General features: G+C 53.9%; 2 protein-coding genes across 3 annotated transcripts; both read left to right on the top strand.

Moving 5' to 3' along the window:
- Window positions 1-5,594: 5,594 nt before the first annotated feature.
- Oas1 (2'-5'-oligoadenylate synthetase 1) lies at window positions 5,595-13,074 on the top strand. 2 transcript variants are annotated; one of them, XR_003580857.3, is made up of 7 exons: window positions 5,595-5,851; window positions 7,087-7,372; window positions 9,409-9,593; window positions 10,537-10,769; window positions 11,322-11,475; window positions 12,560-12,766; window positions 12,875-13,074. XR_003580857.3 is itself a non-coding variant. In XM_027923322.2 (6 exons), exons 1-6 carry the CDS (start codon window positions 5,675-5,677, stop codon window positions 12,704-12,706), a joined length of 1,182 nt encoding a protein of 393 aa, XP_027779123.2. In that variant the 5' UTR covers window positions 5,595-5,674; the 3' UTR covers window positions 12,707-13,074. The 2 variants fall into 2 exon arrangements, 1 of the variants encoding a protein (XP_027779123.2); XM_027923322.2 differs by having other exon boundaries at window positions 12,560-13,074.
- A 6,185-nt stretch (window positions 13,075-19,259) lies between these two features.
- Window positions 19,260-53,005, top strand: Oas3 (2'-5'-oligoadenylate synthetase 3). Its single transcript, XM_027923235.2, has 26 exons — window positions 19,260-19,528; window positions 21,336-21,618; window positions 21,963-22,138; window positions 23,596-23,834; window positions 24,753-24,906; window positions 25,291-25,644; window positions 26,787-27,069; window positions 29,560-29,735; window positions 30,143-30,387; window positions 30,755-30,899; window positions 31,573-31,746; window positions 32,997-33,282; window positions 33,904-34,088; window positions 34,362-34,600; window positions 35,249-35,396; window positions 37,885-38,220; window positions 38,790-39,060; window positions 41,817-41,995; window positions 43,048-43,283; window positions 43,665-43,809; window positions 46,184-46,357; window positions 47,515-47,797; window positions 48,341-48,528; window positions 49,453-49,691; window positions 50,566-50,719; window positions 51,769-53,005. The coding sequence occupies exons 1-26, from the start codon at window positions 19,346-19,348 to the stop codon at window positions 51,844-51,846; spliced, it is 5,553 nt and encodes a 1,850-aa protein (XP_027779036.2). The 5' UTR covers window positions 19,260-19,345; the 3' UTR covers window positions 51,847-53,005.
- Window positions 53,006-55,772: the final 2,767 nt, after the last annotated feature.

Raw genomic sequence — 55,772 nt, 5'->3', positions numbered from 1 at the left:
CTGTCTGTAGCCTTCTCCCTGCCTCAAGTCCCCCCGGCCTCCCCTGCCCTCCCCTTCTCCCTGCCCCCAAGGATAATATAGCAAAAAACTAAACCATGTATCTTAACCCAGCCTCGCGCCCTGGCCTCCCACCAGCCTGACCAGCCAGCTCTAGGAGCTGGGTGACCCCTCAAGGTCCCCAGGGGCCACTCCTGCTGGCTTGTCCAGATGTCCTCAGGCCTTGGGACTGCTGCTGGCACAGCCCAGGGGCAGGGCAACCTCCCTTGACTGTGCAGATGTCTGGCCTCCCCGACTGGGCACGGGAGACACTTGGAAGACCAGGGCTCTGGGTCCAAGGGGACCTCCCCCAGCCCCTCCTTCCTCCTTCCTCTGTGCTTTGTTGAATGAGCAAACAGCCCCCCCACACACACACACACAGACTGTTGCCTTGACTCTCACCCAGAGCCGCCTGGAGCCTTCCATCTCTCTTCCGTCTCTTGGACTCCTTTTTTCAAGTTTCCTGGGGAAATCAAACAGCACCATGGATAGAACACTTCAAAGAGGGTTGGCCAGGTGCAGTGGCACACGCCTGTTATCCCAGCAGCTCGGGAGGCCGAGGCAGGAGGATCCTGAGTTCAAGACCAGCCTCAGCAACTTAGTGAGGCCCTAAGCAACTTAGCAAGACCCTGTCTCAAAAATAGAAAGGGCTGGGGACGTGGCTCAGTGGTAAATGGCCCCTGGGCTCTATCCCTGGTACAAAAAGATCAAGCTGAAGAAGAAGGACAGGCCCCGAGGCCAAAGGCCTTTGTCTCCTCTGTGAATGGAGGCAAAGGTACTTTTCAGGTTGGGATCTGGCAGTCTTCAGCGCCCCATGGGGAAGGTCTGGTTTTTCCAATTTCAATTAAGTCTTTCTCCATAAAGATCATGCAATGCCCAGCACCCCACAGATGCCATCAGACCAACTCGTCCCAAATCCACACCTTTTAACCTTCCCCGTGGAGGCCTCCAGCCCCGGCTCCCTGACTGCTCGCTGGAGGACCCACTTCTTGCCTTTGAATAACCACTTTCTAAATACCAAGCTCTCCACCTTCCCCAGGTGGCCAACAGCTTCCGGGCAGCCTTTCCCTCCTGACCTTGACCTGCCCTGTGAGGCCCCGTGGCTCCCAGCCACCTCCCTTCCACGGTTGGCCCCAGGAGAAAGCATGCTGGCTGTCACCCAAGCCTGATGCTGGTGTTGGGGCTAGAATCAGCACGTGGCAAGCTCCCGGTGGCCCCTTCGGGCGCACCTGTCTCCGGACAGCTGTAACCACCTCCCGCCTCGATTCACACCCGTGTTCCGGTGCATGCTCGACCGCCCACGCCTTTCTTTGTGATGCTGTAGCCAAAAATAAAGTAGGAATGTCCAGGAAAACTGCTGTCCTCGATTGTCCTTTGTGGCATCTAGCAGTTCTGCCTTCCCATGGAGGCTGGGACTATGTGCACACACAGTGTGGAAGGCGGGGTGCCTGGGTACCGGGGTGCAGCAGGCAGATGTGGTCCTGCCCATGTGGGGTCATCCTGGGCACGAGCAGGTGGGCTCAAGGTATCCTGGCCGACCCCCACCTTTCTCAGGTGCCTGCCCAACAGCGAGGCATGTCCTCACCCCCTCCCTCCTGCCTCGACCCCAGGAAAGCCAGTCACTTCCCAGAAGGGGGTGCCCATTCCCCACCCCAGAAACATAGCTCCCAGGCCAAGTTCAAGATCATTTCCTTTTCTTATATCATGCTGGAGAGCACATTGGAATCACCTGGGGGATTTATTTTCAAAGCACCCTTGCCCTCCCTGTACCCAGATCCCACTAAACCCCAAAGCCGGGGTATAGGATTGTATTTTCAGGCTCATGTTTGTGACTCCCACCTCCCTGATGATTCTGAAAATGGCTGCCTTCAAATTTCTCCTGCAGTTCAGCTAGCTGCCACCAGAGGGACAAAGGTGCCCGCAGGTGGGGCCCCCAGGGACCCTTCCCTTGCTGGTGGCAGCAGAAGTCAATAATCAATAGGGCTGCTTTCCTGACTCCTTCCCAACACGGCCTCCCAGGCAGCCACCGCCAGTCAGTCACAGGGGTAGTTGTAAAAAAAATAATTCCCATCCCGAAAACGGCTTCTCTCCTTTCCCAACAGGCCAAGGAGAATACGCATGGGGAGAGTTTGCCTGGTAGACAGAAAGCACCCAGGACACACCCGCCTTTTAATTCATCCAGGCCAGCATTCAAATCCCGCTGGTCACAGTCTAGCTGTGCACTTGTGGCCCGGTCACTTTACCTCTCTGAGTCTCAGTTTTCTCATCTGGAATATGGGCTCATGAGTAGAACCTTCAGAGAGTTACTAAGGGACATCCATGGAGTCGTCTGTGAAGAGTCCCTGCCACAAGTGGGGGCTTGACAAAGCCATTCAGTCAGCCAGTTCTGAGCGCCGGGGCTGGCTTTGGTGGTGCACTGACATGGGGGAGGAGCGAGGCGGAGAGCAGATCCCAAGGTCTCTGCACAGATGGGAGCAGAAGCTGCAGAGACGGTGTCTGTTCTGGGCAGGAGCCAGAGGCCAGGACAAGCTGCTGAGATCTGGAGGTCCAGGTCTCCCATGGGGGTTCAAAGGTCAAGCCGAGGAAAGGGGCCCCGGGGCTTGTGGATCTTGTTGAAAGCAGCGCAGCCCCTGCCCTGGCTGGGCGATGGCCACGTAGATTGAACACTCCCCTCCTGCAACCCTCCAAGGTGGCCCCCTCAGCCCAACCCGATGTGCACTGGGTGAGACGATCCTAGGAGGGCCATGGAAACAGGAAGTCACCTAAGAGGTGCAATTTGCTTGGGTTGGGTCCACATTTGCTGCATGACCTCCAGCACATCACTCACCTCTTGTCCTTCTCTTACGTGGGTGGGACCTCAGAGGGTCAGGATTCCCTAGCATGATGGGCCTCAGTCATGCAACCAAAACCAAGACTGTCCCGCCCAGAGGACAGGCCTCTGGCCACAGCTATTGCCAAAGCTTTCTCAAGTGACACAAGAAACAATCATCAGGGTTTCCTGTTTCTGTTTCTTTAAAGGAAGTGATCACAGGGCCACCAGCAAAGGACAACAAGGGCACCCCTGGGCATCCTTGAATTTCTCTAGTTATTTCCTCAATAGTTCACCACTTTCCCATCTGGCTGGCAGCCTGCTCTATGCGGTGGCGGTGGGGGGGGCACTCTTCTGACATCTTCCAAAGAATTGGGAGTTGGTCTTCTAAGGACAGTTTCCTTGGACGCTCAAGTTGGATCTGCTTCTAGATAATTGGCGAAAGTCTGCATTTTATTAGAAGCTACAGTTGCCATGATCAACGCACCCCGAAACCGGCAAGCAAGGCAAGCTTCGCACACAGGACCGACCCCTCCGTGGGTCCAGGTAACTGTCTAGCTGGTTAAGAAGGGTGGCTGAGAACATGGCCACTTGGCATCTATAGAACACTCCAGCCAAAAACCGAAACATACATTCTTGGGCCGGGGCTGGGGCTCAGTGGCAGAGCACTCGCCTAGGACGTGGGAGGCCCTGGGTTCGATCCTCAGCACCGCATAAAATTAAATAAATAAAATAAACGTATTATGTCCGACTACAACTAAAAAAAAAAAAAAAAAAAAAAACCCGACCACATCCTTCTTAAGCCCGTAGAACATTGACCAAGGTAGACCACAAAGACTGCATTCTGGGCCAGAAACAAACCTTAACGAAGTTGAAAGAAAATTTCTTTTTACTGCAATGAAATGGAAGGAGAACTGAATAAAAGAAAGAGAGCCAGAAAACTCCAAAATTCAATAGCACATTTCTAAATGATGCATGCGGCCAAGAAGTCTCAAGAGAGGTTTAAGAATATTTTGAAGAAAACGAAAATGGCGAAAAAAAAAAAAAAACAACTACCAAAATACATGAAAGTACAACTTAGAGGGAAATTTCAACCTAGCATTGAATGCATGGATTGGAAAAAAGAAAAAAATAAATAAATGGAGCAGGGCGGAGTGCTAGGGCAGTAGAACTGTCCTGTACAGTTCCATAACAGAGGACCTTGACCTTGTCCGTTTGCAAATTGCCTTCCACCAGCAGGTAGCCTTATCCCGAGGAATGAAATAGACCAATTTTTATCATACGCACATACAAATAAACACCTATGAAACCTACTGTTATGTACAATTATAATATGCCAATAAAACAGTGTCTGATTTTATTTCTTAATCGGGTGATGAAAATGCAGAGGAATATTTAAAAAAACAAACAAACAGAAAAGAGTGTGAGAAACCGATGTGACTCCATTTTTAAAAATAAATACGTAACAGCAGCTTCTACCTCAAGGCCTGTCCTAAGGAAGGGGGCGTGACCCTTGTCCTTGGGAAAACCCACAGAGCACTCCTAAGCACATCCCCACCCTGCTGAGTTGTTTGTCTGTAAATAACAGGAGAGATCTGCTGCGCCAAGTGTCCCTGACTCAGTTAGGCTAGGTGGGGACCCATAGCAACCCCCTAGCAACCTCCAATCAGCATGAGACAGGGAAAATACCTGGGATGCCAGATGACCCCCCAGTAGTTTATGGTGGTTGATAACATGTTGGGAAACCATGTAGTTTAGCACCTACACCCCTCATGGCCTAAACCAATCAGTTCAAAAGAATCCCCCTCTTGTACTAACCAATCACCCCTACCCAATTTGTTCCCGCCAGTGAATGTGCTAATCAATGTTAAGAGTTGTTGTTTGATTTTCCCGCGGTGTGGAACAATTTGCTGTGTGATGTTGTGATGCATAGAGTATCCCCAAAAACTTATAAAATCTCACTGCACAAAGGACTGGGGCTCACTCCCTGGGACTCCTGCAACGGAGCAGTTGTGAGTCCAGGCTCGAGCTTGCAATAAAGACTCTTGTGTGATTGCATCGGATTCGGCTCCTGGAGGTCTATTGGGGTCCCAGGAATCTGGCATAACAAGTGAAGCTTTTGACTCTCTTTTGAGGCACTCAGGACAGGAGGACCACAAGTTCAAAGGTAACCGGGCAACTTAGCAAAACCCTGTCTCCAAATAAAATAAAAAGGGCTGGGGAATGTGGTTCAAGGATAGAGCACCCCTGGGTTCAATCCCTAGTACAGAGAGAGAAAGAGAGAGAGAGAGAGAGAGAAGAGTATAATACCATTTAAAAAATGGATGAATGAATGAACTACATGTGTGTTTGTGTGACACAGAAAAACATCTGAAAACCTCTCCACTGGACACTTGGGGGCTTGGGGTCCTGAGCCATCTTCTCTCTGCCTGGTTTTCGTCTTCTTGCCTTCTTGCCTATGTACACATGGCTATAAGAAAAAAAAAATCGTGAGAGGCTGCTAAATAATTTTTTAACAACAACAAAAGACCAGGAAGGAAGCCCTAAATTGGTTTGTGGACGGGATTTCTCTTGCCTGGGATCTTCAAAACAACATTTCAGAGTCTCAAGAAACACCAGCTGCTGGTCCAGGGACACAGGGAAATTGCAGAAGTGGGGGAGGGGCGGGTGCACTTGGGGCTGGAATCCTCCGGGCGGGGCATGTATTTGCTAAGCAGAAATGCAAAGTTTCCTGCTAAGGAAACGAAACCAACAGCTCAGGCTCCTCGGCAGAAAGGATAAAGGCTGAGCCAGCAGGTCTCTGAGGCTGTTTCCCCTCCACCGGGCACCATGGCGCTCAGAAGCGTCTCTGCCTCAGACCTAGATAAGTACATAGAAGACCATCTCCTGCCAGACACACGATTCCGCAAGGAAGTCAAAAAGGCCATCCACATCATCTGCAGTTTCTTAAAGGAAAGGTGTTTCCAAGGTGCTTCTCACCACGTGCGGGTGTCTAAGGTGGTCAAGGTGAGCCCCGTGCTGCTGTCCAGGGCAGGGGTGGCTGCGTGGGTAAGCAGTCCCACAGAGAGGGAGAGAGTCAGACCACAGAGCAGGCATGCACAGTGAGCCGGGGCACAGAGGTCTCTGAGGCTCCTTTCTGGTTTTTCCCATATCACAGATACAACCACAGCCTGTTAAAATCAATTCTGATGTGAGGTCCTGCATCCGCATTGTTAAGACGCATCCTGGGTGAAGTTCATGATCCTCTGTCCCAGGCTATGTCCATATCAGAGATGGGGAAACAGGGGCCCAGCTCTGATAAACAATTTGCTGATAGGTGGCAAGGCTGGAGATTCACCATTTCTACAGTCTCATGAGCTGTTCAGAGCATGTTTGAAAAGCAAATAGCACCTATTGGCTGTGAGATCTTGAGCAAGTTACTTAACTTCTCTGTGCCCCAATTTTCTCATCTCACAGGTCCATGCAGGTTAAGGAAAATAACTGTGCAAATCAGCATGATCTAGTCTGGGGCGTTGCTATGGTGTGGATATGAGGTGTCCCTCAAAAGCTCCTAGGTTAATTAATGCAGGAATGTTCGGAGGTGAAGTGATTGGATGGTGAGAGCTGTGACCTAATCTGTCCATCCTGGTTGAATTGACTCACTGGATGGTGACTATAGTCAGCTGGGGCATGACAGGAGGAGGTGGGTCACTGGGGACATGCCTGGAAGGGTTCACCTTCCCCCTGTAGTCCCTTCCTCCCCCTGCCTCACCTTGAGCCCAGAGCAATGGAGTCAGGCAACCACCATGAACTAAACCTCTCAAACCATGAGCCAAAATATACTTCCCTCCTCTAATTTGTTTCTGATAGGTATTTTGGTCACAGGGATGCAGAGCTGACTGTTACAGGTGTGTAACAAGAGAAGATAACAGAGTACAAGGGAGTAAAGAACAGACACTTCAATAAGACACCCAGGGCTTGGCTGGCATCTTTGCTGCCTACCGGCTGGGTGATTAAGCTGCTATATAATCTCACTGTGCAGATTTCCCCATTTGTAAAATGGAAACAAACAATAACAGTATCAAATGCATAGAGTCCTTGTGAGCATTGTAGAAGTGAAGATTTGAAACGCCCTCTGAACCGTGGCTAGTGCTTGATTGTTAGTGATTGTGCTTAGCTCTTTATATGGCGAGGCTCTTCTCACTAAGTGTCAATTATCACTCTTGTTGTGTTTTTGTTGTTGATGTTGTTTTTTTTTTTAGGGTGGCTCCTCGGGCAAAGGCACTACCCTCAGAGGCCGGTCTGATGCGGACCTGGTTGTCTTCCTTGAAAATCTCACCAGTTTTGAGGATCAGTTACGACGCCGGGGAGAGTTCATCACAGAAATTAAGAAACAACTGGAAGCATGTCCGAAAGAGAAGTTTGATGTGAAGTTTCGGATTCAGAGTTCACGATGGTCCAATCCCCGTGTGCTCAGCTTCGTGCTGAGTTCCTCTGACCTCAGTGAAGAGGTGGAGTTTGATGTGCTGCCCGCTTTTGATGCCCTGGGTGAGCACTCCTGGCCCCGGGGATCAGCCTTCCTCCTCCATGGTCCTCTTTCCTATTTCTGAGCTGCAATCTCGCATGGTTTGAGGGTTTTACCCAAACAGCGTGACCATTTAAAGCTACAGGCTGTGGGGAGGTTTTAGAGTTTCCCCTGGGGCAGGTGAACCCATAAGATCACAGAAGGGGTGCTTAATAGCAAACTGGCACAACTAGGGGACGGGGGCATCTCTTAAAAAATATCTGCAAAGTATACAGCCTCTGTTAGTGGCAAAGTGTGTGGGCTGCATCTTTGAAAGATGGAGCAACCTAGATCTAGCTCAAAGCTAATGTTCCTCTTATCCTCTCCCAGTGCTGAGGGAACCTTACACTCATACTGAGGGTTGGGTATCTGCGGGGTCAAGGGGACAAGACCCAGAACCTCTCAGAGGTGCAATTTTTACATCAAGAAAACTGACTTAATCGCACCTCCTCTGTCTGTCTGTCATTATTTAAAGATTTTTTAAAATTATTATTTTTGGTATCAGGGATTGAACCTAGGGGTGCTTAACCACTGAGCCACATCCCCAGCCCTTTTTATTTTTTATTTTGAGACAGGGTCTTGCTGAGTTGCTTAGAGTCTCACTAGGTTGCTGAGGCTGGCCTCAAATTTGCAATTCTCCTGCCTCAGCCTCCTGAGGAGGGGATTACAGGCATGCACCACCCAGCCTGGCTAAGAATTAAATGATAATCTACATTAAGCTCTTACATCTAGCCGGTCACTGTAGGTCTTCAAAACCACCCGTTCCCAACTCTACACGAACATCACCCTGGACCATCACAGTGAACTCACAGCGGGGACTTCACGGAACATTTATTTTAAATGTTGGAGGGCGACACAGCAACTACACCCTGCTACTATGGTCCTATGGGGGGTTCTTGTTGGCCTAGAGAAGCTATGACAATATATATATTCTAAATGTGCCAGGAAAATGAGAATGACTGGGATTCTGCATTGGGCACTTGGGTACAATGGTTAGAAAAAAATAAGAGGGAGAGAGAAGAGATTAGAAGAGAAGCAAGCTGCAGGCAGAGGGCAGCACCAGAGGCCAAGGGGTGGAGGTGGGACGAGGGCAGAACAGGCGGAGAAACCATAGGAGGCCGCAGTCGGAATGGAGTGAGGAGGACAGGGAGGAGCCACTCAGAAATGAGCCCAGAGAGCCGTCCCACAGAAGCCCCCGAGCTCAGTAATGGCCTTCTCCTGAGCACCATGGGCAGAAGTTTCCATCAAGTGGGGACATGACATGACCAGGTCTGTATTTGGGGGACGGCAGTGGGCTGGAGGAGGGGGCCATCCAGCCAACCCCCGCAAGCACAGATTATCCGTGAATGCCTACTGTGCGCCATGACCAGGAAGAGGCTGTCTGGGTTGCATGTGTGTCTAGACCTCTTTATCTAGATAAACTGGACAGCCTGTTGCTTCTAGAACCCTGCTCAACCAAGCCACGTTAGATCACATGAAGCAGGAGGGAAAGTACGCAGTCCGTCAAGAGATGTGGTCCACACAGCAACCACGAGGCTGTGGCCACTGTATCCCTGTAAACTGAGTTGTTAAAGCAGGAGTGCACACTCAAATAAAGGCAAGGACATCAGCCAGTGACATCAGCATTTATTTCTGTCAAGTATTGTGACTGGCAGCACAATAGGTTCACCACCAACAGCACCATCACAGGTGGGCTGCAGGAGGAGGGAGAAAGAAAGGGAGGGAAGGGGACATGGAGGGAAGAAGGTCTTTCTAGGCTTAATTCTGGATGGTTTCTCCTAATCTACCTTCCAATTAACTGAGCTTCTCTCTAGCTGTGTCTATATGACCTCACTAAGTGACAGGAATTTTTCAGCTGCATTGTACTCTTACGGGGCCACCGTCATTATATGCAAGCTACTGCTACCCAAAATGTGGGACTATATAAGGAATGATGCTTTCTGTCCTTTCCACTGAACCCCACAGAGTGACCCCAAGAACCTCAGAGGAGGACTGACATCTCAAACTTCCACTCTAACAGGTCAGTTAACCAAAGGCTACAGACCCAGCCCCCAGATCTATGTCAAGCTCATCGAGGAGTGCACCTCCCGGCAGCTAGAGGGCGAGTTCTCCACCTGCTTCACAGAGCTACAGCGAGCCTTCCTGAAGCAGCGTCCCACCAAGCTCAAGAGCCTCATCCGTCTGGTCAAGCACTGGTTCCAACTGGTATGGCCATCTTGCCAGGCCATTTGTGGTCTGGATAGGGAGGAGAAAGGGGAGGCAGAGAAAGAAGGGAGGAGGAGGGAGAGGGGCAGGTGAAGGGAAATAAAGGGAAGGGAAGAGGGGAGAGAGAAGAAAGAGAGGTGGAGGGGGTAATGGAGAGATGGAGAAAGGAGAGCTGCAGGAGGAGGGAGAAAGAAAGGGAGAGGAGGGGACATGGAGGGAAGAAGGTCTTTCTAGGCTTAATTCTGGATGGTTTCTCCTAATCTACCTTCCAGTTAATGGAGCTTCTCTCTAGCTGTGTCTAATTTATAGTTGTTAGCTGTCATTTTTGTCCTAAATTTCTGTTTCATTCTTTTTCCAATCTGCCGTGATACTTTCTATAGCTTCTAATTCCCTCATATTTCAAGCTTTTATTTCTTTGGATATGATATCCCTAGTTATTTTAAAGTCTGTGTGCTTAATCCTTCAATATTGAAGGTTTTGTGTGTTGATTATTGTGTCTCTTTTTTTCTTCTGGTCTTCACTTTTGGTGTCTTATTTTCTTGGGTGCCTGGTTATCTATGTGCTGGTCATTGTACTTGTGAAATGCAGAATGAGGCTCCAAGAGTCTAAACCATCTGCTAGAGTCAGACAATGGATTCAAATCCAGAGCAGTAAGAATTCAGAGCTCAGACTCTCATCAGGGCTCAGTTCCCTTTTCCTATAAAGAGTCAGATAGAAAAAAAAAAGAGTCAGATAGTTCATCTTTTAGACTTTGTAGGAGATGTGGTGTCTGTCCAAACACAACTCTGTCATTGCAACAGAATTGGCTATATATAAATGAATGGGCATGACTGTGTGCCAATAAAACTTATTCACAAAAACATGGCAGGCTGGATTTAGCCTGTGAGAATGGACTTTACACAGAAGCTGGACCTGCCATTTCTGATTGTTCTCTTCTTCTCAGTGTAAGGAGAAGCTTGGAAAGCCGCTGCCACCCCAGTATGCCCTGGAGTTGCTCACAGTCTACGCATGGGAGCGTGGGAGTGGAGAATCTGAGTTCAAAATGGCTCAGGGATTTCAGACTGTCTTGGGATTAGTCATAGACTACCAGCAGCTTTGCATCTACTGGACGAAATATTACGACTTTGAAGACCCCATTATCAGAACCTACTTAACCCAGCAGCTCAAGAAACCTAGGTACCTACCCCGTCCCCACATGGCTTAGCTCCCCACAGGAAGGAATGCCCAGGCACAGCTGCAATCAGAACTGAAATAAAAATGGCAGCAGCAATAATAATAACTACTGCCAGGAGGGGAAAGCTTGCGTGGACTCACCTGTCCTAACACGACAGCCAAACTCCTCCCTGTGCTGCGGACTAGGATGGACACTTTGTCAGGTTCCAGTCACTACTGAGCGCTCACTGTGTATGAGATCATCTCCACCCTGCGCCCTTTGAGCCAGGCACGTTCAGATCTCCCCCAGTCACAGATGAGGAAACTGAGGCAGGAGAGGTCAAGTGACCTGCCCCAGGGCACAGCACGCTCAAGGGCAGAGGTGGGATTGGAACCTGGGCCTGTGTGTAAAGGTCCCTTCCTCATGGGTCTGCCCACTGAGGGGTAGTGCCTTGCTGGGTCCCTCCTGCCCGAGTTCCAGCTTGTCCCAGGTTCCTGTCAGCTCTGGCAGAAGCACTGGGCTCCCTGGACACGGCCCTGGCTCCTCCCCATCCATTTCCAAATGTTTCTTTTCAGGCCTGTGATTCTGGACCCCGCAGACCCTACAGGAAATGTGGGAGGTGGAAATCCAGAGGGCTGGTATCGGCTGGCGCAGGAGGCCAAAGCCTGGCTGAAGTCACGGTGCTTTCAGAAACGGGATGGGTCCCCAGTGGGCATCTGGGACGTGCCGGTGAGACCTTCTGCTTCCTTCCCATGGTCCATCCCACCCGCTCCATACAGCTTCAACATTCTCCATGTGACTGGGTGACCTGGATGGCTCTATGAATATAGGTGACCTTGAGCAAAAGGTCAAGACCAGTCTCAAAGAAATGACTTCTTGCTAGAGGTCACCCATGCTCAAGGAGTTGCGGGCTGTGCTCCCCCTTTGAGTCATTTTGGCCCCAGTCACAGAAGTCATGGAATTTCCACAACCCGTGTCCAGAGTTCATTCCACTAAGAGTAGCAATAAATAATACAATCCCCACTTACTGAGTGTCTGCTTCGGGCTCAGGTTTCGTCCCAAGCCCTTTAACACAGGTGACCTCATTAAATCTTCCCAATGATTCTGAGCTACACTTACTATCACCCCATCTTAGGAATGAGAAAAAGAGGCTCCAGAGGTGATATCACTTGCTCAAGGACACTCAGCTAAGGAGAGGTGGGGCTGAGATTAAAAGTCTGTGGATGCCGGGCACAGAGGTGCACGCCTGTAATCCCAGGGGCTCAGGAGGCTGAGGCAGGAGGATTGCAAGTTCAAAGCCAGCCTCAGCATCTGAGTGATGCCCTAAGCAACTTGGCAAGACCCTGACTCTAAATAAAATATTTAAAAAGGGCTGGGGATGTGGCTCAGTTGTTAAGTACCCCGGGTTCCATCCCTGGTACCAAAAATAAAACCTCTGAGTTCTCCAGAGCCTGTGCTCAGGTCACTGTGCTAACCAGCCTCCTGGCAAATGGGAGGCTCAGCCTCAGGTGACTTGACTGTGTCACATGACTAAGTAGGGGCAGAGGGACCTGAACTTGAAGTTTTTCACTCCGGGGTTGGGGTCCTTCGGATACTAGGGGACTGGTGATGTCGCAGGCAGGTTCCCAGGGAGCAGATTCAGGGATGTTCTGGGTGAGCACCTCCCGGACCAACACCTTCCCAGCAGCTGGGACTTGCTAGTCCTTCCTTGAGAGGGGTCCAACTGGACAGTCACAATGTCCACTGTCACTGACATCCAGTTCCAAGGTGGGAAGAAGGCACCCTGATATGACCACGTGTTTCCCCTTTGCAGCACACGAGGGACCTTGGGACTACGTGGCCATTTCAGCAGAGGGGCTACATCAGGACAGCCGAAGACACTGACCTCCGGTGCCAGAGCACATACCAGGCAGACCTCCTTCCCCAGGAGGACGGGAACTGGACATGCACCATCCTGTGACCCCCTGTGTGTCTGAGGGGAGGCGGCTCTAGAGTCCCCCGAAGAGCCGCCCCATACCAGGTGCAGCTCTGGACCCAGAGAAATCGAGGCACTGCCTGTGTCCTAAGCAAGAGGCGCCCTTGGGGTGAGAGTCCAGCCCCTGACCACTCCCCTTCCTGCTTCTTCCAGGTGCATTTCCCACAGCCCAGCCCCCTCTGCCCGCCCCAGTCTCTGAAAACTTTCTGGCGAGAGAGATTTAGACAGAGCAGAATTCAGCCTCGACTTTCATCTGTTCAATTATCAATGAAAATAACAGCAAAGGTCTTTCTTGGGTGTTTATTAACTTCAAGGCAAAGAGCCAAGAAGTACAGAAGAAGTACAGATGCCAATGCGTGTGTGTGCCATCAATTCAACTAGAAAAATTTTACTTTATTTTATTTTGGGGGGGAGGGGGTACCGGGGATTGAAGTCAGAGGTCCGTGCCCTGAGCCCCATCCCCAGCCCTATTTTGTATTTTATTTAGAGACAGGGTCTCACTGAGTTGCTTAGCACCTCACCATTGCTGAGGCTGGCTTTGAACTCGAGATCCTCCTGCCTCAGCCTCCTGCGCCGCTGGGATCACAGGCCTATGTCGCTGCTCCAGACATAGAAATATTTTATTTTTGCACTCTTACTGTGCCAAACACAGGTCTGACCCTGGGAACACAGCCACAAAGCAGACAAAAATCCCTATTCTTATGGAGTTGACACCTTGATGCTGGATGGTTTGAGATCCTTCCCGTTTTCTTTTTATAAGTAATTCCAAGACAAGCAAGCATCCTCCGTTAATCCTTATGCACAGCTCTAGGAAAATTTCTAGAACAAGAGCGACTAGCCACTTAAAATGCAGCCAGTTCAAATCCAGATGTGCTGCGAGTACAGCACTTATACAGGCTTTTAAGACTTTGCACAAAGAAAAAGTCAAATTCTTGACAACTGATAATTGAAAAACTCGGTTGCGTATTGAAGTGACCATATTTTGATATTTTGAGTTAAATCAAAAGGAACTTCATCTTTTTCCTTTTTCAATGCAGCTATCGGAAAACGTGACAAACGCGGCTTGCGTTGCAGTCTAGAGGACAGCCCTGCCCTCGGGGTGAGGCTCTGGGCTGAATAATAGGCTCCGCCCACTCACGTTTCTATGTCATTGCGCTGTCCTGGGTACCAAGAAGCTGCATTTCATTTCTAAGACTCCAAAATGTGAAGCTCCTCTAAATGCAGACGGTCCCAGCTCATGAATAAACACGGAAGAACCAACGCTCTTATCGCCTGGGTCCCTGGCCACTAGAGTGGCCGGCCAGCAGTCTTCCTTCTGTCCTTACGTCCCTCCTTTCAATCCCCAGCAGCGCTGATGGATGGATTTCGCTCTAATAAATGCAGGACCCTGAGGACCTGAGGACCAGCAGCCCGCTCCCTCCATCCTTGAACTTGACTCTCTTAACACTGCCCTGTGGCCCGGGCACCTCACACACTGAAGTCCCACGTCTTCCTACCCTGGTGACCACAGGAACCAGAAGCACGGATGTCTGAGGACAGCAGAATATGGAAGTCCCGGCCCAACCAGAGAGCAGAGCACCCTTCTCTGCCTCCGGGATCTATGTGGGTGCCCCGCAGACAGGATGGCGCCCACCTCCCGATTTCCGTGCCAAGCTCCCCTGCAAACACCCTCACAGATGCACCCAGAAAGAACGTGCCCATAAATAACGGCCCATGCTCCCTGGGTACCTCAGCCCAGTCGAGGCGACACATGGACTTAACCACGGAGTCCTCCTCCTCGTGGAGAGGGGAATGGGCTACGGTGGCTGTCCTTTATCACAGGATGAGCCACACGGCTTTAAAGTGGCCGGTACAATAGGCTGAATAAGGGGCTCTGGTCCATTAGCACAGAGTGCTCCTGTGTGTGCTGGGGCGTCACAGGGTCCTGAACCCCAGGGCGCCCTGCATCCTTTTTAGTCAACCGGGTTCCAGCATGAAAACTGGCTCAGGTCCAAAAACCAGGTCAGGGCCCGTCACCTTGGCTTCTTCTAATGACCCACAGTGGGTGGTCTCCCTCTGGGCTGAGGATCAGCTGAGCCCCGAGGATGCCACGTTGTATTAACCACATCCACAACTCTCTGTGGCCTGGACCTCCCCCCCCACCCCCTGCTTCATCCCCCCATGGTAACCACGGCATCCACTGCCCCCCATCGTGCCAAGGTCCTATCATCCCCTCCACCACCACCAATGAAAGTCCTTCCCAAAAGGACAACATGGAAACCCTTGAAGATGCCAGCTCCCTCTCTCCAGCACACTCCTTTGGCTCCTCTGGGCCCTCCCCAGGGTCCTTCTGGACTTACACAGCACGTGCAATGTTTAAACATCTCCGTCCACTGAAGGTTCCTTTGTTGTGCAAAAGGCTTTTAGGACGACACAGTCCCCCTTGTCTATTTGTGCATTTAGTGTGGGTGTGGGTGTGAGATTCGCCTGTGTCAGCTGATTTTTGACAAGTTTGCCAGGACTACAGAACGGGGGAAAGACAGGCTCTTCAACACACACTGTTGGGAAAACTCGATATCCACGTGCAAAGAATAACGCTGAACCCTTACCTCACACCATAGGCCAAAATCGACTCAGAATGGAATGAAGGCTGAAACACAATGTCCTGAAAATAAAACTCCTAGAAGTCTTGGCGATGACTTCATAGATATGTCACCAAAGGCCCAGACACCTAAAACATGTCTTATTAGATGGCGTTGAGGTCAGGGGCTGCTTATCCCCAGCAGTGTTTGTTGGAGAGAACCCCCCTCTCCTGGCTGCTCTGCCAGGCCACTCTGACGTGCACCCAGAGCCCATCCATGGGCCAGTCTGTCTGGGGACTCTGGTTCTTCCCATTGGTGTATTTTTGTCTCCCTGAGTTAATCTGGCCTTGTCTTCAGTACTGGGGCTGGTGAGTCCTGACATCTTCAGGAAACCCCTTTCTCTGTTTCTCAAAACTCTGGCTCCTCTTGGCAATTCTATTTTGATGTGAATAGTAGAGTCAACTTGTGATGTTCTGCCCCGAATGTGAGAAATCGCACACGTTAGTTTAGGAATGGTCCGTGAACTTGGAATGTCTTTCGACCCATTTCTATACATCCTAACAACTGGGACGCGGATTTATTTTTTTGCCTACAAATCACCTTTCATGTCATTTGTGACAGGTATCCCTAGGGGTTTGTTTCACTGAGACTGTGCTTACTATATTTTCTTTAACTTTATTTGGTAATAGTTGGGAGACTTAAATGCTTTTAATGGTTATAAATACTTGGTTATAGCATCATATGTGATCTCTATGCTTTTCTGAATATTCTGAGTTTAGTATCTTTTTTTTGCAGTAAACTTGTATTATTTGTATAGTCATAAGAAATAACACAACAGTTTTTCTTTCAAAAATGTGTTTTTGAGAAGCCTTTGTCTCAGCTAAGCTCTGATAATTTGTGCAAATGCAGTCATCCCCGAGTCAGCTCCCAGGACTACAACAAAATACCTGAGATAATCAGAAAGAGGAAATGTACAATTTAAGCTCACAGTTGTGAGGGTTCCAGTTCATTGTTGATTGGCTCTGTTGCTTTGGGCCCGTGTGGAGAGAGCACATCATAGCTGAAGCCTATGGAGAAATAAAATGCCTGGCCTCATGGTCAGGGGGCAGAAGAGAAGGAAGAAGAGACCGGGGGTCCCAGTGTTGCCTTGGAGGCTGTTCAAGAACCTCCCATCAGGCCCCACTTCTGAACGATCCCACTACCTCCCACAGCACCACCCTGGGAACCAAGCCTCTAACCCACAGGTCTCTGAGGGATCCAGATTTTAGGACCAAGTATACAGAAAGCTCTGAGGCACTATTGTTTGGTGCTGCTAATTCAAGGACAAAATCAAGAGAAATCACACACGTTAGTTTAGGAATGGTCCGTGAACTTGGAGTGTCTTTCGACCCAGGAGCACGGGTGTGTGAGGAGGATCAACTTTGGATGCAAATCAAGGTGCCTGAGTGGAAACGGGTCGTGCATCTCCAGGGGAAGGGCCCTCCCCGCATTCTGGGCTCCACAAAACCAACAGAGGAGAGTTAATGTTTAGCCCAAAGAGAGGAGGGCAGAGTTCACGCTGGCAATAAGGACGCAGCTGAGATCTGGCAGGTGGTGGAACCTGGGACACACCATTGACAGGCCCACCCGGCCCCCTAGGCTGCCTGTCGAGGTTCCCCAGCTCAAAAGAGGGAGATTTTGCTGCTGCCTTTGGTCCCCTGGCTCCCTTCTCCTCCCACAATTCCTTTCTCCAGGCAACAGCTGGGGCCCCAGGGTCCCCCAGGGTCCCCCCAGTGCCTGATTCTTCCTTAGGCCACCACCCTGCACTGGTCCCTTGAACCCTCGGGGAAACTGGCTCTCCTCTGTCACATGGGGAACAATCACAGCTCTAAAAGTGTCTGCAGAGGATTTAGGGAGCAACTGGGTGATGGCACCTGATATATGGTTTATCCTAAAGGACGGAGCTTATAATTAAGATGATTCAAAAACATTGCCAAGGCCCTGCTCTGGGCCAGGTCCCAGGGGCCGTGCTGGGGAGGCAAAGGTGGATGAGGGAGTTGTCAGGGTTCATGTCACAGGAGACAGGCACTGTCTGTGAAAATCCTAATAAACAGAGCTATTTCACTTCTAATTATCTAATTAAAGTCTAATAAATATGATTATCTAGTAAATCACCTTATCATTTGTTAGAGGTGTGGGCAGGGGTGGCTGGAAGAGTCTCTTCCATGCCTCTGGCTTCTGGTGTCCTTGGGTTGTGGCTGAATTCCCCGCATCTCTGCCTCCAACGTCACATGATTTTTTCCCTTGGTGGTGCGCGCGTCTCTGTCTAGGTTTCTCTTTCTTATAAGGAGACCAGTTGCATTGGATTAGGACTCACCCTTATGACCTTATTTTAACGTGGTTACTTCTGTAAAGACCCTATTTCCAAATAAAGTCATATTCTGAGGTCCTCGGGGAAGAACTGCAAAGTATGCTTTTAGAAAAAGACCACCCAGGAAGCACGTCCCAGCGGAGCGCCCTCTGTCGGCAATCACAGGCCCCTACAGCTCCCTGAAGCGCGGGCCGGTCCCCAGAACCCTCACACGCCCCTCCAGCTAGAAGGACCTCAGTACCCCAGCTTCACCGAAGGACCAAGGTCCCCTTTGGCTCCTGACAATCTGCACGGCCACATCAGCTTGACTTGGGAGCCTACTCTGGCTTCTTAAGAGTAAATCTGAAAAAATAAATAACAGGGCCCATTATAACTGAGACATTCCAGCCTCAAGCTGAGCTGCTGGGGCCCTTAGTCTGCAGTCTTGACTCAGGTCTCTGGATTGCCATTACTTACCTAGTTTCTTTCTTTTTTTGTTTCATTTCTTCCTTCCTTCTTTCCAGTGTGGGGGATTGAACCCAGGACATTGCTCTTGCTAGGCAAGCAGCTCTACCACTGAGCAACATCCCCATCCCCACTGAGGATGGACCCAAGGGCACTTAACCACCGAGTCACACCCCCTTCTTTAGTGTTATTTTAATTTTGAGACAGGGGCCTAGCTAAGTTGTTTGAAGGCCTTATTTAATTGCTGAGGCTGGCTTGCAACTCATTCTCCTGCCTCAGTCTCCCAAGCCCCTGGGATCGGGTGTGCGCCACCACCCCCAGCCCACATAGGGTTTTTATGAGGATTAAATATAAAGTATTTGGAACAATGCCTGCTGTCTAGTAATGGCTCATAAATATAATCCCTTTTTAAATATTTATTTTTTAGTTGTAGTTGGACCCAATACCTTTATCTATTTATTTCTATGTGGTGCTGAGGATCAAACCCAGAACTTCGCACGTGGTAGGCGAACACTCTACCACTGAGCCACAACCCCAGCCCCTATAATCCCATTTTTATGGACGAGGAAATAGAGACTCAGGAGAGGCCAGTAATTTGCACAAGGTTGTACAGATAGGCACCAGCTCCAACCCAAGTCCATCTGACTCCACAACCCTTCCTTTTCAAAATCTGAAACTCTTGCCTTAAATTATCTTTTTAATTTTTATTATTTAATTTGTATTCATTTATTTTATTGTTTTTTATTTACTTACTTATTTATTTTTTTTGGGGGGGGGGTGGTACTGGGGATTGAGCCCAGGTGCGCTTAACCCCGGAGCTATATCCCCACCCTTCTTATTTTGAGACAAGTTCTCTCTAAGCTTGTGGGGCACATTTCCTCCATTTGACAGATAACAAAATCCAGGCCCAGAGAAGCTAAGCGTCTCACATGGGCTGCACCGCAAAACAGGCTAGCCAGAACTGGGGTCTCCTGGCTGCCAGGGTAGGGTTGCTTCCTCCGGACTTTGTCACCGATTTCCCGTGGGCAGCCGGGGAGCCCCGCGGGAGGGCCGGCACACCTTCCTCGGTCCAGCTGCAGGTGCGCTGACCCGGGCTGGGCAGCGGGCGCGGCCGTCACAGGGGACGGAGGGGAGGAGGAAAACGGGAAACGAAACCGAAACTCGCGGCGCTGGGCGGGAACCAGACAGGGACCGGGACGGCAGCGCCGGTGCCTTGGCTCATCCTCAGGACCCGGCGATCGGTCCAGGCGGGGAGGCGCGGCCAGCGACATGGACGTGTACGGCACCGCGGCCGCCGCGCTCGACAGGCTGGTGACCCGCCGCCTGCAGCCGCCGCCCGAGTTCGCGGGAGCTGCGCGGCGCGCGCTGGGCGCCCTGGACGCCGCCCTCAGGGAGCGCGGGGGCCGCCGAGGGGGCGCCGGGCCGGGGCTGCGGGTGCTGAAGACCGTCAAGGTGAGCGGCCTGGGGACACTGCGGGACCCGTCGGGGACTTGGCCTATGGATGGGGCGACTCCTGGTCCAGCCTCAGGGTGCTGCTAACACACGAGCCAGGTCGAGCCCCGAGGGCACGGGCTCCTCCCCGGCTGCTCTATTGTATTTTATTTTTAATTCCACCAGGGATGGAACCCAGGGGCCGCGACCCCTAAGCCAGGTCCCCAGCCCTATTTGGTATTTTATTTAGCGACAGGCTCTCACTGAGTGGCTTAGGGTCTCCCTTGTGCTGAGGCTGGCTTTGAACGCCCCATCCTCCTGCCTCAGCCTCCCCAGCTGCTGGGATGACAGGCGTCCATAGGTTTAATCTCAGCCCCACCTCTCCTGAGCTGAGTGTCCTTAGCAAGTGACTGCACCTCTCTGAGCCGCTTTTTCCAGTCTGTGAGCTGGGGTGGTAGGAGATAGCTCATAGAGTCATTATGAGGATTTTCGTAGGGGGGCATCTGTAAACTTCAATTCCAGAGCCCAGCCCCCCAGGAAGGGCCTTGGAGAGTGGCCCTTTCCAGGGCTGGACAGAGCGGTAGGAGATGAGCCCGGGGCTTCTGGCTGGACCAGAAAGCAAAGAGAAGGGTCCCCAGCCTCCGGAGCCACGTCAGAATGACCCCTGAGGGGCTCCCCTGCTGGGTCACCCCCACCATCCAGACATTGCCAAAGTCCCGCTAGGGACACCACTGCCTGCTCCCGGGAATCGCCATCGGCATGCGCGAGAAGGAGTGTGGGTGAAATCACACCAAGAGGAAAGGGGGGGTGCCAGAAATGGGGTGCAAGGCAAATTCAGGCTCCCCCTTGCTTTTGCCGAGGTTAGAGAATCTTCACAACAAAACTATGGTAAGTCAGTTGATGTATAAGGACAAAGCCGTGGGACCCCGATTCCTTGGATGGAAGTCACAGCCCGGCCACCTCGGCTGGCTTGGGAGGGGGAGGTGGGAGCAGGAAGCTCCAGGGCTTTCATCCCCCACCCCTGTAAGTCCTCCCGCGTAGGCGCTGGCCATAGGGGCCTGGCATCGAGGTTGGGATAAGTACGGGTCCCAGCTGGGGTGACAGTTGGCTCTAGCTGGCTCTTGCCACTTACTGGCTGGCAACTCTGTGCCCCCTCCCGGCCTCACCCTTCATCATCTGCTACCGATTGTCACCACATCCAGTTCCCTGCAAGACATCAGGGGTCAGATGCCAGGACAGAGCAGAGCAGAGGCTTGGGAGGTCGCGTCCCTCATCCTCGTCCTCATCTTCGGGCGGGAAGCTTTGCAGAAACGCTGATCAGAAAGGGCTCAGACATTCCATGAGCCACACCACAGTTTTGCACCCATCCGGAGCAAAGAGCTCATCTCTTGCCCGCTAGTTACTGGGTGTTTAGTAGTTGTTGCTTTGAGTACCAGGGACTGAACCCCGAGGTGCTTAACCACAGAGCCACACCCCCAGCCCATCATATTTTTCATTTTGAGACAGGGCCTCCCTAAATTGCGGAGGCTGGCCTCCAACTTGTCATCCTCCCACCTCAGCCTCTAGAGTCTCTGGGGTTACAGGCATGCGCTCTCACGCCTGACTCTTCTCGTTGTTTTTAAAGTGAGTTGCCAACATTTGAAAATCGTGAACTGATGTGTTAAAATTGCTTCTTTTGGAAACTCAGAGCTGGCTGCCTTGTCCACATTCCCTCACGGCACCAAATGCCTGGAACTGATGGCCCCAGTCTCCAGCCCGGTTGGCCTGAGAGCTGGTGGACGTGAGTGGTGGAGAGAGCCGGATTCTCCCGTTGCCGTTCCCTTCACAGGAAGGCTCCTTTGGCCGGGGCACAGCTCTCAGGGGTGGCTGCGACTCTGAACTTGTCATCTTCTTTGGCTGCTTCGAAAGCTATGAGGACCAGAGGGGCCGGCGTGCGGAGATCCTCAAGGAGATGCAGGGGCTGCTGGACACCTGGTGTCGAGACCGCATCCCGGGCCTGCGCCTCCAGTTTCCTGAGCAGAACACGCCCGGGGTCCTGTGGTTCCAGCTGGTATCGGAAGACCTTGAAAACTGGATGGATGTCAAACTGGTGCCTGCCTTTGACGCCTTGGGTGAGGGGTCCCCGGCTCACTCCAGCGTTGGGGGAGGATTCCTGGGGGCGAGACAGGTCATCCAGTTCTGGCCCTGACACTAACTTGCTGGGCCACCTGAGCAAAGCAATACCTGTCTCTGAGCCTTGGCTCCTTGAATAAGCACAGCGGGTTCGGACCAGAGGGGGCCGAGAAGGGTCTGTGGTCCTGGGTGGAGAGGCTGGTCCCCCACCCAGGCACCTCAGGTTCCTTCAGCTGCTCCCCCAGCACCTCCCACCCGAATTCTCCCTACTCCCTCCCAGTGCCCAGCAGAGCTGGGCCTGCGTCCTTAGTGCCCATCCTAACTCAGTGCTTTATGTCCCCAGGGACGCTGAGTCCTGGAATCAAACCCAAACCTGAGGTCTACGCAACCCTCCTCAACAGCGGCTGCCAGGGGGGTGAGCACGCGGCCTGCTTTGCTGAGCTGCGGAGGAACTTTGTGAACACTCGCCCAGTCAAACTCAAGAACCTGATCCTGCTTGTGAAGCACTGGTTCCGCCAGGTGAAGCTCTGCCAAGGTTCTGGCTCCAGACATTTGACTTCTCTGTGCTTTCATAACACTGGAAATATTTTCTTATTTTTAGTGACCTTTTATGGCCTCTTTCTGGAAAATGCCTGCTCATGTCCTTTGTCCGTTATCTTCTTTCGTAACTGTCTTCTTCTTGTTGAGTTGTTGAAGCTCTTTATATATTATGGATGCTAATTCTTATTTACTTGATATAGTGCAAATGTATTCTCCTCGTCTGTGGATTGTATTTTGCTTTGCTTAAAGGTCATTTGTCAGCAAAAGTATTCAAATTTTAATGTAATCAGGTGTAGTCATCTTTTCTTAAGTTATTTGTTCTTTTCCCATGTCTGAAGTCTTTCCTTATCCTGACTTCCCGACATGACTCTCCCTCGTTGCCTTCCAAAAGGCTTGTTTTCCACATTCAGGGCTTTGTCTAGTCTGGAATATTCTATATACGGCATGAGGTAATATGGAGTTCGTAAGCTTCCTAGCCCAGCCTCAGGAATACCCATCTGCCCTATTCATGCTTTATTGACAAACTCTGGTGCATTGTAGATGAGGGACAAGTTTCCCCAAAATCTTGAGCCACATAGCTTGGTCCCCACACTGGACCACCCGTCATAGGGAGGTCTGGGGAGTTCTGGGTGGGAGGAGGTCCTGATTCCGGTTCTGGCTCTCATACTGATGTGCTATGTGACCCTGGGCAAGTTCCTAACCTCCTCTGGACTTCTTCCTCTGCTTGTATATAAAAGGTGCATTGGTCTTTCTCAGGTTCTTCCCACATAGATAGGATTCTTTGGGGACAGGAAATGCTCGCAGCCTGGAGTTTGTTAAAAGGGCAGACCAGCCAGGCCACCCGGGTGCTAGGAGAATGCCAGCAGGATCTGGTTCTGGGCACACGTGTGTTCGCACCCCAGAGACAGGGTGGGCAGAGAGAGCAGGACTGCTGGGGCCACCAGCCAGGCAGGTCACCAAGGAAGTCAGAGCACCCCCTCTCGAGTGGCCCTGCCAGTCCAGAAGCTTCGACTCTGACCACGGCATAGAGCTGGTCACTCCTGGAAACGTGAACCCCCAGATACGTGGCCCAGAAACAGGAGTCATGTGTCTGCACCGGGGACGAGGGCTGGGTGGACAGCTGCCCGGCCCCACTTGGGCCTGGTGCCCTGCTCCGTGGGTGCCAACGGCCTCCTCCTCTCCAGTCGGCCATCTGGCCAGCACCCCGGATCTGTGGGGGGGTAGACAGTCCCAGGTCCTGCTGGCTCCGCCCTGGTGACCCCTTGCCCCCAGGGAGACAGGCCAGCTGCTGTGGGAGCTGGGGTGGGACTTGGCCCAGCTCCCACCCCAGGCTCAGCCTGCGGGGACCCCAGCCCCGAGGCACAGCCACCAGGGGCCTACGGATGGGCCCTCCCTCCCTTCCTCCTGCCGAGCCCCTCCCTCCACCCTGCTCACAGGCGTTCCAGGAGGAGGCGCAGAGCAGGCCGCTGCCCCCGGTCTACGCCCTGGAGCTGCTGACCATCTTCGCCTGGGAGCGGGGCTGTGGGAAGGACGCCTTCAGCCTGGCCCAAGGGTTCCGGTCTGTCCTGGGCCTGATCCAACAGTACCAGGGCCTGCGTGTTTTCTGGACCATCAACTACAGCCTCGAGGACCCTACAGTCGGGGATTTCTTGCGGAGGCAGCTGGAGAGACCCAGGTACATCCTAACACCCGCCACGTGCTCTCCTGTCCCTGGGCCTCGCAGAGCTGACGGACAGTGCTGGAGCAGGGGTGCTGCCCAGCTGCACCTTAGGATCCCCAGGTGATCCTTTTTCACTTGTAAAAAAATCTCACAATGCCTGGGCCACATACTGTGTGTGTGAAGGTTTCGCTGACAGATAACATGCCCATTTAGAGGACCGACTATAAAGGGCTATGAAACCACCACCCAGAGTCACAGAATACTCCCAGCACCCCAGTGAGTCCTTCCTGGTCAGCGACACACAAGATAAACCCCATTCTGATTTTCATCAGTCCAGTTTTGCCTGGTTTAAAATCTGATTTGAATAGAGTCGTGCACTTTGTCCATTTGTGCCTGGTTTCTATTTTCTCAACATTAAGTCATTGAGTTCCATTCATTTAATTGAGTTCATTCTTTCTCATTGCTGCTTAGTATTCCATAGTAGGGACTTAGGACAATATGATTTCCAGTCTACTGAAGATAGCTAATTGGATTGCTCCCAGTTGGCAGCTATCACAAATATGGCTGTTATACACATGTGTCTTGCATGTATTTTGATGCGTATGCATCAAATGGATGTAGACCTAGGAATGGAATTGCTAAAGCACAGGGTGTAATTCAGAGTTCCCAGCAATGGTCCTTGTATCTTGGAATCCTAATATGCAGCCAGGGTTCAGAACCCTGGCTCCAAATTCATCTCTACAACAGTTCCACCAAAGTGAGCCTTGTTATCTTCATTTTCAAATGAGAAGACTGAGGCTCAGAGAAGGAAAGTCATCTGCCCCAGGTCACACAGCTGGAAAATAACTAACCTGGGATTGTAACCAGCTCTGCCTGACTCCAGAGCCCTGGTGACCTTCTTGCTAACTGAACCTTGTCTCTCTGGAACTGCAGGCCTGTGATACTGGACCCTGCTGACCCCACATGGGACGTGGGCAGTGGCACAGCCTGGCACTGGGATGTGCTGGCCCAGGAGGCCCGGACGTGCTGTCACCACCCGTGCTTTCTGGAGGCAGCTGGGAGCCCAGTGCAGCCCTGGGAGGGGCTGGTGAGTTTCCCGGGGCCCTTGGGTCTTGCACCCATTTTATGCGTTCTGGTATATTTCTGAGCATCCGCGAAGCGCCAGGGCCACATGTCACAGTTGAGTTGGAAGATGGGAGCAGCAGGCATGGTGGCCTCTAGTCACCGGCTGAGGCCGCAGAGGAAGGAGGCCCTAGCACAGGGCCTCTCCCAGCCTTTCCACCCACCATGGGGGAGCCTTCTGCAGTGCCCCCCCGAGAGGGCGCCTTTTTCTAGTCTGTCCACAGGCACCGAGTCCCTCACTTCCCCTCGCGGAGCCTCAGTCACTCAGCTGAGCAAAGGGGCCACCGATGGCGGCAGGGGGTGGCATGGAGACCCTGTGCGGTGACGCGCTCCTCCAACCACCTTCCAGGGCCTCCCACGTGCTGAGTGCTCTGATTTGGGCCACTGTGTCCTGCGAGACTCTGACCAGGAGACCCCTGAGGACAGCAGGAGCCTGGACGACACTGAGTGTCACTGGGCAGGGGACAGTCGGACTGTGAGTCCAGCCCCGGAGCCCGCCCCAGCCGCCAGCACCGCCCCGTCAGCCCTGGGCGCAGCCTCGGCCTCCGCCCTGGCCCAGGTCCCTGCCAGGGAGCTGGACCGCTTCATCCAGGACCATCTGCAGCCCAACCCACGGCTCCAGGAGCAGGCGAAGAGGGCCATCGAGGTCCTCCAGCGCTGCCTCCACAAGAACTGCACCTACAGGCCCTCGAGGGTCATCAAGGTGAGCGGGGCAGGTGGGGACCCCATGGGGCCCTCCAGGGACGCGGGAGAGGGGAGAGGTCGCGCAGGGGATCGATGCCCTGGAGCGTGGCCGGAGGTCGACCAGAAGGCCCAGGGAGACCTTCACCCAGCCCAGCCCCAGCCTTGCCTGCTGTGCCCAGGACCCCACCAACCCCATCGGGCAACATCCGTTAACCCAAAGCCACTTTATGATAATGCACCCATATTCCTGAGGTTGAACACGGAACTCAAAGTGACAAACAGAAAGTGTGTGGGGTGCACTCTCGGCCACCCCAATCCAGCCATCTCAAGCCGGGGTCTCGCTGTACAGTCCAGTGCCAGGATTTGTTTTGAATATTAAAAAAATAATAATAAAAATAAAACCACTCACACAACAGTCATCACCTTCCTCCTGAGCTCGGGGCCCCTGACTTCTGAGGCTGTGTGGCCTCCAGGGCTGTAGGATGTGGCCCTGGGCTGCCCCCCCCTCTGGTTGCTACCTGCCCCGGCGCTCTGTGGGGGGGCCTCTCTCCCTCCTTGAAGCCCTGGGTGGAGCAGGCTACCTCCCAGGGCCATCTTGGCTGGACGCCCAGCCCCACCCGCCTATTGGCCTCCAGGAACACTTAGCATTTTCTCAGGAACCACTGTGTCCCCGTCCCCCTCCCCAAGCTAGAAGGCAAGTTCCTGAGTGGAAATCTTTCACTTACGCGCTCCCACCTGCTCTGGTTCGTGGAAGTGGGTAAATGCTGTTGCATGATGGACCGACGGATGGACGGAAGGGCTGATGTTGACTGATGGAAACAGACCACAGAGCACATTTGAGGCCCATCTGGTCTGGAGCCTACCCTTGTACCTGCTGCTCCAGATGTGTGGTGGGCCCTGCTGCTGCTGGCCTTGAAGTTCTGGTCACTGCGGCTCGGCCCGGCCCCGCCTCACATGGCCATGAACTCTGCCTCAGCTCTAGATAAAGAGGCAGGCGCAAGCCCACACAGCTTGGCTCTCTGCTGGGCCCCCAAGAGTCAAAAGTCAAGGGCTCGTGGGGTCTGGCCCTGTTGAGGTGCCCCAAGACCCACCATCAGCGAGAGAGCCATTTCTGGGCTGCGGTTGGTAGGCTCCTGGTCCCAGCTGTTCCTCCCTCCGCAGGGTGGCTCCTTTGGCAGGGGCACAAACCTCCGGGGTGGCTGCGATGCTGAGCTCATCCTCTTCCTCAACTGCTTCACGAACTTCGAGGACCAGGAGCGCCACCGAGGGGAGATCATCAAGGAGATTCGGACACAGCTGGCATCAGGGTGGCAGGACCCAGTCCCTGGGCTGCGCCTTACGTTTCCTAAGCAGAACACACCTGGCGCTCTGCAGGTCCAGCTGGTGTCTGCCGCCCCAGAGACTTGGGTGAATGTCAGCCTGCTGCCTGCCTTTGATGCCGTGGGTGAGGACACCTGAGCCTGGGGAAGTGACAGAGAAACCCTGGGGACCAGGGAGCACATATAGGCGCCACCTGCCATCCTCCTCGTTCTTCTAAGTCTCCCACTGAATCAGGCACTGAAAACTACTTTGAGGTACTTTTGAAATCTGAGGCAGATCTCAGCCGATGTAGAGCTTTACCCAGATCTTAGTGAGGAAAGGTTTCAGGCTAAAGGAAACTAGAGATACCACCCACCCACAGTTACCAACGGTAACAGTTCCCCAGATCGCTGGGGATTGTAAAGGAAATTTCATGGTATCATTTCCTCCTTCGCTTTAGAGAATTTACTTTAGGATTCGTTTTCTGACTTTTGGAAGTGAATCTTAGTCATTGTCAGTCCTAAAGAAATGCAGTTATGGAGGCTGAGGAGGCTGAGGCAGGAGGCTCTGGACACAGGCACCACTGATTCCGGGCAGAATGTGGAGCAGTCCATTCAGGCCTGTATATTTTGTACTCTGCATCCTGACATTATCTTTTGCTCTTTGATCTATGACTATTTGGATGTGGGTTTCCAAATGAAGGTCTGGAGTTTGGTTCCTTTGTTTCTTTAAACACTTACTATTTTTTTTTTAACTTTACTCCAACAGTATACTTCACATGATAACACTTCTTGGTAATTTGCTGGAACTTTCCAGGTTTAGACTTGAGTTAAAAAACCTTTCTGTTTCCGCTTCCTGCTTGAAGGGTCTGATGGGTGTTTTCCCTCAGGGTCTACTGTCCTATAACATCTCTCCTTTCTGAAGAGAAGTCTGTTGTCCCTTTAATGGTCATTTCTTTGTATGTAATCTATTTTTATTTATATGTGTGGCTTTTTGCTTGGTCTCTCCCTCCGCTTTTGGGAGACTTTGAGACTTTCTTGGTCCACAGTGTTCTTCAGTGTCTCCGTGATCCGTCTGTGCACGGACTGCTCCATATTCTGTCTGGAATCAGTGGTGCCTCCTGTGTCCAGGAATTTAACCCTTCCTTTAGTTTTGGGGAAATGTCTCCCAGGGTCCTTTGCAATATTGCCTCTGCCGGTGTTCCCTGTTATCTGCTTTCTCTTGATGACGTCCCCGACTCTTTATCTCTAACGCCCCCCTCACGCTGCCTGCTTCTCATTGCTCAGATCTGTTTTCCGTTTTACTCTTTTCAAATGCATCTAATCATCTACCTATTCTTGATTTTTTTTTTTAAATAAGAACTTTTTCATTTCTAGAAGTTTCTATTTGGCTCTTTCTCAAATCAACCTGCTGCCTGCCCTTGGACTTCATTTCTTCCATTGGGGTCTCAGTGACTCTTATCTTTTTGGATCACCTTAAACATGCTCCGTCTCTTGGATTGTCCTGTGATCACAAATTCTCCCATCAGTTGTGTCTCCATACTCTCCCTCTTCCCCACCCCACCCCTGGCTGGATCATTTCCTTGTGTGGTTTGTAATTTTTTATTGTGAGTAACTTTATTATATGGAACTTTTACTTTCTTTCCTTTTCCTCTGGAAGTTCCTTCTGCTGTGGGCTGAAGAACTATCCCTCAAGGGACTGAGTTCTCATTTTGTCTCCAGCTGGGCTCCAAGGGCCTCACTCATTCCCAGGCCAGCTTAGGTGATGACTCCACAGCCTGGGACTTCCCCACCAGGCCATAAATTTGGATTTCACAACTGCATCCAGCATTGGATTGGGATCTCAGTTTCTCTTAGGGGACTTTCTTCCCCTGTCCCCAGGGGCCTCTCTCTATTGGTGGGTGATTCTTCTGAGACACCTTTCAGGGAGAAAGGTCAGGCTTTCTTTCATTCCAGAATAAAGGAGAGCCTGGGCCTCAATTCCAGTTTCCTCTCCCTTCCTTGATTTTTTTTCCCCTCTCCTGGGAGATGACAACATGAATAATAGCAGTAATTAATGCTTATTGAACACACGGTGTTTTTAAAGCAGTTTGGAGCAATTTACATGTGGATTTCACTTGCTTCTTATAATAGCCTTATAAGGTGGATGCTGCTTATGATCCCCCTCTTACAGATGAGCCCCAAAGACACAAATCACACAGCTTGGATTTGAACCCAGGCCTATTGATCTTGGAAGCTCATTACCTTAACTTCTATGTGCCACTTCCACAGTATGAGTAAAAATTATTGGACTACCCAGTTCAGGGTTGATACTAAAAAAGGGGGGTGTGTGTGGGGGGGGGGGGGGGCGGGTGGCTCAGTGGTAGAGCGCTTGCCTAGCCTGTGTGAGCCACTGGGTGCTCCTTAGCACCACATAAAAATAAAATAAAGGTTTTGTCCACCTACAACTAAAAAAAAAATTTAATGATAGTTCTGTTATCCAATGTTGCAATATATTATGATTGATCGCAATGTCACATAATTAATGTTGAAATTAATTGCATTAATGAGCGTCATCCATTGCACTAATGGTGAATGCATGGTGCGCGCTGCTAGCTTCATTCCCAGCTGCGCAATGAGCGGTCCCACTTCCACAGGGCAGCTCGGAGCGGACACCAAACCTCAGCCCCAGGTGTACACGGCCCTGTTCAACAGCGGCGGCCACGACGGCAAGCATGCGGCCTGCTTCGCAGAGCTGCGCAGGAACTTCGTGAACACTCGACCCGCCAAGCTCAAGAACCTCATCCTACTGGTGAAACACTGGTACCATCACGTGAGTGCCCCTCGGCCCTCCCCCGGAAGCGGTGCTGTCATGACAACTGCCTAGGCCAATCAGCTCCTTCCCTGCACAGACATTTCCTCTCCTTTGCATTCCATTGGCCATCCCAAGCGGAAGAACCGCCTCCAGCTCCTCCCTTTCCTGCCCAGATCCGGAAGTCACTGTGTCTTTCCTCCATGAAGGCGTCCGTTTACGTAGCTGGGGTTCCCCGTCCCTGTGTGGCCCCTGGGTTTCTCCCCACTTCTCGCACTCCTGATGTTTTTCCACCCCAAGGCCTCTGCCCGCGCCCTTCTGCCCGTCAGTCATCTTCTGCACGCTGCCCCAACTCTTGAGCATCCTCTGGAGGCCCGTGCCCATTCCCACCTCACAGGCACTGATCTTGGGTTGACCTTCCATGACAGGTGGCAGCTCAAAATCAAGAGCAGCCAGGCCCCTCTCTGCCCCCAGCCTATGCCCTGGAGCTCCTGACCATCTTTGCCTGGGAGCAGGGCTGTAAGAACCACAGTTTCAACATGGCCCAAGGCCTGCGGACTGTTCTGGGGCTGGTCCAGCAGTACCAGGACCTTTGTGTCTACTGGACGGACAACTATGGCACTGAGGACCCAGCCCTGAGAACACACCTTCTTGGCCAGCTTCGGAAACCCAGGTGCACACCAGCTCCCCAGTGCCCGCCTCCACCCTGTGCTCTATGCCCACTGTCACCTGGCATCTGTGTCCAGGAAGGCTCCAGGGCAGGCTTGGGGTCACCAGTCATTTTGCTTATCTCTGGACTTTGATGTTTAGCTGCCATTTTTAGGAAATTCAAGGAGAAAACCAGAGCCAGTTTTATACCACAGTAGGTGGCCATATCTCAAAGTGAGGGGCCACCGAGTAGCCAGCAGCCAGCTGGGGCTCCTTCTGAATGTGGGCAATACTGGGCCAACCCTGGGGTCCTGACACTGTCCCCAACCCTCATGCCTCTTCCCTGACCCTCCACATTCCCAACCACCTGCCCCCCCCCACTCTGTCCCCAGGCCTCTAATCCTGGATCCTGCTGACCCCACCTGGAACGTGGGCCAAGGCAGCTGGGAGCTGTTGGCCCAGAATGCAGTGGCCCTCGAGACCCAGGCCTGCTGTATGAGTGGGGACAGAACCCCTGTGTCACCCTGGGATGTGCTGGTAAGAGGCAGGCCCTGGGGAGGGGACATCGTTGGCTCCCCTGCCTGGTGCCCTTTACCTGCCAGTGTGGCATCCCCAGCTCTGGAGTGTTGGCTGAGGTGGTTACCACTGTCTCCTGTTCTGGAGAATGGACCTCCAAGAGCAGCACAGGTTGTCCCATCTCATCCAGTGCCTGAGAGACACAACGTACAAAGACCCCACCTTTGTCTCAAGGTGGGACCAACTCTTGTGATGTGGGTCACGCTCCCAAGCTCCCTGTGGGATCAGGCACGAGCTCATCTCCTTCCCACCCCCTTATTGTGCTACCCTTGTTCTCTGTGAGCATGGCCCCAATTAATCATGTGCCCAAGAATCCCCTGATCAGGAGGTTTCTAGGGAAACCAACCTAAGAGGTAAGCCATCTGCACCTCATGAAAGGATATTGTTAATCTAGTTTTTATTACTGTAACAAAATACCTGCAGCCAGAAAACTTTATAAAGAAAAGAGGTGTGTTCAGCTGCCATTTTTAGGAAATTCAAGGTCATGGTGCCAGCATCAGCTGGGCTCTGCCGGAGACCCATGGGATGGCATCACAGCCGCAGGAGACCCTGTGGGAAGAGGAGATGGCATCCTGAGACAGGAAGCCCTAGAGCTGCCAGCCTGGCTCACCCACCCCACCCGTTCTCTCCGCAGCCAGCTCTCCTCCACCAAACCCCAGCCAGGGACCTGGACAAGTTCATCAGCCGGTTTCTCCAGCCCAACCGCCACTTCCTGGCTCAGGTGAACAAGGCTGTCAACACCATCTGCTCCTTCCTGAGGGAAAACTGCTTCCGGAATTCTCCCATCAAAGTGCTCAAGGTGGTCAAGGTGAGTCCCCGGAGAGCAGCAGGCAAGATGGGTCCTGCCGGTGGCTGATCTCTCCCAGGCCAGTATTGGGTCTGACCCCTCTCTGTGCCTGCTGCACAAGGTCAGGCATATAGAAGGAGCCAGAAAGTGGTATGGGTGGATGGTGGAGGCAGAGTCCAGATAAGCCTACGTCTCTTGCAGTTGCTAGTGACACTCAGCTCAACAAAGGACACAAAGGAAAGCACCGACTGATGTAACTGGAAAGCCCTGGATTAGGCAGCTTCAGGCATAGCTAGATCCAGGAGCCTACATAGCATTATCAGGACTCAGCTTTTCTCTGCAGCTCTTGGATCTGCTTTGTTTTTGTTTCACTGTTTTAAAGCAGAAGCACAAATTTATTGACAACAGAGTGACAATCATAGTCCAATTTCCATTCAATTCTACAAAAATGGCTCTACTTTTCGGAAGGGGAATTTTTTTTTCTCAAAATTCAAGTTAAGACTTGGAATGGAGTCTCCTAGGCCTGGCTTGGGGAGACAGAATGGAACTGGGTTACACGGCAGGTGGCCCCACCTGGATTTCGGGAGCTGTATGTGGGCAGTTCCCGCAGACATAACCAGGATGCTGGCCCCACTTGGGAAGGACGTGGGTGTGCATGAAAGATCACCTCGTCCTCTGTACTTCACACAGCCTCAGTTTACAATTGGACAGGCCCAGTGGAGACCCGGTCATCTCAATACAGTGTCAAAACGGAGGGTCCAGGCCTGCTGGTGTGCTGTGTGACCCCAGGCAAATACTGTGGTCTCTCTGATTCTCCCTTCCTTGTTCATAAGAGTCGAGGAGGATGGATTTGCTGCCTGGTTTCAACCCTGGCTTCACCCTAGAATCACATGATGTCCAAGTGCCATCCCAGCTCAAATTAGGACGGGACTCAGCTGTTGGCTGTTTTTAAAAGCTTCTCAGAAACAGTCAAGTTTGAGAGCCACAGGCCTGAGCAAAAACAGAGAAAAACTTTCAAATCCACCCCAGCCCCAAACCATGATGGAAGGAGAAGTTTTGCATTTGTTGAGGGGATTAACTCACTTCTAGCACACTGTGTTTTCTTCTGATCCTGCTCTATTGAAAGATGTGAGACACTTACGGGGCTCCTAACTAAGGTTAGGACACTTGCCCAAGGTCACACAGCAGGTTCCTAACTCAGAATCCAGAGCCCTTAAGTGCTGGGCCTCAAGCCGTGCTTGTGGGGTTGACCTCTCCCCTGTCCTCCCCAGGGTGGCTCTTCAGCCAAAGGCACGGCTCTGCGAGGCCGCTCGGACGCCGACATCGTGGTGTTCCTCAGCTGCTTCACCCAATTCACTGAGCAGGGGAATAAGCGGGCGGAGATCATCTCCGAGATCCGGGCCCAGCTGGAGGCCTGTCAGCAGGAGCAGCAGTTTGAAGTCAAGTTTGAAATTTCCAAGTGGGAGAACCCCCGGGTGCTGAGCTTCTCCTTGACATCCCAGACGATGCTGGACCACAGTGTGGACTTTGACGTGCTGCCAGCCTTTGATGCGCTAGGTGAGGCTCCCGGGTGTAGGCCTGAGAAGGGGAAGGACAGGAGCAGACAGGCACAGTTGTAGAGGTTGTGTACTGCACATCTGGGCTACATGGGTTCACATCACACACATTGTCCGTGTGAAGGTCTATCACACCTTTCCTGAAGAGTGCAGAGAAAAGGGCACCTTTTTCTAATTCCCTCAAAAATGCTCTGTGTGATAAAAGTGGCCTCAAGCCACTGGATCCTGGCCCCAGAAATGCCACCAACATGCACTGTGCAGAGTGAGAAAACCCCCGAAATCTAAGTTCACTTGGTGCCTGAGTTTGGAAGAAGAAGGGGGAAGGTTCCTGTGGAAATGTCTCCGCGCTGTCCTGTTCCAAAGGGCAAGCTTGGTGCTCAGCAGTGCCCCTGAGTGCCACAGACCACAGGGGGACCTCCGCCCCTGCCCCTGCAGTGCTGCTGTCCCCAGAGGCTTCAGGTCCAGGACCTGCCACCAATCTCTGCCCCCACGGAGCCCCCGGTGCCTCCAGGGCATCCCAGGCCACCCCAGGGACAGCCACTCTGGGGGGTCGCGGACATCCTCCTGGGTCGTGGCTGGGAGACTCTGGGCAGTGGCACCACATGGCCTCCCCGTTGTCCAGGCCAGCTGGGTGCGGGCTCCAGGCCCCCCCACGCGCAGGTCTACAGGGACCTCATCCGAAGCTACCACTGCGCCGGCGAGTTCTCCACCTGCTTCACGGAGCTGCAGCGCGACTTCATCGTCTCCCGCCCCACCAAGCTCAAAAGCCTGATCCGGCTGGTGAAGTACTGGTACCAGCAGGTCCAGGTGCGGCCCAGGGACTGGCCCCCCACCACAGCCCCTAGCACAGTCCCAGGCCCCTGGGTTGGAGGAACAGGGTGCCGCTGGAGGGCCTCGGTTTTCCCCTCTGACTGATGTAATTAGAAAGTCCTGGATTAGGCAGCTTCAGGCATAGCTGGATCCAGGAGCCTACACAGCATTATCAGGGCTGACAGCTGCATCCCGGGATCTGATGGGCGCATAGGTGCTGGGGGGCGGGGGCCCTCCGACCCCACCATCGCCACTCTCCTCGCTCCCCAGGGCCACAAGATGCCCAAGGGGAAGGGCTCCCTGCCCCCCCAGCACGGGCTGGAGCTCCTGACCGTGTACGCCTGGGAGCAGGGCGGCCAGGACCCCCAATTCGGGATGGCTGAGGGCTTCCGCACAGTCCTGGAGCTCATCACGCAGTACCGCCAGCTCCGCGTCTACTGGACTGTCAACTACAGCGCCGAGGACGAAACCATCAGGGACTTCCTGAGACAGCAGCTTCAGAAGCCCAGGTCCAGGCCAGCCCGGTCCCCAGACTCTGGCTGGGGCTCCCCCCACCCCCAGGGCACAGAGCAGAGAGAGCAGGACCCCAAGTTCAATCTCAGCTACGCAGCGAGTGCCCTTTAGCATCAGCGCACTCCGGGCGAGCGGGAGAGACCTAGGCCAGGGATACTGTGTCCCTTGTTTGTCTGAAGCGCGTTGAGGGCAGCGCTCGCTGCAGAGCCACCAGGGAGCATGAGGCATCTCATTCTCTGAAATGGGCACAGAGATAGAAGAGATGTCCCCAAGCTCGTGACACATGTCTAGTCGTTGGGCAGTGGCCATACAGGGGGACATTTTGAAGACACTCATGATGTCATCTGCCTTAGTAGAGAGAGGAGCCTGATCCGCTAGTGACGTCGGCCCAGGATGCGGGAGGGAGAGAGGCGGCCAGGCTGGAGTAGGCATCAAGGCCCACGTGCCCTGGGGGAGCACGGAGCCGAGGGGGATCAGTACGTCTGCCTGGATGCAGCATGGTCAAGGGGCCACCAGGCAGAGGAGCCCCTGAGCCCTGTCCAGCCCCTGCAGTGTCAGATACGGGGAGAGGACAGTCCAGCCGAAGCCACAGGGGCAGCCCTAGATGTCGCTAGGAGTCACACTGACCCTGGATGGAATTGCAGACCCATCATCCTGGACCCGGCTGACCCGACGGGCAACCTGGGCCACAGCGCCCGCTGGGACCTGCTGGCCAAGGAAGCTGAGGACTCCATGTCTGCACTGTGCTGCACGGACAGGGACGGCACTGCCATCCGGCCGTGGCCAGTGAGGGTGAGAGCCTGGGGGGACCAGGGGGGATGCTCCTGCCCCAGCCGGGCACCAGGGCTCTGTCCTGCAGTCCCCGGGGACCAGCGTCTCCTGCCACGCTCTCCCCCAGGCTGCTGTGTGAAGTCCAGGAGGTCAGTGGCTGCGCTGGACAGCAGGAGTGGACCCCAGCCCCAGTGGCTCTTCAGACCATCTCCCCCTCGCCTGCCCCCGGCCCTCCTGCTCCTTCCCGGGCAGCCCCCTGCCTCGGAACCTGTGCACAGGGAAAGAGGCAGCGCTGGGGTTGATTGTGTCGCGGTGTGAACTGATCGATAGGATCAGTAAGAGTGCGAGGCATAGGTTATAGACTAGTACAAATACAGATTGTAGATATGAGATTTTGATAAGTGAGATGAGACCATTATAAGGACTGTCACGGGCGGGCCTCGGACTCCATTTATGCCTCCTATAAAACACTGTTCCAAGAGCCGTTTCTGAGAAACTGAAATAAAAGCTATTTTCTTATTTAAAAAATTGTCTTTCTGGACTTTGTACCCCACAAATTGTCCCCTAATCAGGGTGCAGCGGTGGTCTGGGGAGCTGTGTCCTGGGTGTGAGTGCCCCCGTGGGTCTACACAACTTTGAAGTAGGCTCTGGCCTGCCGACCCCCGCCCAATTCAGGGTGGGACTGTCCAGCACCTGCTGAACCCGGGACTGCGGCCCCGGAGCGGCAGAGCTAATGCATGTTAGCTTCCGTTTGTCACTTGGAGCCCACAGGTCCTCCTGATCAATGTTTTATGATTGGCTGGCTCACACGACGACCAGCAAGTCACTGAGTTGTGGCTTTTGTCCTCATATCCTCCTTGGAGGGACCAGGAAGCGGCTGTCCTCCCACAGAGCTTGATCTCTGCGGTGGGTGACAGTCCCTGGCCAGGTAACTAAAGCTCTCTTTTGATTTGAATTGACTTGGGGAGTCTTCTGAAGCAGGTCCCCTAACCGCTGGTCACATCTGCCTGGATGCAGAGGACAGAGGGCACCAGAGTGCACACCTGGGGCACGGAGGCGTCCCCGGGCCCTGCCCCGGCCTCTGCCTTCTGAGCATCTCTGCCTGTGACAGCCAGGCTGCACAGCAATGACCACTCAGACTCCATCTCACCCTGAGGCTCCATGTCGCCTACGAAGTGCTTCTCCGGTGGGAAGGCCCCGCCCCTGTGCCTAGTAACAGGTGCCTGGCACAGCGTCCTTGGCCCCGCAGAAGGGCAGCTCGTATGCAGTGTGAGTGGTTCTCTTGCTCTCCGTTTTTCTTGGGCCACGAACCTCTTTAGAGATTGATCGTCCAGACGTCAGTGGCCATTCTCTACTCGTGCTGAACTAGGGTCCTCTTGACCCACTTCCCTCCTGCTGGCTTGCTGCTGGGCCAACCCGGAAAGTCCCGTGGGAGACACTGACATCCCCACTGCACAGTCTCTCTGACTGCCCGGGTCAGCTCCTGTCACTCACAGCTACGGCAATCCAGATGTGGTTTTTGCCTTTAAATAATGTAAAATGTCCAGCCCAGCGTCCCCCACAGTCACCACCTGTGAATCGGATGGAGGAGGGGCCCACCCCAGGGGACAGAGGAAGGAGGCCCCTGCGCCCTCTCTGCCCGGGATGTTAGGCACCCGGCTGTCCAGGGCCTCTGCTTAAGATGCCCGCCAAGGACACAGGACCAGGGGCCGTCCACTCAGCCCTGGGACCCTCACAGCTGAGGGCTGGGGACAGCCCCACCGTCTGGGCCACCTGCACAGCCCCTCCCCACCCCAGGTGCTGAGCTCCGTGGGTGTCGGTCAGTCGTCTGGGTCTGGCTTCCGTGGGTGGGTGGCTGGCTGGGAATCCAAGCCTGGAACTCAGGACCCCAGGTTCCACCTCTTGGGTTGGCCCTGGATGCTGGCCAGGCACATCTTCCAGAGCTGGGGGCAGAACCCCCTCTTCCCTAGGGAAGCTTCGACTTTCCTTCTATTAAGGCCTTCGACTGATTGAGTGAGGCCCGCCCCATTGGGTGGGTGGTCTCCTAACTCAAAGTCCACTGGTTTAATGTTAGCCTCATCTTTAAAATACATTCACAAAAAGATCTGGAGTAAGTTTGACCAAATATCTGGTCAACTGTGCTTGGCCAAGTTGGTGCATAAGATCAACCATCCCAGCAGGGAGGGTCCTGATCCCCTTGAGCCTTGGGGACTTTTGCCTCCTGGGTGAATCACTGCTGGGCAGAGGCAGCGGGGCAAACCCTCTGAGTTTCGATTTCCCAGTTCTGTGCGCAGAAGTTGCGTTTCTCGGTCTCCCTCCGTCCCACCCACCGCCCGGTCCCTCCTGCTCTGAGCACGTGACGGGGATCATTTAACGCTCCCCTCGACCCCGTGACAAAAGTGCCACTTTCTGCAGGTGGGGACCCTGAGGACCAGGGAGGGCGGGTCGTGAGCCCCAGGACACACCTGGCGCCCGGGAGCCCCCGCGTGGCCCCGGGGGCTGCGCTTAGCTGGCGGCTGGTTCCGGCGCAGAGGCGGCCGGACAGGCTCGGCTGAGTTTCGGTCCTCGGGCGGCCGCGGGGGCGGAGCTGCGCGGGCTTCGCTTTCCTTTTCCCCCGGCGCAAAGCGGTGCGGTGCGCGGGGCGCAGGGCCGCGGTCAGCAGGGCGCCATGGGCAACTGGGAGTCGCAGGTGTCCTCGGTGCCCGCCCCGCAGCTGGGCGAGTTCGTCCAGAGCCACCTGAAGCCCTCCGAACCCTGTCGGAAGCAGATCGAGCTGACGGTGGAGACCATCTGCGCCGCCCTGAAGGAAATCCAGCCCTTCCCCGTGGTGCAGAGCGTGGCCATGGTGAGCATGGCCCCGGCCGGGGTGGCTGGAGGTGGAGAGGGGCGCGGGCCTCGCGGCTGCCTCTGTCTCTACCCCGCTATGGCATTGGGCAAGCTGCTCACCCTCTCTGGGCCGGTCGGGGGGCGGGGGAGATGGTACCCACTTTAGGGTGTCTTCAGGCTTGAACGTCCGATGTCCTCCGCAGAGGGCTGCCCCGCCACCGGTTCATAAATCAATGAACAACTGATTTGTCGCTGGTTCCGTGGGCCCATTGTACAGAGGAAGCTACTGAGGCTGGAGGGTCTTAATGAATCTGCGCGGGGCTGTTCTGAGGTTCTCATCAGCAAGGGGCAGGAAGGGTGTTTCTCATCCTTTAGGAATGTTTGGAACCGTGGGCACCAGGACTGGGGCCGAGGGTCCTGGGCCTGTGGGGAGGAGGGAGCACTAGGAAAGTTCAGGACCCGTGGGGAAGGGATGCCTGCCACTCAATTCTAAGGCTATGGTAACATTTTTGGTTTTCAGTCAAATTGGAGTCCCCGGTGAACCTCCAAGAGTCCAGGGTCTCACGTCTGCTACTTTGTCACCCGCAGGGTGGCTCCTATAGCCGGGAAACGATCTTGAGAAACCATTCAGATGGTACCTTCGTCCTCTTCCTCGACCACTTGGCAAAATTCCAGGACCAGAAGAAAATCCAACAGGAAATCCTCGACATCATCGGGCAACAGCTCAAGACCCGTCTGCTTGCCCTCGGGCTGACAGATGGGTATCAGATCCTGAGACTCGGAGGGGAGCTTAACATCGAGGTGTCCACCAGGTGGCAGACGGTCTCCTTTAAGGTGCTGCCTGCCTTCAATGCTCTGGGTGAGTGCTCCCGGGCAGAAGCCTCCGGGGTCCTGTAGCCTTGGGCAGGGGAAGCAGCAGCGCTTCCCAAAACGGGACCCTCGGGAGGGAAGGGCCCCCTGCCTGGCTGACGCTCCTCTCTGGAACTCCTCCCACCTCCCCACTGACGGTGGCAGGAATGTTCTAGACTCTCGAATCGGAAGCTGGGTTTTCCAAGCTACGTGTGCCTGTGAGTCCCCTGGGTTCTTCTGGAAGCGCAGGTTCCTCAGGGTCTGAGGAAGGGCCCGGGCTTCCCCAGCTCCCACCGGTCCACAGCCACCAGGCTGGCTCCCCAGGGACAGGAGGGGCAGGACAGGCTGCAGCCTGCGTCCTCCCAGGTCAAGAGCAAGACAACCACCTTCCTTGGGAGCCTGTCTACCAGAGTCTGGGGGTGCTCCTCCCGCCCCCCAAGACCTGCCTGCCTCCTGTGTCCCCTGCTTGCCAATGCCCCCACGGTCCTGCCTGTCTCCAATCCGGGCTGCACCTCTGATCAGTGTGTCTCTCCCGCTCCCCCACAGCCCTGGCTACCCCCAGTCCTGACCCTCTTGCCTTCAATCTGCCTCCCCCCCCCCCGCCCGCCCACCCCTACTCCAGGCCACTGAGATGTGGCCATAGCGCCCTGAGGGTCTCCCTACTCCTCTCCCTCTGCACCCTGCAGATGGGTTCTATCTGTTCCAGCACAAGCATGGTTCTGTCCCTCTCCATTGCACCCTTGACCAGATCCCCACAGGGCAGGACGCTGATGGCCTAGTGGCCCTGCGGGCTCACCCCACCCCAGTCTGCTGCCCGACCTACCACGTGCGCTCAGCCCAGACTGTGGCCCAGGCTCTGGGGCCTCATCTGGAACGTTCTTCTGCCCGCCTTTTATTTTTTGGTAACTCCAACTCACTGTTGGTTCCTGCGCCTGATTTAGACCCGCTTCCTGTAGGCTCCGATAGTGACCTGTGTGTCCCCAATCATGAGCTATGTCACTGACATCCAGATAACTTGTTCTGCCTCTCCTAGATGGTACCATCATGAGGACAGGTACATGACCGTCCTGTGCTTCTCTGGATGCCAGTACAACGTTCATTATCAATAATCATTGCGATCTTCTGACTGATGGAGGGATGATGGATGGAAAATAGATGGATGGAGGGATGTGGGTGGATGATGATGGAGAGGTGATGAAGGGAGGGATGATGGGTGGAAGGATGATGGAAGGATGATGGACGGAGGGAAGGTGGATGGAGGGATGGTGGATGGTGGAGGGACTTAAGAATACTAGAACAGAGATCCAGCCTCTCCTTGCACATGTGGGGAAATGGAAGGAAAAGATGTCCCCAGGGCCACATGGCCAGGCACAGACAGTACTAGAATCAAAACCCAGGGCGTCCAAGCCCCTGGCCAGGGTGCCTTTCATCATTAAGGAATTTCTGGATTGCACGGGACTTTGAAGAACAATAGTTCCCCCATCTTCTGATAAGGTGAGGACATACACCCATCCCGAGGACTCCCTGTCACAGAAAGGTGACCTGGCCAGAGAGAAGGGCATCAGGGCAGCCCTGAGTCTGGTCCCACCAGGTCCCGTGTCCACCGACTGTAAGATCGGACTAGAGACAGCAGCTTGCAGGGCCATTAGGATGTTAAGGGCGTGAGCCTGCGCCTGCCTGAACCGCGGGCTGGAGTCGGGGCTCAGAGACCCGCGACTCCAGCTTACAGTGGATCCTGCGCGCTCTGCGCTCATTCCCGGCATCGTGGCTGGCGGCAGCGGCGCGCCCTCTGCTGGGTGCACCCTGTCATGCCAGGACAGTGCGAGAAAGAAACGCACGTCTCCCCACCTGTGGTACCCAGAAGCCACCGCCAGATGGCGGTAGAGCTGCACGTTCCAAATAGAGATCCCTCTCTAGGCGAAGAGAGAGGTTTTTGCTTTTGTTTTCCCTTGTAGGCAGAGGGTTGAACTCAAGGCCTTGTGCATGCAAAGCAAATGCTCTTTCCTCCTAGTCACACCCCCAGCCCAGATCTCTTCTAGAAGGAAGCAATAAAGGTTGTCTTCGGAATTCACTGACAGCTCTCTTTACTAGATAGCAGACTAACCAACCTGGCCGCCCTTTACTACCAGGTTCTGCAGTCTTCCTGCAACTCACCTCTCCCCAGGGCCTTCCACCCAAGCCACAACTATGCCGGCTCTTTGACCCATCCATCATCCATCCACCCTCATCCATCCATCATCCATCCATCCATCATCCCTCCCTCCATCCATCCATCATCCCTCCCTCCGTCCATCCACCATCCCTCTCTCCGTCCATTCACTGGACATGTCTGTATTCCCGTTTACTCCTCTGTAACTTAGCTGTGGCAATTGCACTTAATCAAGAATAGTTTGGTGATGTTGCATTAAGGGCATGGACCGTGCCTAGCAGAGAGTCAGCACTCAATGATTACCACTGTGGGGAGGGGAGAATGCTCTTTGTTCAACCTCCTTGCTTGCCAATGACCCTGGACCCTGCCTGGGAGTCAGCAAATACCTGTGGGGATGCAGAAGAGCAAAAAGCCTCCTGCCTCCTCCTGGTTGTTGATCCAGATGTGTTTATATGTCACCTATCATTGCTCCCTTACCTCTCTAGTCATTTCTGCTGATGATTTTCATCAGCAAACTACCTGTCGCAGTCACCTGTTATGGAAGCGCACCAGCCTTCCTAGAGATTGTCCCCCATCATTGTCCCTGCCTCTCTGAGCCCGGGTTTCCCTCTCCATAGGCTTCAGTGAGAATCCCAGCCCCTGGATCTACAGAGATCTCAAAAGAGCCATGGATGAGACCTCTGCCTACCCTGGAGAATTCTCGGTCTGCTTCGAAGAGCTCCGGAAGAAGTTTTTCAGCAAGTATCCCAGAAAACTGAAGGACTTGATTCTCCTGATAAAGTACTGGTACCAACAGGTAATTTCAAATTGAACATGTCATTACGATGTGCTTCCTTGTGATTGAGATGATGCACATCCAGCCAGGTTCCAAAGCTTGCTGTTATTGTTCATCCTCATCGGCAATTCCCAATCAAAATGGAGAACACTTTCTGCCTCCCAGATGCCATCTTGAGACCACCTTGGTCCATTATGCCCCAAACACCCCTATTCCAACATCTGTCACCACCAACCAGTACCGGGGATTGAACTCAGGGGTACTCGACCACTGAACCACATCCCCAGCCCTATTTTGGATTTTATTTAGAGACAGGGTCTCACTGAGTTGCTTAGTGCCTCACCACTGCTGAGGCTGCTTTGAACTCACGATCCTCCTGCCTCAGCCTCCTGAGCTGCTGGGATTACAGGCGAGGGCCACCGCACTCAGCCTGTTTCCGGAGGGTTTGCATCGCCTTTCTTTTGTCAACACGATATTTGGGAGATTCAGCCACATTGTTGCAAGTAGCGGAAACGTTTTCTTGTTTCCAATGGTTCCATTTTGTGAATATACCACATATTGATCTTTTCTACTGCTGATGGGCATTTGGGTCATTTCCAAATTGGAGCTATTATGAATTAGGTTACTCTGCCTATTCTCCTGGGTGTCTTTTATAAATTTAAACACTCGTTTCTCTTGGGTAGGCACACGGCGGTGCCATGGCTAGGTTCTAGGGTCAGCATACGGTTGTGTACATGTGTGCGTGTTCACACAACCACACGAAACACATATGTGCATATGTATATCTACAAGCCTGGGATCCATATGAAATACATACGGGGAGTTTTTAATTCACTTCATTATGGCCAAACAATTTTCCAGAACAGCTACACCAAGTTATATTCCCATGAGGGTAGGTGAGAGTTGGGGTTGCCCGACACTCTGTCCAGCCTGGGGTTGGACAGTGCCTTCAATGTTAGGCCTTCTGGTGGGGACAGGGACTTCTTGTAGACTCCGGATTCCTTGATCTCGGACCCCAGGGCACAGGGGGAACTAGGTCTCAGCACAGCCCTTGCTCTTGTCTCTTCCCACAGTGCCAGAAAAAATGGGGGATTTCCTCCTTGTTCTCGGGGTATGCCCTGGAGCTCCTCACGGTGTACGCCTGGGAGCAGGGGTGCGGAGCCGAGGACTTCGACATGGCCCAGGGCGTCCGCACTGTCTTGGGGCTGATCGAGCAGAAGGACCTCCTGTGCGTCTACTGGACAGTCAACTACGACTTTGAGGACGAGACCGTCAGGAATGTCCTCCTGCAGCAGCTCCGATCTCAGAGGTGGCCAGCCTGCCCCGCAGTCTCCCCCCACAGGCCGCGCGCCAGGCCTCAGGCCTTCCCCCGTGGCCCCCGGGGGCTGAAAGTGGGGACCTGGCCCATGCTCTTTGCTTCCCAAACTGTGGTCACGCTTTGTCCTAGAAACAAACATGGCAGCCGTGCTGGGGCAGAGGTGCAAAGGGGAGAAGGGGTCAGGAGGAAGGAGAAACCCCTGTGTCCTCGGTCGTTGGACCCTCCCTGCCAAGCAGTGGACACAGGCCCAGAGAACCGACTGTCACAGAAAGAGCCCTAGCAGCCCAGGGGACCCGCAGGAATCCAAATCTGGGTGGCAGCTGCCCACTCTGTCCTCAGAACTGACGGGTTTTCCTCCAATGGGACTCCCAGGCCGGTCATCCTGGACCCCGCCGACCCCACCAACAACGTGAGCAGACAGGGTATATCCTGGCCGCGTCTGAAGGAAGAAGCCGGGCTCTGGCTCTCTTCTCTCAAGCAGAGCGGCGAGGCGCCGAGGCTCTCCTGGAATGTTCTGGTAAGAGGGTTTTCCACACACGGCTTGCTCCAGGCTGTTGGAGGGTCCTGCCGACCCCTGGCTCGGTCACTGGTCCTGAGGCCAGATACCCCAAGTCAGGGTGTGTATAGGACGTGCTCTCTCTGAGGACGCTGGGGAAGAATCCCCCCTGTCCCCCGGCCTCTGCGGTTGCTGGCCCTCCCTGGGCTATGGCAGCCTCTGGTCACCACTGCTTCCATGGTCACCTGTCCTTCTCCATGTGTCTCCATGTCCTCTACCCTCTGTGTGTCTGTCCAGCTGTTTCTCTTCTCATAAGAACACGAGCTGCATTGGGTTAGGACCCACCCTGACCTCTCTTAACCTGACCACGTTCAGAAAGACCCCATTTCCAAGAAAGGTGCTGCAGGTCAAAACCCTGACGGCTCTTAGGGGGACGCGACTCAACCTGTGACACTGCAGGGCTCTCCTTTCCCACAGAAGGCCTGGGAGGCGTAAACGGGAACAAAGAGCAAGAGGGGACCCCAAGAGAAGATGTGAGCAGAGCCTAAGAGAGGGGGCAGTTCCCCCCTGGGGACGCCCAGCAGGCTCTCACCCCATGCAGCCGGCGTGGAAGGTCGGGGGGAGGAGGCAGAGATAACCCCCAGAGGGACTGGCCGGGAGACAGTCCGGGTATGGATCCCTCGGTACCCTCAGAGCCTGCAGAGGGGACGACGCATGGAGGACATTCCCGGGTCAGACCACTGGGACTCTTCTGCCTCCTTGAGAAAATTCATCTTCTAAGGACAAGCAGATGGAGCAAATTCCGCATTCTGCAGACAAGGGACTGATTTACCCCCAATTCTATGGGAGGCAGGAACTACACCCCTTTTGCAAAGAAATCTGAGGGCTGTAAATGAACATGTGAAGGAGCTCACCTGATGAAGGAGCCCGTGCCTGAGGAGGTTCCCTAACTGGACCCCCGGGCCCTGCCCCAGCCCCCCTCGCTCTGGAATCCTGGTCGTGGCTCCCTCCCCCCAATTTTCATGACGTTTTATTCTGAAAAGCTTTCAAACATAGAATAGTGGCAGCGATGGTCCAGCGGGTCTCTCTGGGCCCCGACACGGCTGCACAGATGTGCCACATTGACCACATCTTCCACAGGACATGCATGTCACTATCACCACAGGAGTTTAGACCTGGACATTTGTGACTAGGCTACCAGACACCTTCCTACCTGGACATTTCTGCTCCTCCATAATCTCCAGGCCACCAGCTAATGCCGCTGGGCTCATATGTTTTTACTGTCTCAATCCAGTCCATTTCTAGATCGCGTCCAGTACTCCGAGAATATCCTCTAGAACATTCTATCCCAGAGCACAGGTCGCGTTGGTTCTTGTGTCTCCCCTATACCATCTTGGGCTCCTGCTTTGGACATCTGTGTCTTGCTCTTCTCCTGCCTCTGTGTCCAGACTGGGGACCCTCCCCCCCTCAGCTACTGAGAATAAGTCAGGAGCCCAGGAGCCGCTGAACAACAGGAAGGCTCACGTGCATGTGTGCACACACACTCTCACACACTCACGCACAGTCACACACACTCACACACACAAACCCTGCACTTCCAAGTTTGCCCTCCAGGGGGAGCTACCCCAAGAATTCTGAGGTCCCCTTGCAATATCTTTGGACAACCAAGGTTAGCTGTTGACCATGGAGCTGAGCGACATTCGCACCTCCAATGGGCTGGTCAGTGCTGGGCAGGGGAAGGACCTCATTCCTCAGAACAACGGGTGCATCGCCCCTTAGTGCAGCTGCCTGTCTGTTTAGTGCCCCAAGCTTAGTGGCTACAGCAACATGAGTTGACTCTCTTACAGTTCTGGGGAGAAGCAATCCCAGATGGCATGCCCTGTGCCGGAACCGAGGCGTCGCGGCTCGGGGGAAGGATGTGTTTCCTGGGCTTTTCGAGCTTCTCAAGGCTGTCCCAAGTTTCTTGACTTCTGGGCCTTGCTTCCTCCACCTGCAAAGCCAAGAGCCTGGCACCTTGCTGTCTCTGTCTCTGCTTCTGGGGCCGCCTGGCCTTCTTCAGCTCTAACCTTCCTGCCTGCCTTGTAATCTCGGGACTCCCTGGACCAGCCGGGTGATCAGGCTCATCTCCCCACCTCCAAGTCCTCACCAGCCCGTCAGGAGCGGGACCCAGATCTCTCCAAGGTGGTAACTAGAGGAACTAGCAGGGTGCTCACCCCCGGGGGATTCGGGTACACCCTAAGCTCTCAGGTGCACTCCTGAGGTGAAGCCACTTGAGGGCCACAGACAGGACAGCTGCTGCTGACCGGGGGAGGGCGGAGACAGAGCTGGCACAGTGGGGAAGGCAGCCCCCCTTGGCCGCCAGGAAGGCTCAGCCCTGCGTCCCCCACTTTCCCAGCCAGCACCACTCTTCATGACCCCCGGCCACCTTCTGGACAAGTTCATCAAGGACTTTCTCCAGCCCAACAAAGACTTCCTGGATCAGCTCCACAGAGCCGTGGACGACATCTGCACATTCCTTAAAGAAGATTGCTTTCGACACTCGACCACCAAGGTCCAGAAGGTCATCAAGGTGAGTGCAGGCCTTCTCTCCAGGTTTGCTGCGGGCAGGGGAAGAAGTGGGACGGGGCATCACTGTGGCTTTCCAGGACTCAACCTGCATCAGAAATCTGAGACTAGGGAACTGGGACTAGGATGCTAGTCTTTAGGGCTCATGTTTCACCCTGTTTCCTAGGGTTGCTGGCCATCCTTGGTACTCTTGGGCTTGTAGGTGCATCGGTCCCATCTCTACCTCTGTCTTTGTATCCCCTCTCTGACATGTGTCTTCTTCTTTTCCCTTCCAAGGACACTTTCCATTGGGTTTAGAATTCAGAATGATCTCATCTCAAGATCTTTAATTTAATTACATCTGCAAAGACTCTTTTCCCCAATAAGGTCATGTATCAGTCAGCTCTCCAATACTGTACCAAAATGCCTGAGACAAATGAACTGATAAAGAGAAAAGGTTTGTATTCATAGTATCAGAGGTTTCGGTGCATGATTGATTGTCCCCATTACCAGTGGTGAGGCAGAACATATGGTGGACCAAGCCACTCAGCTCATGTCTGGGAATCAAAATACAGACAGATAGGAGGAGGCGGCATTTCTATAATCCCCCCCTGGGGAATGCCCTCCATGACCTAAGACTCCCATAGCCACAGCTCTTAAATTTCACCAGAAATTGAATGGAGGAGGAGGAGGAGGAGGAGGAGATTAAGAAGAAGTTAAAGCTGTGTAACAGAGAACTAAGCACCTCCAAAGCCTAAAATACTTACCGTCTATCCTTTGATGGATTGTTTACTGACCCCTGCACCTTAGTTATGAATATTCATCCCGGGGTCCCCAGACTGCAGAAGGAGACTGGCCCCTCAGAGAACAAATGAGAACTTACAACGTAACAATCACCCTGAGTTTGATGTCTTTGAGGAAAATCTGTGAAAGCTGAGGATTCTTTAGGAAATGAGAAGTGGAGGATCCATTGCTATTGTCCCCCGGTGGGATCGGGGCACCCGATCCTAACGCTCTGTAAATCTTAACGCTCTGCTCTGCTTTGGACTCCGCCCTCACTGGACCCTCATTGGAAGCTGCCCTTAGTGACCTCATGAATTAGCCCCAAGTGGTGCCAGACCGTGGTGGCGAGGGCCTCAAGGGCCAGGAGAGCCTGGATCTCACGCCCCCTCTGTCCCCCAGGGAGGGTCAGCCGCCAAAGGCACGACCCTGAAGACCGGTTCCGACGCCGACCTGGTGGTGTTCCCCAGCACACTTCAGAGCTACACCTCCCAGAGAAACGAGCGGGGCAGGGTTGTCCAAGAGATCCGCAGGCAGCTGGAAGTCTGGCAGCAGAAGACGCAGTTCGAAGTGACGTTCGAGATGTCCAAGTGGAAGGCCCCCAGGGTGCTGAGCTTCTCTCTGAAATCCAAAAATGTCAACGAAAGCGTTGACTTTGACGTGCTGCCCGCCTTTAACGCACTAGGTGAGCATCCCCAGAGCCCAGCTCTGGAGGAGGAAGATTCTAGATGCTGGAAGTGGTGGGTGGTCAGGGATGGAGAGAACCAGCAAGTACAGAAGCAAAGTGCAGAAGAGGGACCAGCAAACTTTTTTTTTTAATCTAAAAGTCAAGATAGCAATTATTTATATTTTGAGGACTACGGGGTATCTCCCTGCACTCAACTCGGCCTTTATAATATGAAAACGGCCATAAGCAACACATCGACAAATACTGTAGCCTTGTTCCAATAAAACTTTATTTACAAAACAAACAGGGGGTCAGGTTTACCCCAGGGACCAAGGTTTGTGGATTCCAGAGCTGCACTGTTCAAAGCTCATTCTTCAATAATGGAAGTTGTCTCCAGCTGTGTTCTAGATCGACCAAGAACTTGAAATAACCTCAGAAAACATCTCATTCCTCTGAAGAGACTGCCTGTGCCTTAGACATCAAGATGCAAATACTCTGGTACAGTTCAGCCTCATTTCCTGGGACTGTATGTCACAAAATGTTTTAAAATCTTTTATCCAGGTCAACTGCATTCCGGCTCCACACCCAGACCCCAGGTCTACGCGGGACTCATCGATCTGTACAAATCCTCTGACCTCCAGGGGGGAGAGTTTTCTACCTGTTTTACCGAACTGCAGCGCAATTTCATCCTCTCCCGGCCCGCCAAGCTGAAGAACTTGATCCGCCTGATGAAGCACTGGTACAAACAGGTATGCTGGCCCCGGCTGACCGCCTGGCCATGACCTTTACCAGTGAGATGTGGCCAGGAAGCCAGCCCCTGCCCCGTTCTCCCACGCTGGGGACTGGGCCGCTCCAGAGAACCTGCCCATGGCTGAGCCGGGTGTCTGTAACGTTCCTGTCACTAACTTTATTTACTTGGGCCAGGCATGCCCTGCCTCCTGCCATCAATTAGCCAAAGAATTCAGCAGGAATCCAAGCCACCAAGGGAGGACGGGAGTTAGGAGTGACAGGCCCGCGGGTTGGCAGGTGCCAGGGTGGCTTCTCTGCTGGTTGGTTTCCACAGGGGGTAGACACGGACACCTCCTGGCAGGCAGCCTGCAGCCGCAGGGGAGGAGGCTGGCTGCGCTTTCTGTACTGGGCAGCCCCTCTGTGCTCGATTCCACGGTCCCGCACACAAGGTCCTTTCCGAGTGTTTTCATGATGGCAAACGTCCAACGCACGACCCCGGCTCCGGGAGCTGCCCCTTGCTGCTGTGGCCCCTACGGCCTGAACACTGGGCTCTGCGGTCTTTGTCCCAGACAATCAAAGGTGGTGGGTGTGGCGGTTCAGAGGGCTCTGGTGTGACCTGGAGCAGTGTCCTTCCCCTTGACCCCGCCTTCTGATTTCATCTGAAGTGGACATCATGGTGCCCAGCTTTGGTGAGATTAGGGATGATGCGAGTAACATTCCCCAGCCCATGGTTAGCCCCTGGTGGGGTTCTGGCCACGGCTGTGTGACTGTCCCAAGAGCCCCAGCTGCTGGACAGTATTTAGACCTCCACGGGGCAGAGCACCTGCCACCAGCGTCATGGTGACTCCGTCGCTCCGCCGTGGCCCCGCCGTCCATGGGACCCTCGAAGAGCTCCTGGGGCGCGTTCTTACCAAGGTCATCTGATGTCCCTCCCTGTCCCTCAGTGTGAAAGAAAACTGAAATCCAAGGGGTCTCTGCCCCCGAAGTACGCCCTGGAGCTGCTCACCGTCTACGCCTGGGAGCAGGGCAGCGGGTCGGAGAGTTTCGACACCGCCGAAGGCTTCCGGACAGTCCTGGATCTGGTCACAAAGTACCAGCAGCTCTGCATCTTTTGGAATGTCAACTACAACTTCGAGGACGAGACGATGCGCACATTCCTTCTGACCCAGATCCAGAAAACCAGGTGCCCCTCTATTCTTGATTGACTGGTTCCCTCTGATGCTCTTGCATCCTCTTCCTCCCCCTGGACCCTAAGTCATTCCACATGTGACCCTGAGCAGCGAGGTGCTGACAGCACGGCCACCCAGTCCCCAGGGATAAAGTCCTAGGGGCGGAAGGAAGTGCTGCCCGGGAGGAAGAGGGGCAGGGCTCTTATCCACCTGGGTTTGTCAGCAGGTCTGAGAGGATGGCGTTGGAAGAGTGTCCCCAGAAAGGACGCTGTCCTCCACAGGTCAATTTGTTATTGGGGGTTTGTACTAGGTCAAGTTTAATCTGCCCTTTCCGACCTTCAAGAATAGACAAGGAATCTCAGCACGTGTCCTCAGCAGCGGGGACAGAACACCAGAGGCAGGAGGAACAGGATGAGAAAAGAAAGAGAGAACAGAGGAAAGGGGAAGCCGGGTGGGCTGGGGGGCAGGGGGACCTGCTCCACAACATTGTATTTGGTTAAATGAGGACTCGGCCTAGAGGGGACAGTGACATAGAGTGGCACTGTGCTCTCTGTGTAGAGTAACAGCTTCCAAAACATCTAGCAGATCCTGTGATTTGTGCCTGTGATCCCAGCTGCTAGGGAGGCTGAGGCAGGAGGATCTCAAGTTCCAAGCCGGCCTCAGCAATTTAGAGAGGCCCTAAGCAACTCAGTGAGACCCTCCCTCTAAATAAAATACAAAATAGGGCTTGGGTTGGGGCTCAGGGGTCAAGTGCCCCTGGGTTCCATCCCTGGTATAAAAAAAAAAATTGCTGTAAGTAGGACGGGGCCTCAAATTCTGAAGTCACCAGTTTGGAAAGAAATCCTCTAGGAATTAACCAGCTTCTCACACCTTCTCACCCTCCTACAGGCCTGTGATCTTGGACCCAGCAGACCCCACGGGTGACGTAGGAGGTGGGGACCGCTGGTGCTGGCATCTCCTAGCCAAAGAAGCCAGGCAGTGGCTGTCCTCTCTCTGCATGAGAGATGGGGCCGGAAACCCCGTGCAGCTGTGGAATGTGCCAGTAAGGGTGATCTGAAGGAAGTGGCCCCCCGGGACGGTCCCGTGTCAGGCTCGAGTCAAGGAACTTCTCTGTGAGCTAAAGCAGCCATGTCCCCTTCCCCACCCCATCACCAGTAACCACTGCACATCTTGGCAAGCAAGAGGCCACCAGGGCTCCAGAACAGCTCTGGAGCCCTTCCCTGTGTGGTTCCCTCGGCCTCAGCACCGCTGACGTCAGGGCTGGGGTGCCCTCTGCTGGTGGGGCGGAGGAGCTGGATCAAGAGTCTGAGCAGCACCCTGGTCTCTACCCAGCAGGTGCCAGAAGCACCCACCTCCCTAGCCAACCAAGTCTGCAGACATGGTCACATGTCCCCCACGGAAGCGCAGCTCTTTGTGGCTTCTGGCTCCACCCTGTTTAGTGGGTTTCTGGAGTCGCGGCCCCGCGTGTCCACAGACAGCAGGTCCCCCTACTAGGAGGGAAGAACTAAAAGGGGAAAGATAACCAGGGGTGGTGAGCACTGGGATTTGGCTGGGGACAGTGGCACACACCTGTGATCCCAGCCACTCGGGAGGCTGAGGCAGGAGGATCACAATGGTCTCGTGGCTACAGAGAACCAGGGTGAAGATGACCATGGCTGTGGGTTGGGTCGGTCACCCAAGAGTGGGGGCTTCCTGCCACCCTGATCTACCCTCGGGCCCTCCCGCCTGCACCCTCGGCCACCCTCCCCAGCCCGCATCCCTCTCTACAGCAGGGCTTCTCCACCTGGGCCCTGGGGTAGGGGAGTCTCATTTCAGGGGCTAAGCAGCACCCCAGCTCTCTACCCAGATGCTGCCACCCAGGTGGAACAAGACATTGTCACCTGTCCTCCAGGGAGGGAATTTGTCCCTGGGAGAACCCCTGCATTAGAGCAATCCCCCTGCTTCCCCTTGTTACCAGAACCGATAGCACCAAAAGAGTGTCTCTGGCCACAGTCTCGTCCCCAGATACGGTCCCCAAGCCTCTCCTTCGGCTCCTTAGCAGGGGTCGTTGCTGCACAGGACCCTCATCTCCTCCGCTGTCCACTCCCGCAGACAGTGCAGACGCCGAGCAGTTGCGGAGCTGGGCTCTACCCTGCTGTCTGGGTCAGAAGCCACTCCATCCTGAGGTGACGCGCTAGAAGACCTTCTAAGGCCATCTGGAAATTGCTCTGAAAGAATCCGGTCCCCCAGGCTCGCTCCACCCTGCTGGGCCCCGCCTCTCCTCCCCGGTGTCTTGGAGCCCCTGAAAACAAGGCTGCAGAGCCCTTTCCCGACTCCCACCTGGTTGGACCCCATGAGGACGGTGACCACCTGGAAAAGCCTCGGCCCTCGGCTGCCCTCTCTACACCCCTCAAGGACCCTCGCTGCACCCCCAGAGTGAGGCTCTTCTCCTGGCCCTTGGTCCCTTCACTCTGAGCTGTTCTCACAACCTCCCAGCTCAGCCACCATCTGTCTGTCCCCTTCCCTCCACGCACAGACCCTCCCTGCCCCACTGCTGTGGTGTCCCCCAGCCGGCTGCCCGCCAGCCCTGTCCTGCCATGGTCAGCTCCCCAGGGCTGTTCCTCCCCCCACCCACTGCCTGTCTTCCCACCCACCCAGGAGACAACAAAGCATCCCACCCGGCCTTTGTGCCCAGGGACTGGCATAGAATTTCAAAACCAAGGAATTTCCTGACAAAAGTGTCTTTTGCATTCATAACGAACCCCCTCCACCATCCCTGAATTTCAGCTAAGAAGGTGACTCCTAGCTGGTGCAGTGGCACACACCTGTGATCCCAGTGACTTGGGAGGCTGAGGCAGGAGGATCAAAATTCAAGGCCAGCCTTAGCAACTTAGTGAGGTCCTTTCTCAAAATAAAAAGGTCTGGAGGTGTAACTCAGTGATGGAGCATCCCCAGGTTCAATTCCCAGTACTGCAAGAAGAAAGGAGGAGAAAGAGCCTCAGAGACCCCAGGGGCACTTAGAGCATGTGGAGGGGGGCTTCTCGAGCCAGAAAGACCTCCCGCGTGGGAGCTTTCCACACCCCCCGATCTTCAGGAAGCAGAGGGAACTAGACATTGAGCTCAGTTGTGCAGTTGGTGATCTAACCAATCTTGCCCAAACAGTGGGGTCCAGTATAAACTTCTAGGTCATGAGGCTTTGGAGCTTCCTGGTGGGCAAAGACTACAGTGTCTCAGGAGGGTGGCATGCCCAACACCAAGGGGACAGAGCTCCTGAGCTCAGTGTACCCTGTCTCTCTTTATCTGGTTGTTCACTCATATTCTTTATCATAAAGTGGTGATTGCAAGCAAAGTGTTCTCCTGAGTCCTGAGAGTCATTCTAGTGACATATGAGACCTAACAGGGTCAAAGCCCCAAGTTTGTAGCCAAGTCAGGCAGAGGTGTGGGCAGCCCGGGGAGCCCATGCGGGGCTGCTGTCTGAAGTCAGGCTGGACGTGCTGGAGACCTTGCTCTTAACCCGCGGCCGCTGCACCCACTCCAGGCTAGAGTCTGAATTGAATTGAATTGCAAGATGGTCTGTGGGTGTCAGAGGATCAGCACTGAATGCACCACTTTCATGCCAATGCCTTCGCTGCACTCAGTAGAGGGTTGAATTCATTAGGAGCCAAGCTAGACGTCACAGTGACCGGCAAACGTGCAGTCCTTGGTCCTTATGGGATGCAATGAGGGCACCGACCCTTTTGCAGAAAAAAAATCAGTAGCTGGGGCTGGGGATGTGTCTCAAGCGGTAGCGCGCTCGCCTGGCATGCGTGCGGCCCGGGTTCGATCCTCAGCACCACATCCCAACAAAGATGTTGTGTCTGCCGAAAACTAAAATATATATATATATATATATATTAAAATTCTCTCTCTCAAAAAAAATCAGTAGCTGATGTCAACAAATGACCTCTCTTGTACGATCTGTATTTCAGGAAAAACAAGAAACCATATTGATGAGGAAATTGTATTATTTTACCCAGAAGAATTCTCTTTCACATATGCAGAGAGGATGCAAAATCAGAAACACCGTCCCAGTGAGACCTCGGATGAGACGCTCAGGCAGAGCCCCAAGGCACGACACGAGATGCTACAGGACCACGCAATGGGAGTATCACCTCCCAGGTCCACAGTGCAGTCACAGCACCAGTGGGAGGGAGAGGGGGAGGCAGGGTGGAGATCAGCGGCAGAGCATGGGATCAGGGTGCCCAGGCCTGGGGGTGCGTACCCAGAGGTCAGCGTGGTGCCTCTAGGCGGAGGCACAGACCGTCCCGTAAATGCTCTTGCCAACTTGATTTTTTTTTTTTTTTTTTAATTCGGCACCATCATGGGCTCCAGGACACAAAAAGAACTGACTTAACAGATTCCAGAGAAGATGCACAGGCCAGAGAGACTTCATAGAAAGAGACGAAGAAAACAGGGAGAAGCCCAGACACAAACATGGAAGGGTAGACATGCTCCCAACCCCAGGGTACACGAGCCAGGATCGTCACAGGAATCCAATGAAGGACACCTAAAGGTCAAGGTCCAAGGCCAGGATTCATGCTTGGCTACCCTAGCATCCCAGTCCCAATGGTATCAGGGAAAGTAAGCAGAGAGGAGAAGCACAGCCCTTGGGGCAAGAGGAATTTGGAAGAGTTTGAGCAGCAGACCAAGAATGAGCTCACCAATGGGGACGATTTGTGGTTAAAAGGACCACCGGGAGCCAGGTGGTACTTGCCTGTAATCCCAGTGACTCTGGAGGCTGAGGCAGGAGGAGCACAAAGTTGGAGGCCAGCCTCAGCAACTCAGTCTCAAAATAAAAAGGACTGGAGTTGTAGCTCAGTAATCAAGCGTCCGCAGCTTCCAATCCTCAGAAACAAAAGGAGAAAAGAATCATTAGGAGCCTGAATAGCGAGGGCTTTGGTGCATTTCCACTGAGGGTGGTTCAAATCTGGGCGGGAAAGGCCTTACCATTTATCCATCATTCATGGGCATCAGAGTCCAGGAGAGCCCTGGACAGGGAGAGGCACGGGAAGCTCTTCCCTGGCACCGCCCTGTGTGAGTTGGGCCAGGTCCCCTGGAGTGGGGTGTAGACCTCGAAGGAGGAATCCAGCTTGGATGAGAGCGTGAGCAGCCCGGCAGCTCCACCCAGCTGGGATGGTGACCAGAGCCCTGGTGTGGCACTTCCCTGGGCTGCGAGGCACCCAGGGAATGTCCCCTATTCCCAAAGGGGCCAGAACGTGGGGTCACCCTCGCAGGGCGGGGAGTAAGCACCAGAAGAGGACAAAGGCTCAGCTGTGCAGGGTTCCAGCAAGGAGAGGAGGACGCGGTCAGCACAGAGGGTCCCTCTCCAGCCCTCAGGAGAAACCCTGACTGGGGGGGACGGTCCCCAAGGTGGAGAGCAGGTCGACAGGCTTTTTGAAGGCTGTGGCCAGAGTGATGTCAGAATCATGGAGGACTCGATGGACAGCTGGGACCACCTGAGCTGGGCCAAGCCCCTGCTGAGGGTGGGGGAGAAAATACTGCTAAATCCCCAGAAAGCCTGGGAAAGCACGGAGTCAGGCCGAGTGACACCCCCACAAACATGTCCACAGCCTTGCCCCTGGGGCCGTAAGCACGCCACCCCACACAGGGAGAGGGCTTTGCAGATGCCATTAACCCCGTGGACCTTGAGGTGGGGAGCTCATCTGGGCTTATCCAGGTGGGCCCCGTCCAAACACATGAGCCCTTAAAACAGGGACTCTTTCCCAGTCAGAGTGAGAGAGGATCACCGAAGAAGAGACAGGAGATCCTAGTCACCGCTGCTGCTGGGAGAGGAAGGAGACCGCGAATCTGGGAAGGGGAAAGGCAAGAGCAGAGACCCTCTTCTGGGACCTCCAGAGAGGAACGCAGCCCCCCAGCTCCTTGATTTGAACCCACTGAGACACATTTCAGACTCCTTGCCTGCAGGCTCTGAGATAACAAATATGTGCCTTTTAATTGTTATTGCAACAACAGGAAACTAATGCAAGAAGCAAAATGATCACCCATTTCTTTCTGAGACTGCTAAACTCATGTAGGACTCTCACCTGGCTGAGCCTAAGAAGCTTAAAAGCCACGTG

Source organism: Marmota flaviventris, chromosome 1, assembly GCF_047511675.1.
Source record: "Marmota flaviventris isolate mMarFla1 chromosome 1, mMarFla1.hap1, whole genome shotgun sequence".
NCBI classification, from domain to species: domain Eukaryota; kingdom Metazoa; phylum Chordata; class Mammalia; order Rodentia; family Sciuridae; genus Marmota; species Marmota flaviventris.
Note: the sequence above shows the minus strand (reverse complement) of the source record. Positions and strands in the feature narration are given on the sequence as shown.

Bases quoted from the DNA above. Each gene is read 5' to 3' on its own strand.
- Oas1 (XM_027923322.2), top strand. From the start codon at position 5,675: ATGGCGCTCAGAAGCGTCTCTGCCTCAGACCTAGATAAGTACATAGAA. The intron at 9,594-10,536 runs GTATGGCCATCT...TCTTCTTCTCAG, and splicing joins TCAAGCACTGGTTCCAACTG to TGTAAGGAGAAGCTTGGAAA. The intron at 11,476-12,559 runs GTGAGACCTTCT...TCCCCTTTGCAG, and splicing joins TGGGCATCTGGGACGTGCCG to CACACGAGGGACCTTGGGAC.
- Oas3 (XM_027923235.2), top strand. From the start codon at position 19,346: ATGGACGTGTACGGCACCGCGGCCGCCGCGCTCGACAGGCTGGTGACC. The intron at 47,798-48,340 runs GTGAGCATCCCC...TCTTTTATCCAG, and splicing joins GCCCGCCTTTAACGCACTAG to GTCAACTGCATTCCGGCTCC. The intron at 49,692-50,565 runs GTGCCCCTCTAT...ACCCTCCTACAG, and splicing joins ACCCAGATCCAGAAAACCAG to GCCTGTGATCTTGGACCCAG.